This window comes from Calidris pugnax, unplaced genomic scaffold (assembly GCF_001431845.1).
Source record: "Calidris pugnax isolate Ruff unplaced genomic scaffold, ASM143184v1 scaffold201, whole genome shotgun sequence".
NCBI lineage: Eukaryota > Metazoa > Chordata > Aves > Charadriiformes > Scolopacidae > Calidris > Calidris pugnax.
The window spans coordinates 11,175-83,263 of NW_015090933.1; the positions used below are offsets into that span (position 1 = coordinate 11,175).

At 41.0% G+C, this 72,089-nt stretch overlaps 1 protein-coding gene across 1 annotated transcript in view; it reads left to right on the top strand.

Annotated features, from left to right (window-relative positions):
* SLC6A11 (solute carrier family 6 (neurotransmitter transporter), member 11) overlaps nt 1-334 on the top strand; it is a 10,027-nt gene extending 9,693 nt beyond the window's left edge. Inside the window, exon 6 of the mRNA XM_014951663.1 lies at nt 1-334. This exon is cut by the window's left edge and continues 1,899 nt beyond it. The gene's annotated coding sequence lies outside the window, so the exon portion shown is untranslated.
* The last annotated feature ends 71,755 nt before the right edge of the window (nt 335-72,089 follow it).

The window sequence follows — 72,089 nt, forward strand, 5'->3', positions numbered from 1 at the left end:
ACGTTGTACTGCACTGCACAGTATTTGATGGGGAGAGACAAGCAACAGCCTAGGACAGCTCTGAAGAAATGTCATAAAATCTGCTGTCTTCTCTGCAATCCAAAATCACCAAAGCTCAGACACCAGCACCTGGAGTTATTAGAAACAGAAGTGGCTGCTGGCCTTCTACAGAGGAGAACATTTCCCTAGGAGTCACTAACTATATCTTAATATTACATAGAACTGCACGTGCAGTCACCATTTCTTTGAGATTTTATGGTTACCTCTTAAAAAAGCATTTTTGTAGAATCCCTTTGTCTCAAGTCACATCATTAAATCTAACAGTTTTGTTTCATTTTACTTCATCTTACTTGTTTTTTGGGTTTTTTTTGTGGTACGGTGGAAGTCTAAGAGAAAACTTCTCTACTGCAATCCTACTTGAAGTACTTTAAGTCCTTGCCTTTCAAGTCACATCATTAAATCTAACAGTTTTGTTTCATTTTACTTCATCTTACTTGTTTTTTGGGTTTTTTTTGTGGTACGGTGGAAGTCTAAGAGAAAACTTCTCTACTGCAATCCTACTTGAAGTACTTTAAGTCCTTGCCTTTATGAAGGTAGAGAACCATCATCTCGTGAATGGGAGCCTTCAGCTGGGCATCCAGAACTGGAGGTTACCAGTGGAAATCACTGTCCTATTGGAAACTGATGCTTCTGGAAGAGAAATGCTCCCAGAATTGAAACCACAGGTTGAGTTGTATAATTACAGAAAATACAACGAAGCAACTGAAAGCTACATATTGACATTGAAAAAATGCCCACTCCAAAACCAGAACGTTTTTGGAAGTTCTAATGAGTCATAAATACTTCTAATCCAGCGTCCCTTTCTGGTCTTTCTCTCCACCCACCAGCGTTGCAGAGCTAAGGTCCCAAAGCCACGTATGGGCCTTGGGATGGATTATGATCCCTCCCAGAGTAAATGTCGACACATTTTATCAGTGAAGGGTGTGCAGATGTGGATGCACTGTTAGGGTGCACTTAATTTCACTGAGGTTATCTTCAGCTCTCGGGACTCCATGGATGTTTACAGTGAAGAGTGCCAAGAGGTGGACCCACCACCACCACTCAACTGGCCGTCCATTAGACATGACATGAGAATCCCAGCCAAGTCACGATTGCCCTTCGAGTCATGACACACACTGCTGTAGCAGAAAAAAAAATCAGCTTGTGCATTTTAGCTTGTCCTGGTACTTCGGACTGTTGTACTCATCCAAATATCTCCATGGGAACTACACACGGAACATGCTTCCTGCTCTGCTGCTATCAACCATTTCACCCGTAGCTTTATACACATACATAGGGTTTGGCATGGTCAGAAGTATCATACAGTATTACTAATGTGCTGTGCTTGTAAATGTGTGCGTTTAATATCTGACTTGTTTAACACTTTACTGATTTTTAAAAAAAAATATATATCTTTTGCGGGGAGGGATGTGGGAGGGTAAATTTCCTAATAGTATTTGTGGTTTAGTTTTGGTTTTTTGAAACAATATGAAGGGGAAAAAATGCAAAAACCTACTATATTGTGATGATTTTTTTTTTTTATGCGGTAGAAACAATATTGCCCTTTTCTGAATCATCTGCAGTATTATTAAAAATAATGCAATAAAAATGAACAACCACTAAAGTTTATGTAACATTTTACACAAAGAAGGATTCTGTTTGGTTTTGAAGGGCACAAGATTTCGTCTACTTACTTGTTTTCAAAAATTAAAGGAAATGGGCAAAACCCATTCTGTGTATTTTAGTTTATATCAGTGTATTTTATACGACAAATGAAATAATCACAACTACCCTGTTAGGGCAGATATACGTCCCCTGATTTTAAATGGGGGACTTGAGACCAAGAGAAGATTTGGCAACTTCTTTGAGCTTACCTGGTAAATCTGTGGCTGGAACAAAGGGAAGTTTCCTGATCTCACAATTTCATGTCACTGAACATAAACCTATTGCCACGGAAAAGTGCAGATGTGCTGCCTCCTTCCCCCCAGCCCTGACCCCTCCATCTCCCCCCACTTCTGGCCGTGTTTCACTGTGGCCGTGTTTGTGTCACTGGTGGGAGCCACCGTGGGGACAGCTCTGGCTGAATTTCACCCAGCAAAAGCCTTTGGTGAGTTCCCAGTAGCTCCAGTTTATTGCCTGCCCATGCAGCTGCTACCACTGAAGGCGGTGAAGATGGTGAATTCCATCTTCCTGATGCTATATACATTATTCTGGGTTAAAATAACCTTCTAACCATGGCCTCAGTCACAAGCCAACGCTCTGTCCCTTTGATGAGCTGCTGTGCTACAGTTTTATGCTTTTATACTCTTTTTTCTTATGTCACTGCCCACGTACAGGGAAAAACACTTGCTTTAGCACATGACAAGCTGATGAAAAATTCCGATGCCCTCCCCTGAGGCACCCTGTTAGATAGTAGCCTGCTGCACAGGAAACGAACTCTGGTCTTAAAGGCTCTTTCTCATCTTGATTAATGAAGCATGGCTATAATAATTAGATAGTAGCCTGCCGCACAGGAAACAAAGCTCTGGTCTTAAAGGCTCTTTTTCATCTTGATTAATGAAGCATGGCTATAATAAGGAAAACGTGCTATGGATTTTGACAAAGCCTTTCAGTTCCTCTCTGTCTGAACCAGCTACTCTATCCAGCCCCAAAGAGCCCACAGGAATGATGTGCACCCTCTGCCCGGGGTTGATTTCCTTGCACTGCAGCAGCCCATGGCATTCCCAGGATCTGGCCGGGCAGCAGGACAAGGGCCTTGGCCCCACCTTGCAGCTAAATATTGAGTAAATCTGAAATCTGTTGGGAAATTTGGCCTCAGATTTGGCCATAGTGACTCCCCATGAACTTGGTCATTCATGGTGCAGCAGCAAGTCTAGTGAAGATTTCTAAAAATACCTTTTTTTTTTTTACGAGATCAAAAATGCCCTGGTGAATTACACACTTGAACATTTGGCTGGAAGAAGATGTGAAAATTTGCACAGAGGCAGACATAAAAAGGAGAAAGTTTGCTGAGATTCTCTTAAAGAAAGGTTTGGAGGAAGCGTGCAAAGGTGAGAAGGCACCATGCACGACTGCTCAGGCTCCCCACATCTGTGTGATCACTACGGGGTGAGTGCTCACAAGGCAGTTTCCAGCTCCCCTTTCCAAAGCTACTCATAAAATATAAACTATTCACTACAATGTCACACTGCAAAAGGGACCAAGATTTGGGTGCTGATTTGAAGTGAGAATTTGAGGGAAGAGTTACACAGCCCTTTCCTTACATACTGTAGCTTTAAAATGATCAAATCCTTCATCTTTATTAACCTTTACTCTCTGAGAGCTGCAACCAGCCTCAGCCAGGTCCCATCCTCCTTCAGGTCGTTCTGAATTCCCACCACCCCCTCCTGTTGGCCAGCCATGCTCACCTTGAGTGTGGAAGGCTGCTCTTGTGCTCTCCAGCTAATTTTCTGCATCTGCCCTCCTCAGTTGCCTTGCTCATCACCCGTGCTGGCCCATCCTGCAAACGGAATAGCCCTGAGCTGTATTGGTACTGCCAAATAAGAAAATCAAGTATCACACAATTTCATAAGTGGAAGGAACAAGAATCTTTGCCTGTTCCTAGAAATGTCTGGCCAGCAATTGTTTCCAGTGCTGTCATAACGCATCCTAAAAGCCTCAGCCAGGCCCCTCTTTCTCACAAGATCTTACTGTCATGGTCCTTTACACCGTGATGAGGTCCCTGGCTTTTAAAAGGAGAGGGTCCTTGCTTCTGTGGTATTCCAGTTAAACAAGAAGAGAAACACAAAGATAGTCAAGAGTTCCTTGCTATATAGATTTTGTTAGTGACAAAATATCAGGGTGTGCTTTCTACTTCTACCCATTTGCTGTTAATAGAGTCAATCAGCCAACACCACTATCCATTCCCAGCACTTACTCCAGCACTCTGTAAGAGACACAGCAGCTTTTCTTAGATGTTATTGTAAAACATCTTACCAGAAACACAGAGCTCTGGCTGATCTCTTTTTATTTAAATGCACACACCCACTTATTTATCACACTATACACAGATGAATCACTCCTCTCCTCTCCCCAAAGGGCTAGGAACTGCAATCAAGGCACACCACGCTCGAAAGAACACACTACAGCTACTCAGGCAGACACCTCCAGGGCCAATTCTAAGTTTGGGTGCAGTCAGTGACGTGGAATTTAGCTGTGCTCTGATGGGCACTGGCACCAGGAAGCCCTGACCCCCATATGCACTGCTTCACAACAAGCACGGCCAGCAGGTTGAGGGAGGTGATTCTGCCCCTCTACTGCACTCTGGTGAGACCCCACCAGAAGGACATGGACCTGTTGGAGTGAGTCCAGAGGAGGCCATGGAGATGCTGGGAGGGCTGGAGCCCCTCTGCTGTGAGGACAGGCTGAGAGAGTTGGGGGGGGGTTCAGCCTGGAGAAGAGAAGGCTCTGGGGAGACCTCATGGTGGCCTTCCAGTATCTGAAGGGGGACTACAAAAATCTGGAGAAGAACCTTTTACAAGGGCATGTAGTGATAGGAAGAGGTCTGGAGAAGGACCTTTTACAAGAGCATGTAGTGATACGAAGAGGGGCAATGGCCTCAAACTGGAAGAGGGGAAATTTAGATTAGATCTTAGGAAGAAATTTTTTACTGTGAGGGTGGTGAGAGCCTGGCCCAGGTTGGCCAGAGAAGCTGTGGCTGCCCCATCCCTGGAGGGGTTCAAGGCCAGGCTGGATGGGGCTTGGAGCAACCTGGTCTGGTGGGAGGTGTCCCTGCCCAGGGCAGGGGGGCTGGAACTCAATGATCTCTAAGGTCCCTTCCAACCCAAACCATTCTACGATTCTGTGAAGTGAGAGGTAGAACTGATCAAGACAAGAAAAAACACAGTAAAGGGATACAGTGAAGACATTGAACCACTTGTGCCTCCAAAAAGCCGTATGCATTTGGAAGAGGTATGGTGTGGTTTATTCATATCTGACGTAAGGGTTGGGTTTGTGTTTCTATCCTTCCATCTGTGAACCAGCACCACCAGGCTTGTCAGCAGCAGCCAGCTCAGCTGCCCAGCAGTGGATCAGCAGCTGCTGCAGAGACCACCTTGCTCTGAGCTCCGGTGAAGCAGGGATGCCAAAACGCTTTTCTTTCTATTCCAGCCCCACTCTTAGCTTGCTCCCAAATGAGTTTGGAAGAACAGGTTTATAAACTTCAACAGAAACACACCCAGGAATTATTTTGGCCTTCATCAGGTTGCCTGGTTTTGGTGGGGTGCTTTTTTCTTCCTTTTCCAGGTTTTGTCTGCATTGAGATGTAGGCAAAAATTGCAAGCCAAATAATGCAGTATAGCTTTGTCTGCATTGAGATGTAGGCAAAAATTGCAAGCCAAATAATGCAGTACCAGGTCAGTAAGCAGAAATCAAGAGAAGAACAGGCTATTAAGACAAGCCAAGGACAACTAATCTCTCCATGTTGTCTGCAGGGATGAAAGCGTGATGTATTACAAGTGACATTTAGATCAGTTTTTAACTTTTACTGCTTATTTTTAGAGATTCTTTCCAGAAAACTAGCCCAGGTTATGTTTAAAAGTCTCTGCTTGTTTGCCAAGCTTTTGCTTCAGGCTTCATGGAAAACTTGTTGGATTTTTGTGACACAGACTCCTCCCCCCCAAGTTTTAGGGCCTACTGATTTTGTAGCTATCACTAATCTCATTCTCCTTCCCCCTCTATGCTTCTGTGCTTCCTCTTCAATACCATTCAGAACAGTCTCTGCTTCTGCAGGAGGAGGGAGTGGAAGTGTTAGAGGCTATCAGCTGGTTGGATTAATTAAAAGTAATTGATAGCACATGGCAACCATGATTGGGAAGTGATAAAAGGTCGGAGAAGCAGGAGGGAAGTGTTGCAGCAGATGGTTGTTGGGTGCTACGTGGCTATTGTCTGCTGGAGCTGGTCTCAGGCGTGCAGTGACCGTGCTTTGCTCTGCCTTCCTCAGCCACACAACAGGTAGGGGTTGTGATGTGTGGGGTGGGTGAGAGATTTCTGTCTCAATTTTTTAACATTGTAATTTCTGGAGTTATTCTGTAGTGGTTTGTGTATTTCTGGGTTGCATTGGAGGCCTTTGGTGTGCCAGTGGTCTGAACTGGCACAGCTGTTGCAGGATTTGGGCTAACAGAACGTGCAGGTTGTTCCTCAGTTATTCCCATAGTTGCCAAACTCAACCTCTGTAAGCATTTGCCACCCTTCCTGTGCACAGCTCATACTGTAAGCCTGCTCCCTGTATCACACTGCTGATGCTTCTTAAAAAAAAATCTAAATTATTTAGATCATTCAAGTGAACCAGTTTAAAATTCTTTGGAGTTAAAGGATTTTTTCAGCGAATATTCTTGTTGGGAACTGTAATGCCTAGTCTGGTGTAGTCCTATTCTACTCTCCATCACTAGCCTGTATGGGTTTAGCTGTCCTTCCAGTTGGTGTGTCAAGGTAGGGTAAACACAAGCTTTTATCTACTCAGTGGAAGGAATTTAATTTACCTGTGCTTTTGTAGAGTTTTGGAGGGTTGTATGAAAGTTTCAACTGCTGTAATGGAGAGTTCTGTATTGGAAACTGTATTGTTGGTTCTGTTTTGGGAAATAATATGCACTAGGATGGAGTGAAGGCACAGCATTGTAAATCTGAGAGGGCATCTCTGGATGGGTTACTAAGTAAAAGCTATGGTGGCACCTTCATGGACTAATAGAACTGTTTGAGGAATTCTTACTTAAACCTGGTGAAGCCAGGGCTCTTTGTGCAGTGGAAGGCTGGTTCCTTGCAGCAGTTGCCATGCTTCATTTACACACAACGAGCTCTAACAGAGAAACTGTTTCTTCCTATAAAGATGGAAATAATGATGTAAAAGCTGGATTTCCTCCCAGCTGAAACTTCCATTTTGGAACTGAAATCAGGGGAAAAACTGCTTACGCTGTAGTAGCCTCTGCGCTGTGCAATGGTGTGGAGGAGTCCCCTGGGAAAGGTGTCCTTTTCTCATTGGGGATGGAGAGTTGAGGTACCAGAAAACAGCAGCCTCCTTGGCTGTAAGGTGCTCCAGAAATGTACTTTTTAAACAGCATTTCTGTGGTGTGGTGGGGACACCTTTTGGTTAGAACTGGTCTAAGCCTGATGAACCCAAGGGTTTGTATAAAAAAACCACCTGCAAATATGTCATTTGCAGAAGGCAAGTGGGGGTCAATTCTATCATCAGCTTTTCCAAGTCCTTTACTTGACATGCACCATTTCAGGTAATTAGAATTGCAAGTCCTTTCTGCAGTTGCACCCTGTTTTGATACAGTTCTGATTCTTTTGGTCAAAAGACTTGGTTTCTGTACCGTTAGGTGGTAGAACATGCCATCTACCCGTTATACTCTTCAATGTAATAAAGTAAGTTAGAGTTGCTTCAGACCTTTGGGAAGACTTGTAGAAAACTTATGGATCAGTAGGACCATGTTTAATTTAAAGACAAATAAATAAAAACCACAACAAAAAAAAAAGCCCCCACACAGAAAAGACCCCCAAGTTTACCCAGTAAAACCAGTTTTGTTCTGAGGTCACTCTTTCAGATAAGTTAGATATATGGATCTGTTGCTCAGGTCTAGTTACTTGAACCTTGAAAGTCAAATTCAAATTTGACTTTTTTTAGTCCTTAAATTATTCTTGCCACGTCTGAATCATGTCAAATATTTCTGAAGAACGTCACAGAACATATGGTGTTCCATACACACAATAAAATGTCCTTGCTGTCAGCCAACCCTCAACCATGACTACAGTTCCTAGATGTTTCATTGAGTGTCTGGGAACCAGGTAATTAATAGTTGACGCAAACCTCCTATTAAATTAGAAGAGGGTATAATTGGTACCTGTAGACAGAGTTTTGTATACAGATGTGAGGTGATGAGATGTACTTGCTAAGCAGCAGGCAGAGGAAAATTGGAGCAAGGTGCAGACATGGATTTAATTGTGTGTGCGTGTGGATGCATATAAAGCAAAGCCTTCAGTATCACTACATATTCTTTGTGAACGGAGGTGAATAGTAGCTGCCTGAGAGGGGGGCAAAAATTCACCCAAGTTTGGGCAGGACATTGCTAAAAACACAAGGAACAATTCACATTGAGGTTTCAATTGAGAGACCACAGAAGATAGTGGGAGATTTTTTTTCTTAAAGCAGCTGTGCAACTGGACCTTTGGTTGTCTCTCAAGTTTCTTCAGCCCTAATTCATGAGAATTCTTTGAAACAGCTGGTTAAAAACTGAGTTTAGACCCTTGGGGTTTGCCCCAGGGATTCTGTGATTCTTCAAAGTTGCTGGACTCAAGGTTTTGTCAATATCAGTTAAAACTGTTCTGCTTTCTCAACCCCTAAACCCTAAACCTTATTAATGCTTCCAAATTTAATCTCGGATTGGAGCCCTGAGCTTCTTCAAATAATCTGAATTGTTTCATCACCTCTGACTAGGATTTTTCTTTTTCAGACATAAATAAATATGTATTCCTTAAGAATTTCACATGAAAAGGTAATTACAGTGCAGTTCTGAAGAAAGAGTCTGATTCACAATCATAAGGCCTTCCTTCCATTACTGCTAATAAACAACTGGAAAAGATGGTGACTATTTAAAGCTCCAAATTTACCCTGCCTCTCTCCTGACAAGCTTGCACATCAGTTCTGACATGCAGACTGACAGCTTCATGGCATTTTGGAATGTTCCAACTGCATGAAGTATGTGGTACTATTTATTTTAGTACCCCCATTCCCACAGCAGCCACTGACTCACAAGAAAAAAGCTAAGAGCAATATTTGGCATTTGCTTCCTGTGCAGTACAATTTGCCTGGTTCATTAACCTTCTTTATGTAGATGTAAATTCTGAGTCTGACGTGGTTATTTTTGGGGCGCATGTCAAAACTAGATTTGTCTGTCTGAGCAACATTTGCTTCTGAAAAATGTTTAAAATTGCTTCAGCAATTTTGTCTTTCAAAGCAAATTTTGCATTGTATGTTAAGCTATGTTTACGTTGTGGGTTTGAATCTCCAGCACCATTGAACTTGCAGGAGACAAAGCAGAGTGTACAAAGCACCACCTGGGTGATGTTATCCTCTACCTGTTTTACCAGAAATAGTTTCTGCTTATACAACACAGCACTTCTGCAGATTGTTCTGCTGAACATAAATCCTGCTGTCGCTTGGGAATGGGCTGGACTGGTTGTATACAAACAAGCATACGAAAAGAAGGGGCGAGGCTTATTTATTGTAATCATGCCAGAAAAGGCTCTAATATGTCTATACTTTTGCATATGTAATGCAAAATACGGCGACAACTAAATTAAGTCCCCATTTCTGCTACAGATTCCTTGCATAATGATGGTGTACACAGCAGTGCTTTTCCTGCTGCAGTGAGAAAATGTGCAGAGGAAACTCTTAACTGTTGTGGAACTGCTGTGTGCTGTGCAGTACTTCACCTAGGATGTACTGAGGCCTCTTTCAATTCATACAAAAAGATATTATTTTCTTAGGCTTGCTTTCTTAGGCAGCTTCTGAATATGCTGAAAGCCAGGGTGTTTCTAGCAAAAAAGCTTGGCTTACATAGCATTTATGATTATTTTTTTTTTGTAAGAATGAAGATACTGGTCTGCAGCCAGAGTCTGGTTGCAGCTGATCTCCTGTCATATGAGTAATTTTATGTATCCAATGTTATGATTAAAATGTGTGAACACATTTTAAGAAGAATGAGATGTGAACACTTGTGAATGTCAGGAATAGTACAATAACAGAGGGACTATCAGCTTACTCATTGAAACCAATTTGCTTAGTAACATGTTAACAAGTGTAACTTTTTTGTCTTCTAAAGCACTGTTTCCAGTTCCTCTCCTCTGTGTTTACCAGGAGAAAGGAAGCACTGCACTCTAGGACTTAACTTCTGTAAAACTGTCAGCACCGAGATCCTAACTACTTCTAGCAGCCCCTAATAACCTTTTCTACATTTTTCCACCCTTATTCTGCCCAGAACAGTGTGGGGAAGGAGGGAGGAAGAGGGAGAAATACATTGGCCTGTTCTGGTCTTACTTTTCAGGGTTTTGTCTCGCCAGTTGTTCTGGTTACAAACTCCATCCCTCTACTCCAGTAGCTTCTTTCTTGGAAAAGTTGATGCTCAAAACATGCAGCTTTCCTCCTGCCTGACGTATGCTTGTCTGCCCTCGGGCTCACCTCATATGCACACTTTTCCTCTCCTCCCTATAGAAGAAATTGCATTAAGAATTGGATCCTCAGTGACCCTGCTCTCAGTGGCACCACACAGTTCAGCAGCTGTATCAGGCCTCTGCTATGGTAGACTGAGTCTCCAGCTGCTGCCAAGGTGCAATTGGATTTGTTTCATCTCATTTTCTATCATGACCTTCAAACTGGTCCCTTGCTTGAAGTATAGGACCATTTTGGTTTCTCCTGCTGCCTGGCAAAAATGTTTTCTAAGGCGTTTGGGAAATGTCCCCCATAAGCTGAGGAAGGATGCAGTTTCCTCTGTGATTTTATCCCTTCTCCATGGGAGAAGTGAGTTACAAAGATGGGAAAAGTTGGCAATAATGAAATATGAACCTGGGATTACCTCTGCCCGTCTTGCATTCTGAGCCATGTGCTCCCTTTTTGTCATTTTTATGCTGTTCTTTGGACTACCAGTTTACGCTGAGTCTGGACTCAGATGGAAGTATATTCTCCATATTGATGCAAAACCTGTTTCAAATAAAAATATTTGTTGGGCAGAGCATTCTGCCACCCTGCTGTACAGAGGGGTGTTTAAACTATAATCTGATGTTGAAATTGGTTGAGAGATTGGGCACGTATGTTCATATATGCTAAATAAAACAAGGAGTAAATCCTAAACATAAGCCTGCAGAAGAAGTAGGCAGTAGTACAGGCTGTAGCTCTCATGAGAATGGCAAAACATATCCAAGTTGCTCAATTGCCTCCTTTCAGGTGTGTGACTTCTACCTCAAATTTGAGCCTTTCATATTTTCCATGTGCCCTGTGTGGAGAGGGCAGAGGTGCTTTTGAACTGGTTTTGGGTCTCCACGTTGGTTGTTTTTGACCAGTAAAGAATGAATGTAGGTGGGCTTTCTCTGCTGCTCAAAACATGGTGGCTGCCTTCTAAGTATTAGCTTGGTCTGCAACCACTATCATTTTTTCCTTTTGACATTGAACCCTCCTTCATTTACCCCCTGACTTGCCCTGTTAGGTTCCTTTTTGCAGGACTTTGGGAAAAGATGTCTACAGGGCCTCTGTTTTTGAGGTTCTAATGCCTTTTGTGCCACAGCAGCTGGATTAAAAGAGCTGTTCCAGCAGAGAGAATGTTTTTGTCAGGTTATAATTCTGCAATTCCCAGCAAAGTATTTAGTTATTTCATAAATACCTACATTTTTGTGAGATGACTATCTTAAAGTGGTCTTTGAAATCAACAAGCTGGGTACTAGATCCATGTTCTTCAGAAGTTTCAGGTATCCACAAATTCCATAACAAAGTGGAGAGTTCTGCTTTTCTCAGTGCTGGCAGGTCATTTATATAGATAAGCTAAAAATCAATTTACATATCCTACTTCAGGCAACCCAGTCTGAAGACTTCAGCTGATGCATTTCCTTCTAATGTCTAAGTTATTTACAGGATCATGAAAAGAAGCGTTTTAAAGCTGGTAGGACACAGATTTATCTGCAAGAAAACTTGATATGCCACTGGATGTCACTCTAACAAAGCTCAAAGTACTTTGGCAGTACAAATCTTTACGCTTCTGTTATAAAACAGCGAACAGCCTATTAAACTCTGGACTCCTCAGAAAAAGGAGGGCAAAATAATATAGAAGCTGCCTTATTAGTTGTCCCATGAGGAAGCCACTGACATCCTAAGTGTTACATCAGGCAAAAGACAGCTAGGTTTCACTTTTTTTCAGTAAACCATTAGGGATGACAAATTAACACCGAATCTATCATCTTGATTTTTTTCAGGATTTCTTTTCTGGAACCTTTTTTTGCATGGGTTGTGTTGGGCTAAGAAGCAAGGCAAATGTCAACTCTATTTTTCTATCCCATGAGAATTTCAGCAGAGAGCATGGAAGTTGAGTGGTGAAGTCCAGTTAAAAGTCAATAGAATCTAACCCTCTGCTCAACTTCCCATTTTCAAAGGGGCAAGAAGCTGTAGGTCACCAATCTGCAAAGGATAAATTAGCTCAGGGACCAAGAATGCTGTCACTATGAGCTTCACACACAAAATGTCTCAGTAGGGAAGGGATTAATCTGAGGACAGAACAAGAAGTAATGGGGTTAAGTTGCTGCAATGAGAACTCAAGTCACAAAGCAGCAAAAGCTATAAATTGAGGGTGGGTGTTCTTAGTAGAGATAGACAAGCATCCTCTCAAGATTCTAAGGAGGGTAGAGAAGCACTAAAGTACACTGTAGAGAACATTCATTGCTGGAAGAATAACTTGGATAATATATTTCAAATTATCCAGGTACAGCTGATCCTTCCTTAAGGCCCAGTGACACCTTGATCTCTTTGGTTATGATTCTGCTACCCTTCACATTCTGGCTAAACTGCATAAAATACTGACATGCTCATTTTTGCATGGATTTGGACTAGCTCTCCCTACTTCTTTCACCTTAGCAGGGGCAAAGGAACTATCTTCCACCATCCTTTTACTCTTGGTATGAAAGAGTACTGAAATGTTTGCACAGAGGCTGTAGCCATTGCTTAAAGTTTCAACAGACTTAGTAATTTCTTCTAAATTATATCTAATATCAGATACAGGCAGAAAATCCAGCAAGTACTACTGAAAGATGTACTTGCTATAGCAAGCTGGATAATTTTCAGGTGTCATACAACAGAACAGAACATCAGGGCACTGTACAAAATTATAATTACATAATTAGTTGACTGAGTCATACAACTTCTCCTTTAACTCAAGCCCTTCTCTAGATGGCTTTGGCATGTAGCAAAGTATTTCCTGGTACAGCTTTATTTGGGTTGTTGCCCCTCATGGATTTTGAAACCAGTAGAAATCTCAGAGGGACCATCCTAGAAATTACAGTTTGGGGCTCTCTTTGAAGAGGTGATATAAAACGAGGTCACAGTGAGATTTGCATTAGTGATGTAAACTAGATTCACGTGTATTGCCAAAGAGCAACGGGATGGTTCTTTTTTGGCATTAATGATCTGCAGTTGACTTAGTGGCTACAACTGAAAAGCTCTGAATTCCATTACCCAGCTCATCTCTGTGAAATCAATGAATGTTTCCCTGATGACACATAAATAGCTCAACCCTTTTAATAAGTGTCAGGAAGGGGCCTTCATTTTCCCCATGTGCCTCTTTATCATTCATTTAAATGGGCAGAAAAATAGAGTCCTCTTAGACGTTTCCAGGTTTCCAAAACCTCATTAATACAAAATGCAAGACACAGACCTCTCTCAGCAGTAAAAAACCCCAACTTGTATCTCTCTCCATTGTGTGGGGAATGGCTGTCACTGGAGATGGGACTTATGTGCTATTCTGAAAATATTTCCACTGAGACTTTATATCAGAGGAGCTATCTGGACTGATGTGGTGGTCTCTACAAAAAGGCCATTGATACCCATTTAGGAGGACTAGATATGTTAGGCTCAGGTTCAAATTTAGGTTTGTGAGTGTATGTGGGAATGCTGAGAACAGAGCAAGATGTGCATGTCACACTCTTGTGAATCAGAGCAAAAATGTGCTTTGTGACTTTTCTGTGGTGTGCCCTTCTGCCCCAGGTGGGGAGCGATTCCAACTCTTTAACTCAGAATGAAAAGCTGCTGGTGAACTCCTTTGAAAGGAGTCAGATATCACCAACACATTTTTTAGGGTTCTATGACACTCTCTTCCAAACATGGAATTGCTGGGGACTTGGGCATAATGGTGGTGGTGGCAAATACAAGTTCTTGTCAGGAAGTAGTGACATAGTACATGACCTCTTTCAAGTGATTGTCTAAACACCATGTAAGTGTCCTGTTTTATTCACTAAATAATGTTGACTGATTTAGCCATAAATGTAGTAATGCCTTGACTCACTTTGGCAACTTCCTCCCTAGGGCATTAAAAAGGTTCTATCTTTTACTGTACCTCACCATAGTTTGATTAAAACAGTAATAAAATAAAAATTAATTTGTAACAGGTAGTTGTGGCCTATTGCAAGGTGTTTTGGTTACTTTCCCAATCAGAAGCTTGATTATATTGGCTGATTGTTTGGTGCACGTAACTGCAAGTGTTATAAGGCACAGATGGCTCAAACTAGTGGTCACGAATGTTATTACCAAGTTCCCTGCCTGAAGCAGTAACAAAAATCCTTATTAGCAGTTAAGGATTGCTTGCATTATTTTGTCATTCTTCCCAGGCAAAATTTTAAAGGGTCTGTGTTGTTCTTTGTGGGACGTAGCTCTGGTTGAAGTGTTAATGATGCAAGATAAAAACAAGAGAAGACTTGTCTGAAGCTGGGTCTCACTCTGGTTGAAGATGCAAGATACACACAAGAGAAGACTTGTCTGAAGCTGGGTCTCCTCAGGTCTAGTCTATGCATGTGATGTGATGTGCTGCATCCATTAGGTTGGAAAAGTGCTCAATCTCAAGTGCAAATAGAAACCTTGGTTCTACAGAAGAGTAAAGCAGGTCTATGCTAATGTCCAGCCTGACTTGTTCCTGAAAACAAGTATTTACTAGTTCAAAAGATCTTCTTTTGTGACTTCTCCAGCTCACGTTCACAACAGAAGGCCGTATTTAAAGGGCTTTTTGCAACTTGGTGGGGATTGTCACTGATACTCTCTTTGAATCATTGAATACTTTGTGTTGGAAGGGACCTTTAAAGGTCATCTAGTCCAACCCCCCTGCAATGAGCAGGAATACCTTCAACTAGATCACGTTGCTCTCAAGGGAGGTAGCTCAGTTTGGAGTTCTGGGGTGTGTATTACACTAGCCAAGATATTATCCAGCTTCTTTACCAGCCTGGGGATGATACCAGGGCCTTGGGCCTGTACAAGTAGCTTAAAGCCAGCTAAAGCTCCATCTAAACAGGTTTCTAACATATACAAACATCTCCTGAGCTGGAATTACAAATAAAGCCAGGAAGGAACCAAGGTTCCTATCAAGATGAGGCTACTTTCTGCTTTAAGTGATGGATTTGCTTGCTCTGCTAGCAATACCTGTCCTCATGCATATATGTATTTTCATAACTCTCATAAATCCGGATGAACAAATCTCCTAAAAAGAAATTTGCGGGGTGAGTAGCCTAGAAGGGCTTTCCATGAAAAGTTTCTGTTGACTTCATGAAAATCTGCTTAAGAGATTTTATTAAAATCTTCTTGCTTAATTTAGCAGAGTTCTTAAAGCAAAATGGTGAGATCAAGCTTCTGGACTAAGTTTAATTTTGTATCTGCAGTGGATTGTGAAACGTTTAAAAGTGAGAGCTCTCAATATGGATGAAGCTACAAACTGTCCTCAGCCCAATGTCATTAAAAAGCCATCAAATTTTTGTGTAAATTTAAGCTCATGTGGACTTAGGTTATTATGATACTGGGGGTTGCCCTGACCCATGTGCAGGATCTGGCACTTGACCTTGTTGAACCTCATGAGGTTCACATCGGCCCACATCTTGAGCCTGTCTAGGTCCCTCTGGATGGTATCTTGTCCCTTGGGAGTGTCAACTGCACCAATCTTGAGCCTGTCTAGGCCCCTCTGGATGGTATCTTGTCCCTTGGGAGTGTCAACTGCACCATGGTGTCGTCCACAAACTTGCTGAGGGTGCACTCAATCTGCCTATATCATTGACAAAGATATTGAACAGTACTGGTCCTGATACAGACTCTTGGGGGAGTCTTGTCACCTATCTCCATCTGGGCATTGAGCCATTGACCACTACCCTTTAGATGAGACCAGCAGATTTCTCATCCACCAACCAGTGCACCCATCAAATCCATAGCTCGCTAATTTAGAGAGAAGGATGTTGTGGGGGATGGTGTCAAAGGCCTTACAGAAGTCCAGACAGACAACATCCATAGCACTTCCCTTGTCCTTGAAAACGGGGGGGGAGACTTTTATTTTGAAATATATATACACGGATGCATATGTATGTGTGAGTGTGCTGTGTGGAAATGTAGGAATTTCCTATCAGTTTTCTTTCTCTTTAATGGTCACGCAAGTCCCAGAAGTCACAAGCACTTTAAGAACTCACTAGAACATTTCTGAGTCAGTTCAAACCTGACATAGGACAGCCCTGCTATGTTTAGATATCCCATTTCTGGTACAAAGCCGAAAGACAGGCATTAGGAATTGAAATATCCTATGTTTAGATCCTTGCCATGTACACCTATGGAAAAACACACCGTCCTTTTAAGATCTTTCTGAATATCAGTAGAAGCCTAAACATAGGCAGAAGGTTTTAGCTTGTTTCTTGCTTTGTTGAAATGGTTTCCTCCCATCTAATTGTCCTGTCACACTGATGCCATAAAATGGGAAATGGGCTGAGACACAGCACAGTAAATGTGAGGTTATGCAGCTCAAAGTCACGCAAGTCTAGGCCTTGATGCCTGACACCAGTTCAGAGAGCAAGCATTTAGCCTGATTTTTTTATTTTCCTTTATTACATGTTTCTAGTTATTTGTGGATTGGGATGAAGATTTCACGCAGCTCTTATCAGTGAGAGGCTGGCAATCACAGACAGCACACTGTGCTCTTCCAGAGCACAAATATTGGTTTTGGTAAAGCATTTTGTGCTGTTTGTGTTGTATTGTAACTCTTCAAATGAGAGCTGCTTCTCTTGATATAAGGAAACAGATTGTAGCACCTCTTCTCCTTTTCTAAGACCTACAAAAGAAACTTGATACACTGTGCATCACGGTAAAATTTAGAACCTTAGTTTACTTTTGCTTGTTGTCTGAAGCCCATGCCAACCTGGAACTTTAAATCTCCCTGCTGAAGGCAACAGTTCTTTCAGGCTATTCCCAGTGCCTGAGATTCAAGCCTTAAAACTCATCACGTGAACCAGTTGAGATGTCTTTATGTCTGAGCACACAAAACTGCTGAAAATGAAGTGATATGAAAAGATGCTTAGCCAGTCTCCCTCATAAGATGACATGCAGGTTTTACTTGGGTAAAAGGATACTTGATCAATGAAAGCTCACTTGTCTAATGACCCCAAGTAACTTTGTTTTTTCTTTTGGTCTGAGCCAGCATATTGGTCACGGTGCTACCAGTTCTCTCAATCTGCTCATTCATGTTGGTGCTTAAATTACAGCAGTTTTCAGAAAGCCTGGGGGGTCTCAACCTGGGATAGTGCTAATACTACTTTGCTGTGCAAGCAGTTACGTGCAGTTTTCACTGTCAATACTTGAGGGTTTCTTCCCTTCTTATAGCAAATATTCCAGTAGCTTCCCATAAAGAGACAGTTGCAGTCATCATCTGGCCTCAGCCTACCACAACCCAGCTATCTCATACAAGGATTGCTGCAGTAAGTCTAATAACTTCTAATGCATGCTTTAGGAAGATGGTGAGGCTGATTTAAAGGCCCCATTGATAATGTTTATTACTTCCTTTGCTAAGCCATTCTAACAGTTGATTACTGTTATATTCTTAGACTGTAAAGTAATATGGTTGTGGCTACATCTCACAATCTAATTATAGGAAGAAGCATTTATAGCGCTTCAAATTCCTTCTCAAATAAGATTTCTTTGCTATTTGAGTATTGATTTCTATTTTTTTACAAACCACTGAGATTTAAAATTGCAATTGACTTCAGATTAAATGATCTGCTTTGTGGCAGGTGTTATAGAAAACTAACACTGATCACTTTCTGGCAACAAATACTTTCATTTCATCAATATATGCCAGCTCTGTTACAGGAGCCATTCTGTATGTATAAATGCCACCATTGCAGTATTCAAGCTACCTACCAATATGCCAAATGTATGTCAGTGTGGAGAAGAGAAGCAAAAGTCCTAATTTAATACTTGAAAATATGCCAATAATTTAATTGCTACAGAAACCACAATTAGAAACCATTAACTACTAATAATGTGTTTGGAAGACTCAAAGCATTACGGATGGTGAACTATCATCCGCCCGATTCATTTATATGCCGGACAAGCTTTAAGGATTTATGCAAGAAGATTCAAGGTGACAGTGGAAAAACTAAGAGAAAATAATGTTCTAATCTTGCATCTCCTTTCAATTTACCACAGTTGTTACCACTAGCTTTTTAGTTAGAAGAATTCCTTTTCCAAAAAACAAATGATTAATTTCTGAAGGCTGAAGTAACAAAGCAAGCCTTTGTTAAAGAATATTTGTCACCTCATTAGTGGTATTTGCACTTTTTTCTGACCAGTGCATAGTTTTACTGATCCATCTCCACTGTAACCTATAGGTTAAACCTTGAGCTACCACAATAGGAACAACTACCTGTATCATAGAAGCATTTAGGAGTCTGTGTTGGATCTTCTACGAGTTTTTAACAACATAAAGTTATTTTAGTAAACCACGCTGCCTGAACTGCAGAGGTCTTTGCTGGAGAGAGCTGGAAGGAGATGTAATTGTTATCCTGAACATAGAGTTAGATAACTGAGACTAGATCATAAACGTGGAACATAAAAGCCCCCCCTTGCAATGAGGTAGATTTCTACACCTACACTGCGTGTAGACCACAGACACCTCATCTCCCCTCACACAATGTGCAAATTTCAAATTCAGATGAAAGTAGGATTGCAAATGCAGGGTTTTGTCAGAGATAGGAAGTCTCAGAAGCACTCTAAGCACCTGGGCCCAAAGTCTGGAGGAAATAGAACCTAGTACCATACTTCTTGGTTGCAGCTGGGAAACCCAGCTGAAGGCAGGTGTAAACACCAGACACCCTCACCACAAGCTGGAAAAACGATGGGAGGTGTGTAAGCAGCACCTTCTGGTGCCAGTGGCAAATATGGTGACTTACACACATCACTTAAACCAGAAGTCATTTTGCATTCTTACTCATTTAGAGCCAAAAGAGTACTAGATTTAGTAGCCTACTTATCCAACTGACGTTTTAGTCTGAATAGCTTCACAGCAATGAAGTCAGAAGAATTATAAAACCATACAAGTTACCAGGTTGCCTGCATGTTTCTCTGGTTCTTCTCTTTACAAGATGATAACCTATGCAGTAATTGTTTCTTCTGTGCAATCAGCTGCTCTCTTGATTTGGTGCACTGTTGTAATGCTCTACTCAAGGCTGTACATACCCATTTGCAAAGTTTCTCTGCTTGTATTAGCCTTCCACAGAAATAAGATGTGTTGCTAAATCTATTGTTAATATTCATGAAATAGTTGAGGAGACGCTTTGAGTTCTTTCCTTACTGCCATTGCTTATTTCATTATACTTTCTTCTTCCATAGAAAGTGAGCATAAATATCTCTCTATCCAAGTAGATGATGATATGAGGGAAGAAGAGACTGAGTATTTAAACCTGGATGTCCTACTTGGAAAAGAAAAGTTGTGAGTTGTCCTGCCTATCAAGTCAAAAACAAAATGCCTGAATGTGCCAAGCTGTTAGTCACAGAGAAAGCAGCTGTTAGTATGAGGAATCAGAGAACTCCTAGGAAACAGGTTCCTTATTGATGACAAAGCAATTTGTTTAAAAAGTTGTTCTTTTTAAAAAGCTTCATCTGGTAACACACTCAGCAGTTTTACAGAATCACAGAATGATATGGGGTTGGGAGGGACCTCTTGATCATCTAGTTCAACCCTCTGCCAGAGCAGGTCCACCCAGAGCAGGTTGCACAGGAATGTGTCCAGGTGGGTTTGGAATGTCTCCAGACATGGAAACTCGGCCACCTCTCAGGGCAGTCTGTTCCAGGGCTCTGCCACCCTCAAAGTGAAGAACCAAGGTCTCTGCCACCCTCAAAGTGAAGAAGTTCCTCCTCATGTTTAGGTGGAACTTCTTATGTTCAAGTTTGTGCCCGTTACCTCTTGTCCTGTCCCTGGGCACCACTGAAGAAAGACCAGCCCCTTCCTCTTGGCACCCATCCTTTAAGTATTTTTAGGTGTTGATCAGATCCCCCCTCATCTTCTCTTCTCCAGACTAAAAAAAAACACCAAGTCCCTCAGCCTCTCCTCGTAAGGGAGATGCTCCAGGCCCCTCATCACCTTTGTAGCCCTCTGCTGTACCCTCTCCAGCAGTTCCATGTCCTTCAACTGGGGAGCTCAGAATTGGACACAGTGCTCCAGATGGGGCCTCACCAGGGCAGAGCGATAACCTTCCTTCACCTGCTGGTCACACTCAACTGGGGAACCCAGAATTGGACACAGTGCTCCAGATGGGGCCTCACCAGGGCAGAGCGATAACCTTCCTTCACCTGCTGGTCACACTCTTCCTGATGTACCCCAGGTTTAAACCTCTCCTGTCTGTGTATAAACATTCTGTTTGTGTGAATCTTAGGAAAGTTTCAAAAATGCCACCTAAATATGCCACGCAAAATAAATATATTTTGCATTTGGAACAGTAACTGTCATGAAAACTAGAATAAAAGACTATAAAACAAAAGTTATAGCTTAGATGATGATCCAGAATGTCCACCTGAATGACTTAACATCTACAGTGCCCCTTCCCATGAAGAAAACATGTCAAAATTGCACAAAGCAAAGTAAATATGGCATGCCCATTTTGCAAGAGAACAAAACTAGTTAGTCATGGTTTTGTTGGTAGGATCTTCAATTGCAACTCTAAACCATTGCTAGAAATAATGAGTTGAGGACTGAGAAGGTCGCATGCATTTTGAATTGTGTCTAAGGATGAAGGAAAACTAACAACAAAGCACTAAAAGTAAATACAAAAATTAACACACAATACAAAATACATGAGACCAAGGACGAAGGAAACTAACAATAAAGCACTAAAAGTAAATACAAAAATTAACATGAGATCATCACAAACTGCTGTATCTGGAAAGAATGATGCAAAGTGAGCCAATCCTTAAATGAAAACTATTGGTATCGAATGTGGAGATCCTACATGATGTATGTATATGAATAATTTAAGGCTTTGGAGATTATTGGCAGTTTCTCAAACAGAGGAGGATCTCGTGCAGACGTGGTCTACCTGAACTCTAAAAGCAAGCAGGCCTACTGCTGACCAAAAGATGAGTTCACTTGTGCTTAAAAGTTTTACCCAAGCTGTGTCTCTGACCTAGAAACAGCTTTTGACTGATCAATTGTTGCATTAAGTATCCAGTGGTTGGGGAGAAAATTATATACTACACATTGCCTAGCTATAGTTTAGAGAAGTGTTGAAGTAAAGTTTTATTTCTGGAAATGTATAATCTTCTTACATTAGCCTTCTGCCTTTGTGGAAAGGATTACTTGCAGAGAGTAGCTGGGTCTGTGACAGGTTTGTGAGAAGAGAGTGGCAAGGGTGGTGTGGGCTCCCAAATTGCCTCCCCAGTTGCTAAGTAACAGATGTTCAGCTCTCACTGGAAGCTGCTTGATTGTCTGGCTGGAGGAAACTGCTGACTTCTGTACCATGTCCTTGGACAGACTTTCCACAGGGTTTAATAGTGAAGAAAGCCCAAACCCACTGCTCTGAAAAGAAAATGTTTTATATATACATGAATATGACGTGTTTTGAGCGTGTTGTTTAAGATATTGTATATAACACATTGTACAGGTTGAAACTAAGCAACCGTACTGGGAAAATGTGGTGTTTCCTTGCCTGGGAGGGCAGCAGTTCTTCTGCAGAAGAGGTTGGTGGCCATGCATGGTGCTCTCTGTAGGCCAGTCTTGGATGCCAGGCAGAGCTGGCAGTGCCAGGGTTATGAAGGCTGGGAATGTGAGCCCTTTGTTTGCTGGCTCTTCAGCTCTGGCCTTGAGTCATACAAGTATGAAAGTTCTTACTCACCATGTTGGTGGGTAGTTAAGCTGTTCAAAGGAAAGTATGAAAGTTCTTACCATGTTGGTGGGTAGTTAAGCTGTTCAAATTTATTCAGAAAAATGTGTATTGAGGCATAGTTAAACAATCGTCACTTCCTCAGAAAAATCCCCTATGATGAGTAAACCCAGAAATCGTATTCTTCAGATGTCATTGATGCTTGATAATATGAATTAGCTTAGATTAACTAATATTTGGAACATATTTGGCCATATAAAAAAAGCCCCCACATTTCTCCTACCATCATCCATAGCACAGTATGGCATTTTCCTGCATGGGTGTGACTGAGCTGGTGTCACTCCATCTGTGCAGGACACCTCTGCCATTGGTGGTCTCATCAAATATCCACTGAAGGCCCCAGGTACCGTGCAATGACTTTAGTGGGCATCAGGTCAGCTCTCTCTGAGGGTCTTCATTTACAGAAGGTAATGAGAGTCTGTGGGTTTTAGCAGAAAACTTTAATTGAGAAAATGTCTTGGATTTGTGGTATATGAATGCAAAACTGTAACTTCAGAAGCTATTCCAGGAGGTATCAAACCCCAATATAATTTACATCCCAAATAGAACAGCAGCTCACTACCCAAGGTGATAAAAGCTTCTACTGTTGCACTGACTAGAGAGAGAATTAAAGACTACGGGGTTTTGTGAAAAGGAGTGAGATTCACCTAATCCTTTTATCTCAGAGAGAAATCTCATCCTGCAGCACCACTCAAATGATTCAATCAGACACAGCTGAAAAAGGAGGAATATAAGGAGCTTTAACTCTGTGCTGGGTAAAAAGAAACTCTAAGAGGTTTTCGGAGACATGCCATGAGTCCAGCCCTAAGCATATGCACACCAAATAACCAATCAGCCACCTACAGCTTCAGAAGGAAAACAGAACTGAGCTTTTCAGACCTGTTGTCCTATTGCAAATCCCATGAAAACAAATACCACGTATAAATATCATGTACACAGAACAGCACATACACTCTTTGCAGTGCAGAGTCAGCTATTTATTCCTGTTTAGTGAAACACTTCAGCTGGCATCTCATCAGGTTTGATGTGTCTGTGAGATAAAGGGCTTTGTGCTAGACCAGAAGAAAAGCTAACTTATCTACTACTGTAATAAACTGACCCACACCTAGAAATGAATATACGGTAGCCTAGAGATGCTGTGGACATATCCCTCTTGCCTCACCTGTAAATCACGCTGGGGAATGTACTTTGATTTTTCAAGGCCTAAAGTGAAATAGATTGAAATCAGTGTAAGGGCAATATTTCCTTTGGGCTGCAGTTGTGCAAGTAAACAATCAAACTGCTCCAAGGAGAGCATGCTGTTAGCTACCTGAGGGCAAAGAGATGGAAAAATATTTTTTAAATGAATCCATAAGAGAGCATTGTGAAGGATGAACACAACCAACCTGAGCAAGATGATTGCTCTATTTCCATGCTCCAGAAGAAACACAGAGCATTCCTTAGTGCGTGACCTCAACGTGAAAACAATCTCCATAAAGCTGTCACTCATTCTGGCTTGCATCAGTCACAGAGGATATATATTCACCTATGACAAGAGGGATGTTCCCTGCCATTATCCTCTTCACCTTCGAAAACTAGTACCGACGGGTGTTTAGTTGCATCTTTTGTTTAATGGTTAAGAAGGACTAGTTACCCCTGTAGCGCTGTTCAAAACTCTGATGTGTCCATTCAGGCATTAGGCAGGGAAGTGTTCACAACCTGTGAGCTCTGATTTGATGCATCTTTTGCTCCCAGGATGCTGTAGTCTGTTCTCTAGCATACAATTGCCTTTTCTTTTTTTCTCTAGCCATCTACTGAGAAATTGCTTCCAGATCTTGGGTATGAAAAGGAAAGGAAGGGAATCCAAACACATTGAATAAACAAGTCTTTTGTGAGAACACTGGTGAATACATTTTTTGATAATAACAAAAAGTTCTGATCTAACACACACTATGTAAGATGAAACATTTTGTGGCCATTTTTGTCCTGGGAAAATAAGGACTAACATTATTTCACAGGCAAAGTGTACCTCCAGCTGAGCAAAACACTTGAGTATGTTCTTAATTTTAAGCACATGAATAGATCCATAGCCCTTCAATTGCTGTTCTTTATTACTATGTAAAATCCTGAGCTCCTTTCTCAGAGCTTTTACTTCTTATTTCTTCTAATCAGGCAAAACTCCCAATAATTCCATAACACACTTGAGGCATTATGCAAGCTATTTATAGATGCTTTCAACAGAAATAACTTGGACAAATCTAGCATGCAGAGACTTCCAAGCAGTAGCAGCAGGGTGCAAAGTTCCCTCTGCATCTTTTCTGTGGATTCACACCAGAAACTGGAGGGGCAAGTCAGGCAACTTAAAACCTCTTAAGTATCTTGTGTGCAGCTGACACGCTGATGAATAGAGTCAGCTTTGCTGGGCTCTGCCTGAATTGCAAATTGTATTTGCAAAATACAGCCTGGTCTGGAATGAAAAGAGAAGGTTCACCTACATGTAATATCTTCAGAAGATGATGGATGTATTTAGCTAGAACAAGCTTCTATAAAAATAGATTTCTAGTTCTTTTATTTTGGCACAGAAACAATGAGATGTGGGAAGAGGAGAAAGAGCCTGAGAAACTCTGCATCAACTGCTCCCAGCTGAGCCCAGAGGCAGCCTGCAAACTTGTATCCTCCCAAGTTCTCTAACCAGGCATTTATCTAATAATGTTTGAATACTTCTTTATTTTCATCTTAGGTTCCTAAGGAAATGCACCTTATGAGGTTTTGACGCTCATTTTCTCACAATGTCCTCAGCAATCGTTGTACTCAGTAAAGTTCAAGCAGATATGATAGAGGAGCAAAGGGCTTAAGACACTAAATTCCTATAAGTTTCTTGAAAATAAGTAGCCGAGAAGAGCCAACCTATTAAAGATGCTATATGTACCAAATTTAATCTATTTTATCACAGAGCAAAAAGCTGCACTGTCATGTTTTGACATGAGGAAACCGACATGGAAGAAAGGTATTAAAAACTTCCAGTTGTGACAAACTCTTTAATCCTTTTGGAGCACCAAAGAAGCAAAGTCTTTGGAAATCACAGTCCTAGAATTGCTAACATCTTTGCTATAGATCTTTTGCTGTTGACTTACCACCAGTTTCAATCTATTCAATAGTATTAGTAGGAGCACAGGGATATCTGTTCTAGTGAGTAACCTTTCCTTCTTACTTTGTACAGAAATAAATCACTTCTACTTAAAAAAGTAAAATAAAAAGCTTCTTCCCACCTCTAGTTCAGCTCTAATACACATGGGGTATATAAAAATATGAACTGAACAACAAATGGTCTAATTTTATTCAAATGATTTGACACTTTTTCAAATTCCTTTGTCATTAATGCAATCATACCTAGCAATGAAATATTACTTGTTTTGCATTTTCAATAATTTCATTTTTTCCCTGTCCTTGGGCAAGATCTGACTGAGGCTTTAGTTTGGTTGCTAGATTTATAGTCTCAGAGTCAGTGTGAACTGCATGCTCAGGGCACATTTGGATAACCAAGTAAGTCAAAGTTCACACATGAAGTTATAAAAGATGAAGAATGTCTAAAGTTGATATAAAGCACAGTTCAATTTTTAATTTAAACCCGTTTGGATGTTAAGAGCTCCTTTCATATGCATCATATGAATGGTTTGGGTTGGAAGGGACCTTAAAGATCAAGTTCCAAACCCTTGCCATGGGCTGTCTGTCGTAACTAAAGGAAGGTGATGGTACACTTCTCTTCCCCTGTTTGTAACACTGCTCCTTGTCCATTTGATTGCAAAAACTACTAAAGTTTTAGAAAAAGACAGAAAATGTTTGCAAGAGACGTCACTATAAAACACAATGTTCTTTTTAGGCTGATTTCACTAAAAAAAAACCAACCAACCAAAGAGCTAGAAAAACCACAGAGGCAGAGAAGGATCCAGGTTGCTAATTTAAAAGCAAAACTTGAGCTTCTCCACCACAAAGGGATGTTTGAACCCTGGCTCTTTGCTCAGCTGCCTCACTCCAGAGCAGACTGCTGTTTACAATATTACATTCTGTTCAGATGGTCACCCAAAAAGTCCCGAAAATTTCTGATCATAGAATCATAGAATGGTTTGGGTTAGAAGGGACCTTAAAGATCATTGAGTTCCACCCCCCCTGCCCTGGGCAGGGACACCTCCCACCAGACCAGGTTGTTCAAAGCCCCATCCAACCTGGCCTTGAACCCCTCCAGGGATGGGGCAGCCACAGCTTCTCTGGGCAACCTGGGCCAGTGTTGATGTGGTTCAGCTGCTGATTGTGCATTCTAAGTAGGTGTCTGCAGCACTGTAGGGTTGTCCATACTGAAGCTGAACAGTAATTTATCTAATTTAGTATGTTTCCGCTCAGGGCAAAGCAAAGTATAGGAAATTCCACAATAGACACCTACTGATGAAGATAGTAGAAAGCATTAATTATGAAATGAAAAAGATAATAACTAATTTTCTCCCATCATTAGCCTTTGCTTGTATGAATTGGGAATAATTGCAAAAGAGGGTGGGAACAAGAACATCGTCAGGCTATGTATTGACATCAAGAGTTCTGTGCAACTTCTGCTTCTGCACGGTAACCAAGCTAACTAGTCTCTGCCTGTACCTGCAACTTTGCCACTAGAAAAGGATCCCAAAAGAAATCTATCCTTTTAATCTTTCACACTTACATATTAGCAGCTGAGCTTCAGGAATACGGGCAAACCCGGGCCCTAGAGCTGATTTGTCAACGTTATGTGCTTGCTTAGGTTCCTCTTGAGATTCCATGTGCTATAAACTAAGTGGTGCCATTCAAAAGGAGAACCAGGCACAGACCATAGGAGGTTTCTTTCCAGAAACTACTCCAGTAGTCTGGACACAGTCCATACCCTGCTTGGGGTGCTTCATCCCAAACAATCCAACACCCAAAAGTCTTCAGGCCACTGCACGGCACCCATGTCACACAGTGTGCCCACAGCTCTGGTCTGTCAAACAGCATTTCCCCAGGCAGCAGCACAGCAGTCCCCGTTATTCCAGTCCCTCTGAACTTAAAAGGAAAAAAAAAAAAAGACTAATAGTCATTTTAATTACTTTGCTGAGATATGTTCCAAGAGACTGTGACCTGGGTAAGCGTGAGAAGGGAAGCTTGGTATGCGAGAAGGATGTTTTTGTTTCCTCAAGGAAGAATGAGATGCAAACTACTATTCGTGCAGCCATACAGCAAATGGAGTGATGGAACTAGGGCTCAGATCTTCTGCTCTGTGATCCAAGGACCTATGCAGTGGAGTTCTAGCGGTCACACATCTAAAGAGCATTATAATGTGAGGGGTCTGGAGAGTAAGTCTTGTGAGGAGCAGCTGAGGGAGCTGGGGGTGTTGAGCCTGGAGAAAAGGAGGCTGAGGGGAGACCTTCTGGCTCTCTCCAACTCCCTGAAAGGAGTTGGGTGTAGCCGGGGGGGGTCGGTCTCTTCTCCCAAGGAACGAGTGCTAGGACAAGAGGAAGAGGCCTTAAGTTGCACTGGGGAAGTTTTAGGATAGATATTAGAGAAAAATTATTCATGGAAAGGGTTATCAAACACTGGAACAGGCTGCCCAGGGCAGTGGTGGAGTTACCATCCCTGGAAATATTTAAAAGACAAGCAGACGTGGTGCTGAGGGACATGGTTTTGCTGGTTTCGGCAGAGTTAGGTTGATGGTTGGACTCAATGATTTGAAACGTCCCTTCCAATCTAGATGATTCTATGTTGGGGTAGATGCTGGCATGATCTTAGGATACCTCGCAAAGTCTAATGCTGGAATTAGCGGAATTAGCACAGCAGGCAGGATCACATATTTGTTATCTGATATGTAAGCAAAGCTGATGTGTCCTGCCAGGCTTCTGCCTAAATGCCGTGCAGGTGCCTGCATTCTGGCTCTGATGGATTTGTGTGTGTTGTCAATCCAACACGCTGCACCTGTGTGTTCCCTTTGGGCAGAAGCAGGCAATCTGTGAACTAAAGCAGGGAGTTGGTCTGGGCTGTGTTTGGATGCAGAGGACTGACACGTGAGGAGTCCAAACCGCTGCCTTTTTACCCAGCTCCCACTCAGGCAAACTAGTAGAGCCTTGGGGGCAGTGGAGGCTGAGCATTAGTTGTAGCCTTCTCTGACCTGGCACCAGCTGACCCTGCAGTGAGTCACAGCTCCTGCCACCCACGAGCAGAAAGTGCCAGGCTGTGGCCCTGGTCCCGCGGTCCTCACTGCTTGGGGAGGAAGGCAGAGGTGGTCCCTGTGCTCTGCATTACTTTGCATTTTGAAAGCACTAAAGAGGTGACGGAACCTCAAAGCAGCTTTTCTCTCTCATCTCCACAGACTCCCTCTTTTGTGTGCTCTCTACAAATTATGTGCATTTAAATACGAAATGTACTCGGTGCATTAAAAGAAAATTCTTTAAAAGCCATGAAACAATGCATATCATATGCATACATGTGTAGGAGCACACACACATGCCCAGTCACACACGCATCCACCAAGAGCCCATTTTACTTTCCAAATAATTTTTTTTTAAAACACAAAATCAAGCATACATTTTAGTCTCCACTGTAATTATAATCAACATCGTCTTCTAGGAAGATAAAAAGAGAAAAGTGGGAATCAGGAAAAGGGAAATGTTACAAGCCTTTTCATTAGGGTTTTATGTATTTAAAGAATTTACATTTTTAACCAGTGGCAAATTTATTTCATACTACATAAGCTCTGAGGATCCTTTGGGATAAACAGCACGAAAGCTGTCATTTTAGAACAATCATCTATTTTCTGTTTATTGAAAGTTTGCTTTTTTTTGCCACGGTGTTTTGCGCGTGGCTGGAAATATTTGTTCAAAATGATAATTGTCAAACAGCTTGTTCTGTTTGGAATTGATTTGTTAAAGAGAGCTGGTACTGTTATGGAAATGAAGGGGACAGTGTGCCAGTTGATTTCTTTGGGCTGTAACCTGGGAGATCACCTGCCTTCCCCAAAGTTGGGCGTGGGGTTCCATAACAGCGTGACTCCCAGCCACGCACAAAGACAGAGAGGAAAACCTGCCAGGATTTTCAGAATTTGAGGAGAGTGACCCTGAAATCTGTGTGTGTGCAGATCAGATCATAACTTCAGTGTCTGTAATTCAGGTTTAAGGTCATGGATGGCCAGTCATTTTTAATGGGAACTAATTGATGGAATCAGTGGAATGTGGAATCAGTGGATGGCCTCATTCTATTTCCCACCAAACACTACTTACATCACTGCTACAGCACAGCCCATCTAGACTGGATCTTTGGGGCTATTTGGTTTGGAATACTCCAAATTAGACAATCTGGCATCAGCTTGTAAAGGGGCACGTTGGCAATTTTTACTCCCTAGTGCTAGTCTTGGGTCAGGAGCGCAGCAGCCACCCAGCGATGGCATTTGACAGGGTACCACAAAGTAATGCAAACCAAACCTTTTACTTTTGGCCCATTTTGCTGAAGCTCCAGCAAGAGTTATCTTATCACTGCGTCTCTTAGATACTACGTCTAGTTCTCAGACCCTGTCTGTGCTTGTATTCAAGTACCTGCCATCAGTTACAGGGCCTTAAAAATCCTATTTGATGAGGGATGCACAGCAGCAGATTCTACTTCAAGTACCCGCCGTCAGTTACAGGGCCTTAAAATCCTGTTTGATGAGGGATGCACAGCAGCAGATTCTAACCTTCTGAAAAAAAGAAGCCTCCTGCCCTCTGAAATGAGACTTCCTCTTCTGTGACCAATTGCTAGAAGATGCAGAAGTATGGATGTCCCAAAACTTTGCTCAAGCACAAATTAAGACGGAGTGTTAGGTTCTACTTCGCATCTTGCTGGTTATTTGCAAATCTATAACTTATTCCTCTTTGTCTGAGTCCCATTGATCCTTATTGTGCTGACCGTGGGAGCTGAGAGCACCAGGATTTTTGTCCGTGTTTTGCATTTTAATAGCAGAAAAATATTTATTATTTCAACAGCTAGGACTTCTCTATTCGGTCCAGCAGAAACAAAGAGGAACAAAGTCTGCTCCCCAACTCAGTGATGGCTTTTCAATAGAGTGCTAGTATCTTTGAGATGACCCTGTGTTAATGGGGTGGGTTGGGATGGAACATGAATTTGCCACATTTTAGCCTAAGAGTAATATTCTGCTTTCTTAAAGACACAAATTATTTCTGTCCTTGCCTTCAGTCTAGATCTAATCCATTTGTATGTCAATACACGGTTCCTGGGTCTTATGCTCATTGTAAGACTGTTGTTACCGTGTAGCAGTAATTGATAAAAAACATTGAGTTCAGCCGTCCTTGAAGCAATCCCCTTAGCCTGAAATGCTTACTAACGTGTGACCCCTCCTCCTTCAAATATGTGTATTGTTAAAGACACAAATTATTTCTATCCTTGCCTTCAGTCTAGATCTAAGGTAAATCCATTTGTACGTCAATACACGGTTCCTGGGTCTTATGCTCATTGTAAGACTGTTGTTACCGTGTAGCAGTAATTGATAAAAACCATTGAGTTAAGCCGTCCTTGGAGCAATCCCCTTAGCCTGAAATTGTTACTAACATGTGACCCCTCCTCCTTCAAATATGTGTATTTGCTGTCCAGGTAGTTCAACTTCTTGTTTGTTTGATTTTTTTGGATACTGTGAGTTGCCATCATTCTTTCTTTAACAATTTTCTGTTTAAGTAGAACATAGAACACAACCATTACACGTAGAGGTTGTTGGAATTAGGCTTTCCAAAAGCCACCAGCAGAGACTGCCTGTCTGTCAGTGTTCTTGCTCTGTGAACTCACAAGTCTCACCCAGCAATAGTCTCATTGCAAATAGTGACTTTTGTGTAGACGTAAGAGGATCAATAAGATCTCCAGATGCTGTTTGTTCGAAACCTGTGGTTTCTTTTTATGGCCCCATTGCTGTGTGTTGCTCCCAGATGCCCTAAGAGAGCTGACAAAATAGTTAGACGTTTTGGAAGGCAGTGACTTTCACACCAGTAAAAGCATTAATTAAATTGAGGTAAGAAAACAAGGTTAATAGTGTCTTTCATTATTACAAAGCATTCTTGGGAACCAAAATATCAATGCAAAAATCAGTAGCAGGATGATCCCAGCAGGCTTAGTGCTGTTGCTAGGCAACCCTTCACATTAGCTTTAAGGCACTTGGGCTGCGGTATGATTGGGACAGAAATCAGAGTTGCTGCTTTCTTTAGAAAAAAAAATAATAATAATGAACACGTTTGTTGGTGTTTTGTGTGAGAGGGGTAAGGAGACTGATCTAACGTAGATCGCAGCTAAATACAAGGCTTGAAAAGAAACTATCTCTACGTTCAGATAGTATAATTATACAGGAAAGTTGGTGTGTAGCCCTTGACGTGTCCTCCTCTGAAGAGTACTGAAGCTAAGACATAGTACCTGTAGATGCCATATGCTTGTAGCTAGATGTATTCTTCCGAAGCTAAGACCACTTTGCTGCTTTAAAAAATAAATGTTTAGAAAGTTATTTCCACGGAGGAAAATTATTAGTCGCTATGCTCTTCTTACCAACAGAGTGATGTACAAATAGAACCTGCAGGTGCCATATGCTTGTAGCTAGATGTATTCTTCATGGAGAACATTGTTCCAAACAGTCATGGTTAGGGGACAGCGAAACTGTGAATCAGCTCTGGACTGTAGCAACTTGAACTGGTCTTAAGAAGCGTGGGCAATGTAACGACTGCAGCCTACCTTCCACCTCACACAAGAGTAACGTACTGCACCCAACATTTAATGGGACTATGGAGGGGTGAAGTGGAAGCTAAGTTAATTAACAGCCCTTTTCCTTCATCTGTTAAATACGCCTTACTTTCTGTTGTCACAACTCATTTATGGAGCACTCTTAACTGGGTTTTAGAGCTGGGGGTGTATTTTATTGCAACTATTATTCCCATAAAAACGTGATTCTCAGCTAGTTAGAAAAGCTCTGTCAACTGTTGTCTTGGAATAGTAATAAAATAGGTTTCTTGCTGCAACACATAGAAAAGATTGTATGTCAGCCTTTGAGTAGACACGATGAAATCTTAAATCCATGGACAAGCCAGAAGATTTGAGTCATAGGTGACAAGTAACAGCACATGGGAATACTTAAGATATTCTCTTCTTCATCCTTTTAACCCCAAGTCTTTAAATTCAATCCTATTTGCTACACAGGCACGCTTTAATTGGAAAACGTGAAGGATTTTGCAAATGAGATTGAAAATCATTGCTTCAGTGAATAGGCCCTAGCTACTTGAGCACCCTCTTCTTCTGCCGAGATATAGACTTCCCACATTGGCTTCTTCTGTTGATGGAACAATGAATATTTTGTTTCCTATCTGGTGAGTCATGAACCAAAAATGATCACAGGAGGCAGAGTGTCAGATGTTTCCTCTCAAATGAAACAGGACAACACGTATCACCAACCTAAGAAACGATGTGGAAGCTATTTCTGACTTGACTTTTTAAGGAAAGCTTAATCAAAGGAGCATCCATGTCTCTCTTTGCATTACGGGTGGTGCTTTGGAATTAGGGCTGGTGAGTCTCTGGAATTGCTACTAGAGACGTATGTTGGAATTAAAGCTCTAACTTTGTTACAAAAGCCTGCAGTTTGCCAAGAGGCTGTGATATGGGTCTGTAGCCAGCTTGCTCCTAGAGGTCTTTAATGAGGTTGCCACCGTGTCATTTGCTGCAATGACCTTTATGTGTAAACTGAGGATTGCTCCTAACTGAAGCAGATCTGCCCATTCAATGCTGGAGATCTATTGCTGTGGTGAACTTCAAGTTACTAGAGACGTATGTTGGAATTGAAGCTCTAACTTTGTTACAAAAGCCTGCAGTCATGCCATCTTCAGTAACCTTAAGAAAGTCTTCATTCCATTTCCCTTAAAAAAAAAGACTAACTTAGATTCTTTCCAAGGGCCATAAAATTGTGGTTCAAACTGTAGAAACCTCCAAGTGTCAGACTGCTAATGGAGCAGATCGAGCTCTGTGTCACTGTCATGAACCTGATTTTTCTCTTACACAGCTAAATTTGTGTGATTTCTGCTTGTTTTGTCACCTATCAAGCAAGAATCCATTTGTCAGTGGATTACTGTTAGCTGATTTGTGCTGCTCCTCCCAGCATATCACATTTCAAAACAGAGCATAGCTGTAAGGCTTCATAAGGACAACCATGAAATATTTCTGTACAAGATAGGAACATTGTTAAGTAGCAAGATTTAATATTCGTTTCCTGACCTTCATCACTTTTCTTCCTGGCTTTAATTGCACTAAATAAAATCCCCTAGTAGCACATGAAGGCACAGCTATGCCCCTGGCGTTCCCCGTACGTGGCTCTGCTACTAACAGGGGAGTGACACTGCTTTTGACAGCTTTGCCCTGTAGGATATTATTTTATTTTTTTTGTGGACTATATTTGTCCACTCTGGTCTGTCAAACTGTAGAAACCTCCAAGTGTCAGACTGCTAATGGAGCAGATCGAGCTCTGTGTCACTGTCATGAACCTGATTTTTCTCTTACACAGCTAAATTTGTGTGATTTCTGCTTGTTTTGTCACCTATCAAGCAAGAATCCATTTGTCAGTGGATTACTGTTAGCTGATTTGTGCTGCTCCTCCCAGCATATCACATTTCAAAACAGAGCATAGCTGTAAGGCTTCATAAGGACAACCATGAAATATTTCTGTACAAGATAGGAACATTGTTAAGTAGCAAGATTTAATATTCGTTTCCTGACCTTCATCACTTTTCTTCCTGGCTTTAATTGCACTAAATAAAATCCCCTAGTAGCACATGAAGGCACAGCTATGCCCCTGGCGTTCCCCGTACGTGGCTCTGCTACTAACAGGGGAGTGACACTGCTTTTGACAGCTTTGCCCTGTAGGATATTATTTTTTTGTGTGTGTGGACTATATTTGTCCACTCTGGTCTGTAAGCCATAAGAATTATTTGCAACATGAAATTCTCCTTGACTTCCCCACATAACATAAAAATTAGCCCAAGTCTCAGTTCAGTAATTTGAAATAAAGACTGAGTATCCCACGCCACGCTTTAAAAAGAGTCAGGTGGACAGAAACTCAAACAACAAACTGTTATTGTGTCTCAGGCACACAGGCAGCATTACATTTTGTATTTTTATACTGAGCACAGCATAGTGTCATAAGAGATGAGTGCTGTTGGCTCAAGCAATCCTGCAGGCCAGTGTGATGCACTGGAAAAATGCCATGGCAAATGCTAGTGACACCCTTGGTAAAGGAAGAGTTTCAGTGACACTTTTTGAATGGGACAGCCTACCCTGGATATCAGATTTTGGATGAGGTGAGATGTGGGGAATTCTGTGTATGAAATGAAAATGAAGACTACCACATATCGAAGAAATCAGCATAGAACAAACCTTAAGTAAAACACAGAAGGCCTATATTAAAAACCTTGCTAGATTTTCATACTAGTAAACCTGTTGGTCAGAGCAACTTGTAGCTTTTAAGTTGGAAATAGTTCTTTGAGCATCCCTGCTTATTGAAAGGGATGTGACCAGGAATGGGTGTGCACTGACATATTGAGAGCATTAAGACAACATGAGGTAGCTGGAGTTGCTGAAATCACTGCTGCTGGGCTGCCCAGAGACCTTCTCCCAGTTCTTCAGCACAGTATAATGGCATATCCAGAGAGTTACTCTCCTCTCCAGTTTCTATGAACACTGGTTATGAAAAGATTTTGATGTGGAGAACATGACCAGGAACTGAACTCAGCCATGAGCAGCCATGTAGCTATGCAGCTACAACACACAACTTGATTTATTTTTTTTAAACTACCCTGGAGCAGCAGTAGAAAAACTGATATTGCTTCTCACTGATGAGTTTTTATCATGATATGAACAGAGTGAAAATCAAATAAATAGAATTTGTCTCAATATCACTAGGGCAGATGATTTTAACGGGATGGAGTTTATTTTTAAGCGACCTTCATGCACCACACAGACAATTTTCAATACTCACTCCCATGTAGTATTTCTAATTTGTTCCTACCAAATTGTGAAATCTCTTTGTTCTGCACCTTCACCCATGTCCTACACTAAAGTGCAGGCAGAACCTGCTGTACGCTTTATTTTGGAGTGTAAAAGTACAGCGTAGAGCCCCTTTCTCTTCTCTGTCAGCAGCTGACAGTACTCCCCATCCTCAAAAGAAGCCACACACACCTGTGTGCTTTATCACTTGAGTTCCCCACACAGAAATACTTCAGGTTAGGGGAAAATACAAAGCTGGGAGGCAGATGCATGGGTAACTGGGATACTGGGATTTGCCAGGTACACAGAACACTTTTCTGAAAGATTCCTTCTAGCATTGGGGGTGCTTCTGGAAGTAGGGTGAACAGGCCATGCTGGAAACAATAAACTGAGGAATTAGTGTGACAAAAGTCGTAAGAGGAAAGTGATATATTAAAGGAAAAGCTCATTTGTTTAAAATTGGATTGAAGATTCAACCAGTCTTATCCATTATCTATACAATACATGCAATGTATGGAATTTGTCAGGCCACATCTTGAGGGCTGGTATTACACTTTTCACTGGCAAACTGAGAGTGCCAAACTTCTGCATTAATTACTGAGCGTAAGATACGCAGCACCGAGCAGAAGAGAACTCCCTCCACTTCTCAGGTTGTAACTGAAAATGTTCCTGTATCTCCAAGTATTTCCCTCAGATTTTAAAAAGAAAAATAAATCAATGAATAATAAATCCTTTCCCTGCTTTGCTTCTGTTACTGTCCAGAGGAAGCTTATATCCACTCAGCTCTGCTCTGTTTTATTCTCTGTGAAGTGCAAAAGGGTGGTAACGTTGCCATCAACATTTGCCAGTCTCTATGCTTAGTTGACCAGCGATTAAGAGAAGATCAAGCCAAGCTTCTTCACATTGCAACAAAATCCATAGTGCATTAGCATTCTGACTGCAAAATTTTAGAGAAAAGGTTAACATAAGACTCACAGTTGAGATAGCAAAGAATATTAGAGGTGACATGTTGGCCATGAGCTCTGCTTTGGGCTCTGGGGAAAAAAAATAGAACAAGGTTAGTTCTAACCTTGAAATTAACCTTTTTCTATTTTTTTCTTCAGCCAGAAGAGGACCTACAGGCCAAGATGTCGCCTCTAATTTTTTGTGTGTATTTCAAACATATACTTTGACCCCATTTTTATGGTTTAGTCTTTGGAGTTATCCAATATAAAGTGGCCGCTGTGCTGATTAGTCTGTTTTACTGGGACCAGAGGAAAGATTAAATATTATTTGTGGGCTGCTTTAGAGTTCTTGCTTTGTTTCAGTTGAACCTAATGCAGTTGTCTAGTATTCACCACGCTGTTTTTTCCTGTGGCCCTACTATTTTTTTTGTCCTGGCTATTTGTTCCTTGTCATTTGCAGTAATCTGATTTCATTTGTTCAGCTCTTGGCATAGTATCCTAATATAGTCAGCTGCTGCAATGAATATGTGGAATTTCTGCAATCTGACTAAATATCAATAGACTATTGAACTTTTATATTATGCATACTTGTAATCAAGTCAACTGCTTGAGAATTTGCACATCTATGCATTTGGATGTGGAAAAAATAGTCTGTGTTCATGTAATTAAAGTCTATATCATAATACTTATGCACAAAAGGGCCAAATTAAGGTTTTGCAGGCAAGCTTAATTCCAGCACTTCCTCTTTGTTTAGTGCTTGACTTTGCAACCTGAAAAAGATTTTTAATGTCATTTTTTTTTTCATAATATCCACAGAAAAGTGAGATGCAGAATTGTGTGTGGTCATAGCTTCTTTCTGGCAAGGTATTGTTCATTAAAAAGGCACACAAATATTAAAGGTGGAGTAAGAGATGGGAAGCAAAAGCTACTGAGCTTTCTCAGCGTGAACTTTGTATCAGGATAGGAACTGGGAGGAGGCAACATCAGGGGCCCAAAGGTGAGGAGGAGGTAGCACCAGGAGGCATAAAGAGTCACGGATTAGAGCAGAGTGGGGATTGAGGAAGCATAAATCTGGACAGAGAGATAGGTAAGGGGAAAGAGAAGACGGTATCAGTGAGGTCAGCCCCCACCCAAATAGTTACTCAGGTTAGTCATGTTCTGCTTCAAGTTCTGAGATTGCTCTGTTACCTTCTGTGCTTGTTCTTCATCTGATTTTAATTGTGAGCCACTGAGGACAAGGAGTGTTTCATGCTGTGCACTTGGTATCTTGGAACCCCAATACAAAATCCTATCTATTAAACTGAGATGGAGCAACCTTGTATAAGCAAGACAGAAAAAGAGAGACAGGTTGAGGCAGGTATGACTGCCCTGTGGAACCTGCTGGAGATGGTGAAATGGGTCTATTCCCAAATCATACAGTCAGAGGCACAACGTGAAGTTTTGAGATGTTCTTTGCGATATCAGAAAGCTGGTATCAGGCTGGCTTCAAACTGTAGAATTTCATCAGCTTGGTATCAATTAGATGTTAAAACAGGAATTAAATTGTTGGGTAGAAATTAAGTTGACTCGAGTTGAAATTGAATGACGGGTGAAAGGAAGTAGCTGGAGAAATCATAAGCAATGTGGAAGACAAGATCAATATTAATCAAAGAAAAGATTATGTCTATGTCAAAAACTAACTTGGTCAACATAGGCTTGGAGAGGCTGAAAGCAGGCCAAAGAGGCACTTTGATGAGAAAGTGTTTGCTCCTACTGGAATATGAATGATCAGAATTGTAGCTGAAGAAGGAAAATCGTGCTAGGATTTTGGCCGTTTAAAAAAAGAAATGTAAAGTTGTAGAAATTATAAGAGAAATAATAAAAGAAAAGACAAATTGTAGAAGGGACTCGACTTTTGGATGTATATAATTTGTTGCTAATACTGGTCTGGGAGATACTTGAGCAATTTTTCACCAACAGGTTTATGGTGTTTGTTGAACATTTCTGTATCAGGTGCTTGTAAAAGTAAAAGGCAAGTCATTACTTGTTTGTGTTCTTATCTCACTCCTTCTGTGGTGGAAGATGAGACAAAAAGCCCTTGTTGGCCAAAACACAGAGACTAGAGCTCTGTTTCTAGTGTGTGAAGCAGCAGCTTATGATGTTGGTAGTTTAAGGCATTTCATTATTTGCTGCGGCAGTTTTCTTGGGTTTATTTTGTTTGATTGGAGGGCTGTCTTTGATGTGCAATTAATCTGGAATGACCACAGTGTGGTGGCAATCTCCACACCAAGAACTTTCTATTTTGCATACTATTTACTTTAAATTAAACATGGATTAAGTATCTGTTAAATTAATGACATCTCTAACTCTTGATGCTACCACCTCTTATATCCTGTTCTCTTTCTGCACAGATGCAATGCTCTGTTTTTCCACTATTTCATCTGAGGTACCTGAATATGTCACAAGTCTTTAGCCTAGAGAATAAATGTCCTAAACTTCTCCAGTTATTCTTGTTCCCAATCACACTTGTTAATCCTGTTAGTCTACTAAATGTCACCAAAAGAGATGATCTTTTTCATTTTTGCCTCTCTCTTCACATATTCATGCCACATCTGGATTTCTTCTGCCTTCTACACCTAAATAACAGCCAATTCTTTCTCTTCAAGTGCTCAGAAAGTAGCTCAGTGTTAAAGACTTATGCCTCCCTTATTGCTATAATCTCCTTCTCCTCCATTAATAAACCTCTGCCAATGTCTGGAAAAGGACAAGACAAGAGAGCTTGTCCAGTAAAATTACAATCCACAGTGATTGCCCAAACCACAGTGCCATCTTTGTTCATGTTCACCCACAGAATCTCTGTCCTCACGTTCTCTTCAACCTCAGTCAAAATTCCCACCCAGATCGAGATCTCTTACCCATCAGAATGGAAACAAAGGGATGAAATAAATGGCTTTGTGCCACTTCTACGCTCCCGCTTCATGGCCACTTGTGGTCTTGCATAGCTTGTGGTAGGAAAGAGACACACTGCAGTTCACATTGTGACAACCACAGCTGCCACCAGCCATTGTGGTGGCCAAGAACTGGAAAATCATACCGAAGCCTTGGTCCTACTCCTAGTGAGCAAGTGTCCAGGTGAATGAAGAGAGGCACAGAATTGTGCATATGGTGTTTTGTCTCTTCCCTGGACTATAAGTTCCTGTGGGTGGCTTTCTTTCCAAAGGCCAGATGTGCATTGCTGACTTTTTAATATCACCAGTAGAAAATGTGCTTTTGCCACCAAAAATTAAGAGTCTTGATAATCTAGATGGCTCAGCTTCTCACTGTATCTCACTTCCCAGTGAAATAACTCCCTGTTCTGTCTATTCCAGTGCAGACACTAGCCCCACCAAACCAGGCATCTCTCTCTTTCCTTTTTGTCTCCAAGTCAAATACTGGGAGCAGGAAGGAGAAATGACTGGAGAAGCCAGCTCAGGCATGCAGTATGGGGCATAAGAAGGACAAGGCAAGGAGGAGACAAATGCTACACAATAATGGATGAGCTACTGATATGGAGTCTTGTGCCTCACAGATTGTGTATACCTGCTTGCTAGGCACCTCCCGTTTCCTTCACGAGGACCCAAAGGGCATCAGCAAACAAACCTGGCCAATACCCAAACTCCTAGCTGGGCAGAATATGCAAGGATCCCATACATCACCAGCCTGTGGTACTGCAGCTCCACAGGAACTCGACAGATGGGTTTTTTGGGAGGGAGGGGTTCAAAACCAGGGTAATTTATCAGAAATAAATCCTTCTTACCAGCTAGAGGATCATTTCACTTGATTAGCATTAGCATCAGCATTAGTGGTTACTTGCATCATTTGCTCTATCGTTTCCTGCCTTTCAGTGTGATAGCCTCTATTTAAAATACTTGAGTCCAGGAAGGTGTGATCAGCTCCTCTCTAGTATCTGACACACTCGCTCTCTTCCCCTTATTTCATGCTCTAGTTTGTTTTCTAATTCAGTTCCACCACGAGGAGCCACTTCCTCCATGTGATAGAGAAGCTGTAATGATAATTGTCTTTTGCAAAGCAATTCAAGGTAACTAATCAGAATAATGATAGCAGCAGCTGCAACTTTAAATGAAGTTAGAAACTGTCAGCCTCAACGTAATCATTGTCTTAATTTATGGAAGTGATTTTTTTTCTTTATCATAATGAGGGCACAATGGGCCCTACATTCTTTGCCACGTTGAGGGAGGTGCATAGTTCACTCCTTTGCTGGCTGTCATATCAAAGGGCCTATATTTAATAGCTGTGGAGTCGTGCCTGCTGTCTGAAGCCTTTGTGCTAAAATACCATCCTTAAAGCAGTGGACCATGTTTTCTGCCAAATGGACTGTGCCGGATCGTTTCAGCAGCTCTCACCCTTAGAGGCTCATAGAAAAGCATTTGATGCTTTCAGCCTAATTACCTCAAGCATCGTGAGGACCAACCTCATTTAGGGCACACGTGAAAAGCTGACAAAGGATCAATTTCTTAACTGGAATAACTGATAGGTAAGGTAGGAACGGGAACAGGCAGGCTGAATAAAATTACCAAATTTTGAAACCTTTACGTCTTTGCACTCTGGCTTTAAAGTGGGATGATTTTGACAGTATCAGCAAAGAGTAGTGTCCCCAAACTTCTTGAGAGTCCTACTTTGAGCTTAGATCTTGGACCTTGTGTTAATTTTTCTACTTTAAGAGCTGTCCCCCTGTGTTATCGACCAGCTTTCCTATACCTCATGAAAGCCATGTGAGGGAGGCACTTGAATATGTCTGCTTGCAGTTCAGAAATGTGACGCTGCACAGGATGCTCTTCTAAATGCACACAGGTAGAGACATCTGCCTGTTTATCACAGGCTCAACTATTTTTTCTGCATTGCCTTTTGATGATGATTTTTTTTCTAAATCCTAAATGAGGCTGTTTCCAGTGTAAACAATCTGTCTTTAGCTGGAGGTACATACAAAAACACTTTGAGGAAGTTCCTACTGCTCCTCCAATATCATGCTGAGAATATTTTGTGTTATTCCCAGCAGATCTTACTATTATTTCTGTAAATATTTGCTCTAAGGAATAGCAAACAACATTTTGGAAGACTGTAAAAAGCATTGTTCAAAATGATGGTTAATATTCAAGGAATGTCCTCTTGAGTAACTGTCTACTCTCCCCCTGGCTTCTTTTTTTTAATTTCTGGCAAAATTATGTGTGAATCTGAATTCAGTTTCCGTATCAAACAATGTACCAGGTGTAGAAACACCCGTACAAGCATATCTCGATAATTTGTATGGCAACTATATTTAAGGACTAAATGCTCTCTTACCTGCCATACATCAACAGAAGAAACCACTTTCCTCTGAGAAATGTACAATATCACGATCAAAGGTAAACAAACAGTCATCAAGAGACAAAGTGTCTCCATTTTCAAGCTGAAGAATGAGAAGTAGCTTGCACATGGTTACACCAGTAACTTGATAGACCTGTGAGCCAAAATTCAGTCTCAAATGAAGTCTTCTAAAGGTCATATGTGTTTGTGTTAGGACACTCCTTTCTGTAGCAGGCACATTGTCTAAGTGAAAAAAAGAAGCTAATGCATTCTATTCAGCCCCTCTGTAACACATTGCATAAGAGATCACAATGATCTATAGGCTTATAAAAGGTTCTTTGATGTATATTTAGCTTTAACTTAATTTTTTTAAGTATCCTGAATCGACTTATAAGCGTGAAACTGTTTTCAAGATGAAAATAAATTCAATAATTGCTATTCTATAATTTAAACTAAATTTAGGCATAGGAAAAAATAGATCATCTCAGATGGGGTGATCCAGCCAAAGAGTATCGGTATTTGAATTTCAAAATCCTGAACTAGCCCCTCTTCAATATGCACATCTTCAGAAATGAGATTCTAATAATTTTTAAAATACTATTTGACTTGTTGGGGGTGCAACTTTTAAAGATCATGCTTTGAAACTTTTAAAATTGCAATTATCATGGTTAGAAATTCATTTAAAGTCTTTAATGAAAGCTGAGATTCCCATGTAATCACTTAGCTCCAGTAGACGGGCTTTAAGAATTACAACATAAATGCAAAACTTATGCTATACCATGAAGCCTGGTAAGGCTTGGGAATTAATCAAAGAGATCACTGATAAACTGATTGCTATTGTTCAATCTTATCATCAGTTATCTCTTTGCTGGGAAAAGCTCACCCCAATGGGAGGGCAGAAGAAACTTCATTAGTATCTGAGGAACTATTTCTGCTGACATGAAAGCTAATGCAATGCTCTGCCTCCTACTTACTCTCTCTTTGAAACAAGCTGAGCTCCGTCTAAGTTCTCTGACATATTTCCTTTTCTGAGGTCTCTCTCCTGATTCTTTCTGTCCATTCTGCAGCTGCTCCTACCCAGGCAGTTGTGAAGCCCTGTTGGGGAACAGTGGGGAGAAGGATTTGGTAGCCTAAATCGACCTTTTTACCACTAATAGCTGTGATTCACATTTTGTCGTCTCCTCTCTCCAATTCTTATAGCAGCTCCCTAATTACAGCACTGCTGTTAGGATGAAGGTTTTTTAAGTATTCTGACATCTTCCCAAGTCTGGTGAATAGATTTAATAATTAGACAATAGGATTTTTCTATCCCTGCCCACCCGCACCCCCTTCACTGACTGTTGCTTGTGATTCTATTATTATCTAGCATATTCCAACAATGCTCTTCCTTTCAAAGGGTTTTGAAGAGTGCAGCAAAATATCAGAGGAATAATTCAAATATATGAGCTAAAGTCAGAAAGAAAGGACAATGGACCTTATGTTCATTTCACCACATAAACAATCCCAAAGTGCTTTGTGTCTTCACATACCATTCTTTAGTAACATAATAATTTTACATGCTCATATTCAGAGCCGGAATGAAGTCTCTTCTTTATTGTTATTCATAGACAGAGATTAAAATGGAATAATTTCTGTGGATAAATAAGCACTGTGTTAGTGATTTCAAATGTTTTTTTTAATATATGCTGTATGGATTCCACTGATTTGATTTCTCATCTGCTTACAGTTATTATCTGAGTATCTTCTAATTCAGAATCACAGCCTAAGTTTTCCAGACTAGTGAAAAGAACATATTGCATGTGCTCCATAAATATTCAACATCAATATCTGTGAAACGCGTTTTATTTGAGAAGGTAATAGTTTGAAAGACCTTCCAAAATATCATAGAGGAAATCAAGCACGTAAACTCTGTCTCTTAATGCTGTTTCAGTTGTTTAAAAGTTGTTTTTACTTTATGGAAGAGTCTATGTGTTGCTCTTGTCCTCAAAAGTGCCACCTCGGCATCGCCTGTGTCCCCTCTGGACGAGCTGAATCAATCGAAGGAAGTTGCAATCTCAGTCACATGTCAAGCTTGTAATTCCTCCACACATCAGCGTAGGAGGGAAATGAAGTAAACTCCAAAAAGTAGGAGTATTTCTTTGGACGAGCTGAATCAATAGAAGGAAGTTGCAATCTCAGTCATGTGTCAAGCTTGTAATTCCTCAGCGTAGGAGGGAAATTAAGTAAACTCCAAAAAGTAGGAGTATTTCTTGTTTTGAGTGCTGTTATAGCTAAAAATATAATGCAATATAACGAAAAAAAAACCCCCACAACTGCATCCTCTCTCCCTTCATTGCACAGACAGTCTAAGCTGGCTAAAATATGAAATGCAAAGAAGAGGAAAGGTTTCCTGAGTCCAGGCTTCTCCTTATTTCAAGCTACACAAATCTGCTCTAATTCCACAGACACAAGACTAGGTTTTTAGGATGGAAATTATGGGAAAGATCAGAGGTCACAAGAAAAATTTACTTTCCTCTGAAACAGAAATCTGACTCATATAGATGTCTCTTTTATGTGATTTTCAGCAAGCTGTCTAGAAATAAAGAATTGGGGTGGGGGCGAAGGGAATCCAAATACACAAAAATTTCTTTAGATTCTGTATACAGATGAAAGAGAGACTATTTTGAACTAAAATGAGAGAGCTTGCCCCAGAACAAAAGGGCTGCTAAGTGATGCAATTGACTTGTACTAACAGTTTCTAGAGCCTTGGTTGTCTCTGGCTCCAGTCTATCCAGAGGACAGAGGATCGTGTTGTAGGTGTTTTCAGTTTTGTTTATATGTGTATGTGCTTTTCCTCCTTTGAGTCTAAAAGGAGGACTTTTTTGCATCCTGACAAAACTTTGTGTCTGAAAGAGTTCTCTGAACTTGTGCCCAGTTACTAGATGTGAGCAAACAGATACAACTGCTCTTATACATGGAGCTTTCAGCAGAAGCTGAACAATTCCTTGAGTTTGAGTTGTTATAGTCCAGGTATCATCAAAAGGGATTCTTCTTTGGCAGGGCAAATGCCGGCAGATACCAAAGGAGGTCAGTTCCCCCTGTTTCGATAACCTAAGAAGGGACATACCACTATGAGGAATTATTGACCAGTAGAGAGGAAGGCAATGGTTAAACTCTCATTTAATTCACTGGTGTGAGATTTTTTGAAAAGCTGAGGAGACTGGCACAGAGAAAATTCTTTATGCAATTTTTGTAGCTCACTTGATCATCCTCTGATGTTCAATATGCTAATTAATCATCAGTCCAAAAGCTTTTTAACCACAGCAAATGAAGGATAACACTTTGTTTTCTAAATGGGATACATCATCCCCCAGATGATGGACAGAATTCACAAAATTGATTGTAGGGTGTTCAGAAGTTAATGTACAGCAGGTTTAAATGTATGTTCTGTTAAATTACGCTCAAAACAGCCTGAGGGGCGGGGAAGAAGTAGGCCCTTTCCTGGCCTGAAGGTTAATTATCTACATGATGTCAGTAAGACTAGATACAGTACCACTGGCAATTCGGCTTCTGAAGTTGACATAAATGGATTTGCAAGGAGCTGTGGGTACACTCAGGCTTATTAAAAAGGGAATATATTTCAGTATTTTGGAGTGGAGGAGTGATAGAGAGCACTAAGGAGCAGATAGTTGGTAACTGAAAGAAAAATAGTTCTTGGTATTTTTTTTTCCCCTGAATCCAAGAGAAGCATCAGAAGTACAATCATTGAGTGCCTCTTAAAATGGTGGGTTTTTTTTATTTTTCCAAGACTCTAATTTCCTGAAACATTAATTTAAGTTCTTTTTATATATATATTTAGAAACTGAGCCTGTGCTCTTGAAAGAGAAACTAGGGCAACTTTTCTAGAGCCAGAGACATTATGAAGTCAAATTGTCAGTTAAATACTTAGACAGGGTGTGGACACTGGGTTACACAGTATCATATTCAGATCCTGCATTACCTATTTTACATTCCTTTGTTTGCTGCTTTTGAAAGGTTATCTTCTGAAGATAACTTAGCATTTTGTTGCTTCTTATCATGACAGTGAGCAGTGTATTCTAATTTTGCTTGGTTGTAGTTGTTCAGTGGCTCTCTGGGGTAGTTACTTAAAATGCTGTTTCTCGTGTTTGTCCTGTGACCCGTACTCTTTCAGGGCTTTGTGCTTTGTAACTTCAGCTGAGATTGCAGCAAGAGAGTGGATCATTTTTGCTTTGATTGCTTTGTTGAGGGTATGTACCTCCTGCCCCTTCTTGTCAGACAACTCGGCAAAATTTGCTTTCCATTCTTCTTTTCATGCTTTGCCTTCCTAATTAAAACCTCTTACAAGGGCATTCTCTTTTTATAATTGTTTAATTTGGAAACAGTCATATCAAAAGAAATGACTAATGCACTTGGATTTGTATCTAATAATGAAATTAAAACCTTTCTGCTGTGGTGGCCTTCAGGTCTCTCATTTTCAGGTTTTTTAGGAGAAGAGCTAAGCTACACATATGAGGTATTGTTTCTCGTTAGATAACAACCCAGCATGGCTGCAAATGAAACTGAACTCTCTCTTGGAGTTTTTTCTGTAAAATGTCTCAATCTTACATTCTAAAAATAACCTTAGGAAATTACTAAGCTATCATCTCTGGCCACCTTTACAGGCTATTTCTTTAACGCTTTGGATTTGAGAAAGTCAAAGGTTTTTCTAAGCATTATCCAACTGGTGCACATAACCCATTTGCAATTTTTCAAGGTTTTAAAGTGAAGAAGCGCGTTTATCCTGTCCTTCCCCTGCCTTTCCTTGAGCATATGTACATCCCCAGAATGTACACTTTCCACTATAATGGCAATACTACAAGGGAATAAAAATATACTCTCAGGGGTTTTAGACTGTTTGCTCAGGTTATGCTTCCAAAGTGATTTCTATGTTGCACCGTTGTGGGTTTTTTTCTTTCTCCATCACCCAGATTGAACTGAACCAGCAATATGATTAAAAAGGAAAGAAACCCAAAAGCTCAGAGCTCTCGCTCTCACCAATGTTTCAATAATCCTTATAAACTGACAGTTATACAGGTGCTACATGTGAGAAATAAATTGCTGGAGCAGTAGAATTAAGTCATTTTCTGTAAGCACACTGGTAGATGCTTTGTAAGTAATGTGTTTTTTTTTATCTTAGTGCACTGTCTAAGCATGGACAAATGAGAAGGGTGTACCTCAGTCCAACAAACTTCTCATCTAGCATTTGAATAAATTCTGTGCCATTTGTTGAGATGTTTTTCAGTCGTGGTGTATGATTTGAGTTGCCAGTCTTCATGCTTTAAATTGACTACCAGTTTACTGTGAAATGCAATATCATAACATAGGTTTTGGATTAGATAGGTATCTGTAATGCTTTTTTTATTATAGAATACTGCCACATTCGATACTATGTGCTGAATCCTTGCTTTGATGCTACACTGGTGTAAATCCAAGGTACTCTTCCAAAGTGAATGGAGAAAGCATTAGACTTATTCTGTCAGAGCCTTCTCCAGTTGAACCACTTTAAAGAGATGATTTTATAAAGGAAAAGCTGGACTAAACTTGGAAGTGCGGTCTTAAGAGAGATGCAGGGCAAAGTACTTCAGTCATGCATTTGATGAGCCCCAAAATGCCCCCTGGCTTATTCCTGCAGTACCTTTTTGTCGCCCACACTCCCCTAGTCCTCAAATCCCTTGCCAATCAATTTGGTCTCTGTCTAACTGCGTGTGATCCGGTGACAGGTGAAACTACTTCTCTGGAATTGGGTCCTGAAATGTATTTTTTCTTAGATACTAGGTCAAAAAAGATTGCACTACTGCATGAAGATCTTGCCTCATTCAAACTCTTAAAAGCTCTTCTAAGCTTGGTGTCTGTCTTTCCAAAGAGCAGGGCTGGTGTTCTGCCAGACGGCAGGTTTACCCTATGCTTTGCCCAATGAAAGTCCACTGTAGATAATGGAGCAAAATCTCCTGAGGTGACTGGATCTGAAATACGTAAGGTTCAGCTCAAAGAGGGAGCCTTCTTTTGGCTATCACTATGCTTCAGCAATTACCCTCCCAGAATTTCTATTTTTTTTTTTTTTTTGCCTTTGGTTCATCTACCTGTATGGATTAGTGCCTTGAGGAAAAGGTTTGCTCCCAAATGTAATCAGCTTGTTTTTCATTCCAATAACTGCATGATTATTCTGCACTCTGTCTTTATTTTGCAGGTCTCACATTGAAAAAAATTAAAATCAACACATATTCCTTTGGCTCACAGCTCCAAATAAATAGTTTCTTGCTATACTCATTATTTACACGTTGCCACAAGCTATCAAGATTGACTTCTTATCTCAGCTGCTTCAGCAGTAACTTCCACACATAAGGATGGCTTTGTCTCTATATAGGATGGGAGAAACTTATTTCATATCCACATAACCTTATTCTTATTACTAATAGGTAACTCCATGGTACATGGTTAATACACAGCCTGCCAACATTTTTATAAGTTGACACAGTCCCTGACAAAAAATAGCTTTAAAAAAAAATGCTCTTCACTCCTGTGTAATTCAGAGAGGAAATGCATGTCTTTTCAAGACACATTTACAGGGTCAAAAGCCAGATACAGAACAACTTGACTAAACCAACAGAAAGTGTACTTAAAAAAACCCCAACCCTAATATCAGATATACTTGCAATGTAATTTTACAGCAATAATATTTTATCTGTGTAAGCCTTCTGGTCTGAGAACAACGTACATGAAGTCTTTTTCTACTTATATTTAAATGAATGCAAAAGAAAAACTCTAGCTTATCAACTGAAAATATTTCAAGCAATAATATTTTACCTGTGTAAGCTTTCTGGTCTGAGAACAATGTACGTGAAGTCTTTTTCTTATATTTAAATGAATGCAAAAGGAAAACTCTAGCTTATCAACTGAAAATATTTCCAATTTCATTCTGCTTTTAAGGCCCTTCTGTATTTTTTTTTTTTTCTAGAAGTACAATTACCCTATGTTTTGCTTTTAAGGGCCTTCTGTATTTTTTTTTCTAGAAGTACAATTACCCTATGACTGAGGCCTGCTTAGAATAAAAGTATTTGCTTTTCTATTAATTTTCAACATCCTGTTTGTGCTGAGATTTTGAACAGGACAAAAATAAAAAAAGGAATGCCACTGGATCTCTCACAGAATGAACAAGATGTATAGTGGGATGTGACACTGTTAAATGGCTTCCTGGTGTTTTGTGAGGGAAGTATTCAAGTATACAGAGGTCAAAGAGGAAATATATTCCCATTCCCTCACATCATGTATATATAGATTGCACTTCAGAGATTTTGCTGTGTATTACACAGTGGCCCATGTCCTGCAAATTAACTGACTGGGGTGGGATCCATTCCCTCTCTAGTTCCTTAGGTACTAGAGCAAGAGGTGAGACGACAGTAACTCCTGGAAGGCGGCAGGAGGCTGTGTGCATTTCTTCTTAGCAATCCTCTGGTCCAAACAGTACATTGATTTTATTTCACCACTTAAGCATTTGGATTCACTCCCATCTAAACAAACATGGTGTGCAGTTTAGATATTCTAATTGCATGGAGTTATCTGGTTTAGATTGGATATTAGGAAAAATGTCTTTATCAAAAGGGTTGTCAAACATTGGAACAGGCTGCCCAGGGAAGTGGTGGAATTGCCATCCCCGGGGGGATTTAAAAGATGTGTAGATGTGGTGCTGAGGGACATGGTTTAGTGGTGGTTTTGGCAGTGTTAGGTTAACAGTTGGACTCGATGATCTTCAAAGTGCCTTCCAACCCAGATGATTCCATGATTATGTTTGAATAACAATCCCTTGCTACAAATCCCCATTCAAAGTTCCAGCTGTTTGCTGCTGAAGTTCTCTCAAATACCAGTGTACAGGGCCTTATGTTTTAGAGAAGGGGACCAATCTTTTATATCTTCCACTCAGAACGTCTAAAGTCTGTTCTTTGTACAAGTTAACGTAACAGACACCAAAAAGCATTTGTAGTAACACCAAACAAGCCAAAGGGGCAACAGAGAAACATAAACATCCGCATGTGCTCAGTTTGGCACCAAACCACCTTCACACAGCTCCTGGGGAAAGATCTTTTCCTTGGTCTGAAATTCAAGCTCAAAGTATTGAGTGCAAAAAGGCAGTGGACTCTGATTTCATTCACAGAATGTGTTCCTCTAGCTTAAATTGACATGTTCAGCACAAAGATTTGATTGGTATATTGAATTTCCACTTTCTACTTGCCAAACACCAACGTGGAAAATTAATGATGAGGAAAATTGTCTATGGCCCTTTCCCATTAGCAGCCACTGTCAGGTTACAGACATGGCTTTGGAGAGACTGTTTGTTTGCAGCTTGTGTTTCAGCCGAGTGTAATAACCCAACACCAGCTGGATGTACCTCACTGGGCCTGTTTCTTTGTTGTGCTATGCCTTTTGCAGGGGACAAGTCCAGATCAAGATGATCAGAGACAAATAGCTACCGAAAATGCCAAGAAATAGAAAATAAAGTCATTTAGTCCTCAGTCCTTGCAACCATGCAGAGTTTGCAGACACAGCTATATAAAACCTCAGTGAGAGAACACAAAGGTGGTGGCTGTGATGGTTTTTACTTCATAGCAGCCACAGAAAAGGAAAATCAACCTGGTTGCCTAAAGTTGCTCAGTGTAACTGCTCCTGTATTTGATCTCTGTAGTGATTACACAAGGCTAGGGCCTTCTGTGGACACTCATTTTGGGGTAAAAGTCGTCTGAATTTGCTTTAACCTATTTTAGGCATGAGTATAATCTGGTTAAAAACATTCTTCTAGGCACAGCAGGTTTCAGCTGTCTGTTGGAGCTAGGAAGGACACTTCATTGCTTATCTGGCCTTCCTTCCTGTCAATTCTTGCAAATACATCTGCATTTCTCTGTGTGTCTGTAGTGACTCCCAAGATGAAATGAAGAGAATTAGAGAATTACATAGCTAGCGGTAAATTGGGAAAGACAAACATGCTTTTGAGCACAGAAATAATCCACCAAGACTAAGTTAAGAATCTGGCTCGGAGTTCAACACGACTTGACTGGGAAAATGCAGTTTTGGATACTTTCAAAGTGAGCCTCTGGATGTGAAAGCCTTGGAAATCGCTTCCTGTGGGAGCATATGGGATGATAGAGGGGATATACGTAAGAGAGAAGTTGAGCTTGAGGGAGATCTGGCCACTACGCTTCGTTCTGGTCCATTAATTTCTGTAAAATAATTAAAAGCGTAGTTCAATTTTTTCTTTTTCCTTTTCCTGAATTGTGTTTGCCTTGCAGTCAGGCTGTGACCCATTGGGCTAACCACTGACTACCTCTGTGCTCCTAACAGTTTTTTTCCTGGGAAAACACTGTTGGGGCCTTAGCGATACTGAATGAATACCAGGGTTTGTGAACCAAGGCCATGAGCAAAAACTAACGGATACAGTTGCAATTTAAGTTAGCAGAAAAGTAAGAAAATGCGGATGGGAAAATGCTGATAGCAAGAATAATATGCATATAGCATCTTTCTAGACTAACCAATCACTTAAGGACTAAGGGCGCGTGGACAACGCGTGCTACCCAACCAAGCTTGCTCTATCTTGCGTGCTCGGCGCGTGATCGCCTGTACAGGAGAACAGAAAGAATATTTAAGAGCGCAGCCTGATTAATAAAGTAATTGAACTTGCATCCTACTGGTGCGTCGTTCTTTCCCGCTCGCTCGAACGGCGCGCAGCAAAACACATTCATTCATGTGTCTGAAGCAGTGCCCACGTCCAGCCTCAGGAAAAAAAATAATCTACTCTCATTGTTTCCCAACTGATAGACTAAACTGATGCTCCTGATCTAGATGACTGGTTGCCCCCTTACCTGGTGTGACTGTTTTCTCCTTCCTCTGACTGCGGCATTTGATTATTGTGTATGTGTGATGCCAGCCTTACTGCTACCCTGTACTTTATAATTGCTGTAATATAATTGGCAGAGGGAGGCAGGAAGAGACAGGAGTGGACTGAGTGCTGATTATAAACCTGTACAAGCTCTGGCATTGATTGTGCTTAGGAATCCAAAGCAGTCCCAAGAACAGGTCTTCCCTGAACTACCTAAGGTGGGGCTTGACAACACAGGCACGTTTAAACAGCCTTTGGGGCAGAAATGAACATGCTTTGATGTAATTGGGATCGGAGTTGCTGCTGTTAACATGGCATGGATCCAAGCTCATTAGACTTGCCGAGCGTTGGGCTTCTTAGCTCCAGCCCTGTGCTGTGTTAATGCAATTGCACAACTTCCAGATTCAAGCTGCTTCTTGCATCCCGTGGCTCCATGGGCAGCACACAAAAGGCAGTGGAGATGCAACAGTTTCTGACTGGGTGAGGAGCAGCAATCTGGGAGAGAGAGCTCACTTGGGCAGTCTCATGTGGAATCACTGCATGTTCTGGGGGCCTCAGCACCGATGTCCGTGATGGGACACAACAGGCAAAACTGGTTTACTTGTTTACTGTTAGAACCGAACATGCTAATTTACTTAATTTAGATCTGCTCCTCACTTTGATCTTGATTGTTTTTTTCCCCAACCTTGACCGTGTTTATGGCAAGTTTATGGATATTTTGTTTTAACTGTGAATTGAAACATACTATATAGCCATTAAAATTCATTTTTTTTTTTCTTCAACGCTTGGAGAGTATTAAATTAAATTGTCCTCATCCTTGATGGAGTTTAATTTTTTTTTTTAGTCTATCAGTGTTTCTCAGGCAAGCCAAGTGTCACATTGAGGCACGATTTACATATTCATGAAATGATTTGTATTCAGAAGCATTGTTTAATGTTTTCTGGACAGTTTTTCATACTAATAAGTGTTTAACTCAAGAGACTATGCAGGTAACCTGAAAAATGAAAGCCTACCATAATTTTTGCAAAATACTACTTGTAAGTCCTAAATAAATAAATAAATAAGCTCCGAATTACTGCATTTCTTTGTTTTATCAAAGAAGTTATTTCCACAGTAATGAAATATCTCTTTTACAAGAAAATAATTAGGAATGTCCTTATTTCACAGACACATTTATTTTCCTTCTGCTTCTTGACTGTAGATCAAATAGATATCGGACAGTTATTTTCAAGTAATAGCAGGATTCAGTTTTAAGGTTGATTTATACTAGTATTTCTCATGCATTGAAAATGTGCACTTGTGCTCCTCTTGCTAAATTAAATTTTGATTTTCAATTTATATATTTGTCAATCAATAAATATGTTTGATGGTAGCAAATAGACTCTCTCTCCTTTTTTTTTGGAGTAAATAGACTCTTTCTGTCATTTTTGTATGTTAAATTTTGTATGTTAAATACTGAGTGGAGTGCAGTAATGCAAGAGCCTTCTCCTCCATGGAAGCTGTGTGAATTTTAAAGAATTACTGGATAGTACAAGGTATTATCTTGGAAACTGCCCAGTGGTGCCTGGTGTCTGTATCCTCCAAAGCCTCAGTGGATTTGGTGGGAGTGTGACAGAGGGAGCACTGCCAGAGCTGACTGCAGGGCCTTTACTCTCACATCTGGTCACCTCCCAGTTTGCAACTGTGTCTCAGCCAAGACCTAAAGCCTCAACCCTGAAAACAAAAGGACTGGGTCAAGAAAGCTCAGCAAAGCCCAGTAATGCGTGTGCTGGTCCCATGCAGATTCCAGCACAAACCAGTTTGTCACTTTACCACAGCAGGCCTTTCTGATTTTTGGGCTGGGATATCAAGAAGTCTCAGGGAAATGAGGGGAAGAGGAGTAGCACTGGTAAAGCATCTTTACTGTGAAGACCATGTGCTGTGATGGAGGAAAAAACCTGGCCTTTTCCTTGCACCTTAAGAAATTTTCTGAGCACAATCCATTTTAAAGAGAAAACAAAAAAAAAAAAAAAAAAAAAAGCAAAACTCAGTGCTCTTTGCCCCAGGCTGGGTAATATATTTCTTGATTCATTGTGAATTATACTGCTCAAACCCCTCATCAATATATAAGAAAAAAAAAAAAAAAAAAAGAAAGTAGTTTAAAAGTAGTTTAAAACATATAAATTAACAATCTTTTCTGTGATTCTGTCTAAAGTCATCCCCACTGTGCATTACTCTGGCTTATGGTTGGATCTTTTGATAAGAACTCTACTCTCTCAGGAGGTTTATCACATGGAATTAGGGTTGCTATGAGTTTTATGGCTGGCTATACCTACACTCCGCACAATGTGTTTGAAGAGGCACTTTAGAGACAGAATGAACACTTGCCAGTATTGAAGTAGAGGAAGAGATCTATGTGGATGCTTGGGAGAAAACAGCTCATTCCCAAACTGATTCCACTGCCTGGTAGAGAGCATGAGAGTTGTTTTCTGTTTGATGGAACATGAGACTTGCTTACTTGGTTGTGACTACTGACTAACTCCTACTATGGCTAATGGTTCAGTGTAAAAGTAGCCATTAAAGAAAAGCTGAAAGCCCCTGTTGTTCATTGTTCACTACAGAGGCACTTCCTGAGGTTCCCTCAAGGAAGGCTTGTAGGGAAATTCCTTGTTCAAGGAATACCTCACACTGGAGGATTCATTAGTAAAATACATTCAGCTTGAATAGGTAGGATGGCTTTACAGACAACATGATGTTGCTGAGTAACTGTCAGAAGGTTGGAAAGTGGGAAATGGGGCAAAAAAGTGGGTGCTCTGCTCAGAGAACCCAAAGAACCATTTCCTACAACACGTAACTCTCCCACTGTGCTGTGGGAGGTGAGCAAGTTGGGCAGGACTCCTCACGGATGCACAGAGGGACTGGCCACATTCACAGAGAAAAGTTGCTGACCATTGAACAACTGGGTTCATACAACTTTCAGTTGAAGACAGACCAAACTGATTTTATTTTAGGTATCTGTCTTAAATATCCACTGGATTAGAGGGATGTTTGGTCTGACTCTGGCTAGCAAAGCACATAAGGATATTTAGGGTGTGTATACTTATATATAGGTCTGCCACAGGTTGCTGTTGCAACAAAGGGATGTTGACCAGCGAAAGGATGGTCAGGTCAAGGGGACAGACCGGACACTGTATAGATTTTGCCAAAATCTCACGTATTCATGTATGTACAGATACGATTAAATTCAGCTACCTTCAGCAGCAATGATTCAATTTGCATTTGCAATTATATTGATTTTGCATGTAAATTAGGTACCTGCTTTGCACATACACTCACAGACCTATTTTTTTCCTTGTGATTGACAGAAAGTGGGGGCCTCCTTTCAGAAGCAGGTTAGTGTTAGAGGAGGAAAATGCCAAAAGTAAAACCTCTTAAAAGCCTTTTATTTGGTTGCCTTCCAAGCCACAACAGCTGCAGAGGGTGATTAGCTTCATGTGGTGTCGGTTGCATTTTTATCCAGCTTTATTCTGTGTTTGTTTTCTCTTTCAGACATTTGTCCTTGCTGAGGCTACAGCTGTGTGTGCCCCATGCAGATCCACCACTACAGACATTTTCCCTGGAGGGAAGGAAGCTGGCCACCCAGGAAGGGTAACCTCTGCCCTTCCATGTCTCATGGTGACTGTCACCTTCTCTACCGTGAACTCACCGAGCTTTGCTCCACAGAAAGCACAATTAAACATTGACATCTCCACATCACTCTCTTCAGGTAAGACCTCTCTGGAAACGTATTTGGTGGCTCATGGAAACAGATGGCAAGGGAAGAACTGTGTCTCTTGGGGTGGGAGGGAGGAACACTGAGGCACTTGTGACCTCCCTGCAGTCAAAGATTCAAGGGTACAGGTGTCATTTGGCCCAGATCCTGTGCTGCATCCTAGCTAGTTGTACCATATGTCACCTTGAAGAAGAGGTTAGAGCAGTTCCCTTTCTTATCCCACATCCACTCCTTTCTTCAGGTCAGTATCCTTTTCCATAATTCTTGCAGAACTATGTTTCACAGTTAGAGTCATAATCTCCACTAAAAAAAAAAAAAAGCTTTAAAAAGCTCCAGAAGGCTGTATGGGACTGGGCATCCAAAGACCTGGCCTGGCTCTGGGTTGGGAAGACTACTCAACTCATTAAGAGCTTTCTACCTCTGGAAAAGAAACCAAACCCAGATCCCTGCCCAGGCTGTTTTGAGCCCTTTGGAAGCTGTGTTAATATCAGACCGGTCCCAGGGTGCCATCAGGTCCCAGACATGACAGCACTGCTAGCATCACCAGAGTCCCCAATATGTGCTGAACAGCTCTCAAAGATAAAACTATGCCCTGCTTTTTGTACCCAGTCAGTGTTCCCTGTTGCAGCTTCCACTAACACAGGGTAAGGGTATGGAACTGGTAGGTAAACTGTGTGAAGATGACTGTGTATATGCACAGGTAGCCAACTTGCTCATGGATTGATGGAGCTTGCAAAGTTTGACATCCAAACAGTACAGCAGTTGTATAGAAGTAAGCTTGTCAATCAAGTCCTGTATTTTTTTTTACTAGGGTAACTCTTTGATTCTTTCAAATGGCTGTGCTTTTCAGTTCATTCTGCATTAAATGAAGTGACAGGCTGCTGCTTTAAAAAGTGGCATAATATTCTGATTTATTCTCCTATCCCAGTCTGTCTTTCATAGCCACACTATGACTTTCTTCACCCCATCCTTTTTTCCTGGGACTCTGAAATCCTGCCACTGCAGAACAGAGAGCAGGACCCTGTCCTCCGCAGGAAGCACATATTTGAAAACATGGCTATTTAATGACACCTTCATCACTGAACAAAAAATTTTATTTCAACTTCTGGTTCAGTTAAGAGAGCTCCACATTTTTACAGTTCTTTTGTCAACTGAACTCCTCGCACAACCCCCGCTGCACTTATACCTACATTCACCCACTGCTCTATTAACATCTCATTAAACTGCACCCCAACAGTGGCTTTCTCCCCACTGCTGTAAGGACAAACGTTTGAAGAATAATAACTTATATTTGCATAACTCCAGTCATACAGACATCTGAGATAAGAACTGCTAAGAACAAACAGTAACGTGTACCCCATCCAGCTGAGGCAGCAGGAGAAAATTAGGTGGGCATGACAGAAGACACAGGGATGGTCAGAGACTGACTCAGAGCCTGACACTAATTGCTCTACCGGAAAAAAATGCCACTATAAAGTTCCTAAGGGCATCCTGTTATATCCATATTAACTCCTTTCCTTCCACATTTCAGTTTCACTGATCCTTACTTATTGATCTAGAAAATGTTTAGTGGTTTTCCTCTAAATGCCTTAATGTTTCAGACAATTAATAAACAATAAATACTTGCCCTGGTACTGCCAACTCCTCCCATGCTTCCATGACTGCCATGAACACAAGTCTGGGGCAAAGTGTCAGCCAAGAAGTATGGCAGTACCAGTCTCTGGCAAAGCCAAGCAAGAACTACCAGAGCCCTGAAGCAACAAATGCAAGTTTCTTGTCTTGGACAGACAAGAGAAGAAAATACCTTCTCCCATGCACAGCTGCCTTTCCTGTTTTTGTCTGCTCATGAGCAGAACTGCCATAGCTGTGAGTGTGAATTCTGAGTTCACTGTCCAGGAACACCACACATTCTGGTGCCCAGCAGGGGCCACAGGTTTATCTGGGAGTTTGGGGAATATTTTTCTTTTACCTGAGGACCTTTAGGAGCTTTACTTAGCTTTCTCTATTTCCTCCACCTTTTTACAGCAGACCAAACTGTTATAGCAGGTTACCTGCAAAACCAAGGAGAACTGTAAACCTGGTTAAGGTCATCCAATGGCCTTACAACTGGTAGATGCAATCTCATGACAGCTTACAGCCTTACAACTGGTAGATGCAATCTCATGACAGGCAGTGCTGGTATCACTGATGATACCAGTCTGTATTTAACTTGGCTTTGCTCTGGCACGGTGTTTACTTGGCTTTGTTCAGCAGAGTGTCTTGTGCGTACGTGAAAAACACTAGTGCTCTCAGTGGCACTTCAGTGCTTTCAGTTGTGTAAATCCTGCAAGACTGTCCTACTCGCTCAGACTGTGGAATACGTTCAAGGAGACTGGTGCTGTTTGGCTGATTATAATCAAAAGGTTACACAGAAGTTAAATCCCTTCTATAAAACTTTAAGTCTGTTAATTTTTTGGAGTTTCCTATTCTTAAGTAACTGGCTGCCTCTTAGGCATTATGGTTTGAAAGACATGCATGGGTGAAGGCTTCATTCATCAGGTGTTCCTCAGAACACTAAATCAATCTACACACAGGAAAATTTCTGTAGAAACCAACCCCTAGGAAGCATTTCCTTTGCTAGCTCCTGTGTAAATGGCCACTGCTTCTAATGGAAAAGTTAACAGGATTCACATGCAGAACTTTCCCTTCTGCTGCCTGCCTTCTAAGCTGTTCTGGCTTGGCTTCCAGCTCTCTCCATCTTGCATCTGTAATGCTTAGGATTTCCTAATTCTCTGTTATTCTGGCCCTTCCCTTCAGCACTCTCATCTTTATGGGAGTGAAGCTGCCTCGGAGCCTCAGGAATAATAAAGAGCAGGCAATCCCTTAAAAGAGTAGGCTTTACTAAGGACCCAATTTCATTGCTATCAGACGTTGAACGAGAGGTTGCTCTGAAATCAGCACGAACAAATGTGATCAAACTTCCAAAAGAAGCAAAAAAGAAGGAAGCACCAAAATATCTTGACTATAACTGTGGGTGGTCAGAGTATGTGGGGTTACAGTACCTCTAGAAGACAAGGTTTTCTATCATGGAGGGTATTTTCTTTGCTTTATTCTTCAGGTTGACATTTTCTGGTACTGACTATGTCTTGTCACTTGTTCCTTTTCCTCAGTCACTTCTAACTGCTGAAAGTACTAGAGAAGGAAAAAAGCTACAAAAAAAGGGATTTCCCATTCCATCTCATATGATTTTCAAATGCTTCAACTTTGATTCTTGCAATAACAATAGTTCATAATCGTGGAGTTATTTCAGCCCAATACATTAGTGTGCATTAAATCCTCCAGTCTCTTATAGGCCCTCAGGGGATGCTGCAGACAATGTGTTTCATGGCTGGGTAAACTGAAGCTGTGGAGAAGGCAGGCAAGCTGTACAGTTGAGATTGTAATGCCAGTAATTTGTTCCTGCTCCTTTCTGGGACTTTAATTCCTTTTCAGAGCACGAAGTAGATTGAGGGGAAAAAGCTTTGCCTTTCACACTTTCAGTTTTAGTTTGTATTTGTAATACTAAAGACCACAAACAATAGGGCAATGCAGGGCAAAATGCAGTGAGAAGCAAAGGTGTAGGGCACTGACTCAAAAAATCTACCTCAGCACCAGAAAGCAGAAGAATATTTCCCTGCTGTTTCATTTTGACTTGATTTGACAACCTCATTTCATCCTAACGTCACAGGGAATCACAGTCCAATTTTTCTATGGCATAGTGTTAGATATAAAGAGCCCTGTACATGTTTTGCATGTTTTGCTTCAGAATAGAACAGAGTTCACATTTATAGGCTTTGCCTAGCAGGGGCTGCCTAGAGCACCAAAACTGCCTGTTAAGTCCCCTCCCAATTAGAACAAAAATGGATAGGTTTTACTATTCCTGTGTTCTTTTGCCTTTTCACTTGACTGAGCATTACTGGATGCTGTCTCTCTGTCAGTCACATTTCATCTTCTCCTTTTGCCTCCAGCCCTTTTGGTCTCGAATTGATTTTCTCACCATTTTAAGCAGCAACTGTGAGATCTGTATATTGGCGCATTTCTTAGAGCTTTATGCAGTGGTGGCAGTGGGCTGCATCCTACATGCAGCTGCTGAGTATCTTTATTCCCCTCTTGAAGGCAACGGAAGTTACAGACACTCAATAATTTCAGCGGATGTTCAGAATTTTGCATAATCAAATCCATTTTTGATGCTTCTAGCAAATGTTTCCATGAATGTGTACGCATATGTATGTATAAATACATATCAATGTGTGCAGGCTTGTGTGCATCTGCATGTATATATGCACATGTTTTCCGACTGGAAAATTTTGCTTTATAAATAAGTTTGTCTCTCAGCCGTGGGAAAAATATTAAAAGCTCTCAGTCCTTTAAACAAAACTTAACAAAACTGCATTCCAATCATATCCTGTCAGTGTATTTTCTAAATAACTAAAATAACCTCTGATTTAATTTGTAACGTGAATAGAATAACTTATTTCTACACCATCCTGCATGTGAGTAGCTCAATGTCCCTGTGCTGCAGTTGTTAGTTTGCTCAGGTAAGCTGTGCCTTAGACTCTTGGGATGCTTCCCTGCCTGCTGAAGTCCATTCCCTTCTCTAAGACAACCAGGGATTACAGTGGTGTTATGGCTTCCCTTTGATATGGTAGAGATACTCTGCGATTTTAGGTGGTTCCAACACCATGAAGGAAGTAGAAGACAGAGACTAAAGGGCAGAAATGGGCTGATACTCCTCCTTGGAATGAGTTAAATGGCCCAGGACACAACACCCTTACAGTAAGAGTGGGCCTGCATCCATTCCCACATGTAGATACAGGGTCCTATTCACATAGAATCCTTTAAAGAAGTGGGTCAAAGATAGAGTGAGGATTTGGGGTTTATGTCCGCTTTAAAACCATGGTGACTTACTCAAATATTTGAAGTACAGGAAAGGCAGTTTTTTTCTCTGTTTGAATGCCTACATTCTCACACCAGTATGTATAGGTCATCTTAGTGCAGAGTGCCATATATGACAGTGGTTCTGCAAGGAATCAGTAAGCTAAACACAATCCAAAGGGGTCAGAGACAGGCAGCAACTCGGGGTAACACATACGACCTCATTTGCACATGTGTTTCAGCAGGGCATTCCAAGGGAACAGCCTCTTTGTGGAAAGTGCCCTTAGGATGATGTCTTCAGCTTTTGGCTTAGTAAATGGAGAAAAAAATAGAAAAACAAGCAAGGAACATATCTTCCCATCATTACATGGCGCGAACTGGTGTGTCAAACACAAGGAATACTAAGAAAGTAAGAGGCAAGGGGAATCTTTCTTTTTCTCCCATAATTTACAGTGATTTTTGCACTATCTGACATACAGTGTATCAAACAAGAGTGGTGGTTGTGCCTTGAGCTTTCAAGATCTTCTCATTCTTGCTGCCAGAAGCAGCAATAACCCATTCTGGCTCAATGCTAATTAAGACCTTCTAGCTACAGCAAGAGTGGCAGAAAGAACAGCTCCTGGCTAGACCCCTGTGTGTATGTATGTAACAGTGTCTGGGCATGCGTATAAAACACAGATTGTGTGTGTGCACACATAAATGCATATATAGTTTTAAAAATTCCATGTTTTGTGGAGCTTGCAAGTGTAAGCAACAGAGCAGGCAGAAACATTTGCTGGTATGGTGTGAAAAGAGCAGCATGAGTATCTCTCAGAAGCCACCTCCATTGCTTGAGAGGGTGTGTGACTGCTCTCCAGCAAGAAATGTTTGCTGCATTTGGCAGCTGATCGACCTGTGTCCTACTGTTTGACAGCACTCACCCAAGTTAGAACACTTGTCCATGTATTTGTTTTAGATTCATCATTTTGAGATGGAATAGCATCCCTTGAGTGGTGTGGGGAGTCTTCCTTCGAGAATGAGTGAAGGTTTCTGTGGGCAGCTAGAAAGTCTGTAGAGGAGGATCATTTTTGTTTATAGATTTCTCAGCGTGCTGAGGCATAGCAATGCCAGAGGAAAAATATTACCAAATGTAGGGAAGATTTGTCGAACAAAATATATTTTCCTCGACTTCACGGCCCCTTTCTTCAGTTCTGCATGTAAACGTCATCACTTATTTTGTTTATAGTTAATGACACAGGTGATTGGGCCTTACACTGCTACTACTGTGTAAACTTGATCACTCTAATGACATCTTGATGTTGTATGTTAATTTCAAGCATCTCTGGATAGTGGAGCAGAGAAAACTCCTTTCCCAGTTGAGTAGCAATAGGGTTTTTCTTAAATCAAATATTTTCACTGCAGTGAATATTATCTCATAATCGTAATTTCTAGTTACAATTACTCTGTTTACAGAAATCTTTTAAAAATGATCTGAAGATAGGAGGTAAATATTTGAGAATAAAATCCCTGATAAACAACAATAAACATTTAAAGGCTGTAGTTGAGAATGTTTTTAATAAGTGTTTCTGTGCATTAATCTCTTTCAAAAAGCATTTTCTGAAGAAAATTATAAGACTGATATATATATTTTCCCTTTCACTGCAAGCATGCATTTTCTACTGTAACAGCTTGTTGTTTGGCTGGACAACACGAAATGCTCAGGTAGATCATCATCAGTCCAGAAGAATTTTTAAAACATTCTTCCCCACTTCTTACTATGTAAGACTAAAGTCAGAATGCGTTTTGATTTCTGAGGGCTGGTATTATCTTATGCGGTGTAAATATTTTAAAATATTTATTAAATAGATTTGTGAATACTGTAATAGTTCAGGAGCTTTCATTCTATAGTACTTTTAAGAAAACTAAAATTTCTCATGTCTTAGCATCACAGAAAAATCTTCAGAGTTTAGGTGCAGTATGTCTTGCAGTTGCCTATAACCATACAGCTTTTTCCACTTCAGGAAAGAACAAATGCTCCCTTAACTTTTTTTTTTTAAAATTATTATTTTTTCACCTAAAAATTAATCTCATGCAATTGATGCAACTTCCCTTTTTAGCAGCAAAAGATTTATCTCTTTTGATACTTGTCTAACAATTGTTTCAGCAGCCCATACTGTTACCTACCATCAGCACAGCTTGACTTGGCACCAATTGTGCCATTAGGTCAAGTCACAATTGACCTCTTTCATTTACTGACAGAAATTCATTAATAAATTATCTCAGCCAGATTGGGTAAGATTTGTCTCACTTAATATTACGGTATAAATATTTCTCTATCAGATAGTCAACAAGGCTTTCTTTGCAAGGAATAAATGGTCTTTTTCAAGGCAGGTTTTCACTGGATCTATTTTTGACATGAGCAGGATGATGGGAATTGGCTCCAAGACTCTAATAGAGTACTCAGACCATGTTTCCACTGACTATAAAGGGATCCTGGGCCATTCTTTGCATGGAGGCATTTAGTCAGATCAATGCCCTCATTTGTCTCAGAAGCAGCATCTTGCATTCCCTGTGCTGCATACATGAATGAGAAATGCCTTTGTCTGGGTGAAGTAAAAATTGAGTTTCCATGACAGATACATTGTTTCTCCTAGGGTTAGTTGTTTCACATGTCGCTCTTACCATCCCCAGATGGTATGAAACTAGTAAACAAAGAAAAAAAAAACCTGACAAAAAAGCACTAAAGCACAAGTGAGTCATAGAGGCATGAGAGTAATAACGTAACACCTTTTGTATTTTTACTGATGAAACCTGCCTATGCAATTGCCATGGCTGCTTCCAGTTGATGTACAACTTGTTCTCACAGAACATGCTCACACAATCCAAAATCCTGCCCTCCATAGCTCTGTTCTGTATTTCATGGGTTTGTTCAGAGTCTGAATTTGTTCATGGAACCCTTTTATGGGAGAGGAGAAAATTGTATTCAAGAATAGGAACCATGAGAATGATTGTCTCATGCCATGAGAAACAGCCTTGCCCCAGGCAGCAGCCATTCTGTTATCTCTGACCCCACACAAAGTTCAGCATATATTACAATGTCTCTAAAACTTAAAATAGTCCAGACTCACTAGCAGTTCAATTAAAGTTCATCTTGTGGCAACTTGAACAATACACTATAAAATAAAAAATAGCTCCCATCCTTTCACAGTTTACAGTCCTTAAGGGACACTAGGATTTAAGCACCAGTCTCAGACACAAATTTTTAGAATATCCTTTTTCCTTTAGCTGATTCTCAGACAGATCTTTCACTAGAACTGCTTCCTATATCCTCCTTCATCACCCACAGAAAATACCATTTTTCACTGCCTATCTCTAAGTAATTGTTAAGCCAGCAAACACCATGTTCCCAAATTAGAAAGTTGGGGTTTTCTTTAGAATTTCATTGTACATTAAATTGCAGCATTTAAATTTTCATCTAAATTAGGTAACATATTTACTGCACTTTTTTTCTAAGCCATGCCAAGAAAGAAGTGAGATACTATTGCCTATGCTGAGACACTTTAGGCCTTAAAGGCCTTGTCCAGCTTCACCTGGAGCCTCCACCTACACCCTCTGCCCATGGGCCCAGGAGCACCACGACAGGGCACTTAAGGACATACACGGTTTAGTGGTGGGCTTGGCAGCATTAGGTTAATGATTGGACTTGATGATCTTAAGGATCTTTTCCAACTTAAATGGTTCAATGATTGTATTGAAGCTCAGCTTGGTTGTAGGAGCTGTAACTTGTAGGGGTATGCCCAGGGGGGTGGTGGAGTCACCATCCCTGGAGGTATTTAAGAAACGTGTAGACATGGCTCTTCAGGGCATGCTCTAGTGCCTGAGATTATTGGTTTGTGGTGGGATGTTGTGTGGGTGGGTGATGGTTTGGTTCAATGATTGTATTGAAGCTCAGCTTGGTTGTAGGAGCTGTACCTTGTAGGGGTATGAATTCCCAGCTCAGTCACAGCCAGGCAATGGACCTGTTGATCTTTACTTGTTAAAACTCCCTTCCTGATCTCAGACCTGTCTCATCACCATGAACTTACCTGATGATCCAGTCTCTTGGCTGACTGGCTGCCATGCCCAGGTCTCCTCCCTTTCCCTTGCTCAGGTGCTGTGGGGCTGGGCCTGGGCTGGTGAGCAGCTCAGTCACAGTCAATGGACCTGTTGATCTTTACTTGTTAAAACTCCCCTCCTGATCTCAGATCTGCCTCATCACCATGAACTTACCTAATGATCTGGTCTCTTGGCTGACTGGCTGCCATCCTCCCTTTCCTTCACTCGGGTGCTGTGGGGCTGGGCCTGGGCTGGTGAGGCCCCTGCCCTCCTGGCTGCTGTCCCTGTGGGTTCCCAGCTCTTTGGGAGCAGCTGGACTTCCCTGTGTGCTGACGCTCTGAATGTTGTGTCTGTAACAGAAAGAGACAGATAAGAGCTATACAGAAAGCTTTCTAGTAGAAGTTCTACTAAAACAAAAAATCTTTCGGGTAAAACTATGTGAAGGCTGGGTAGTTTCAACTTAATGCATATCTGATTGGAAGCAACATGGATAAACTGTTATTTTTCAGTTCTATTCCTCAGAGATACTGGTGTGTTCCACAACAGGATAAGCTAGAAATTCCAGCAACTATTCTGAGTGATGTTGCCTTTGCAAATACCTCTGGTGTGTCCACACCACTGAGAGCACTGAGAAGAAGCCTCTGGTGACCATGTTCTGTGTGCCTTTGCTGTAGGCCAGGTCTAAACAGGCGACCTCAGTATTTGAATTGGTTTGATCACATAGAAACGTATGGGCTTACTGAAAGAAAAGGTTTCTCTTAGTGATAACAAAGAGTGTGGTGGCTGTGTTCACCTGCCTGCAGTTAGAGCTGACTGTCCCTCTGTGTCTGAGATCCCTGTGCCTGAAGGAAGGTGGCAGCTCTGCTTGTGGGCAGGCAGCTCTCTAGCCTTTCTGCACAGGGCTGGGTGTGCAGGATGTTTGCTGGCGTCCCTGGTATCTCAAAAGCATTGAGTAGAAGCCAATGGAATGTGTGTGTGTGTGCTGGCTGGTTGGTCTCGTTGTCTGGAAGATCATAATCAGTTATGGTGAAGGAGGTTACTGGCAGGTAGAAAGAAGTGAGCATTTGAAGGAGGAAGAGAGGAAACCTCTTGGGAAGGATGAAGTTCAGTCAATTGGAAGTCTATTACCAACTCATCAGATTCCTCTCTCCAGCGTGAAAACTTCTTACATCTTTCATCTTCCTGCAATTTTAATAGAATTTTCCAAAAGTTTGACTCCCCTATGATGGTTTTCTACCTTCCCTCCCTTTAATGTACAAGGCTCATATTAACCTCTGTGAGATTTCTGTATTGCACCTTACCTAAGCGTTTTCCAGTATTTGATTTCTCAGAACATATAAAAAACGAGAACAAAACCTGATCTATTTGAAGTATCTGAGGGAGGAGGTTGGTTTGTTTGTTTCCACTGGAAAAGAAATTAAACAGGAGAAAGGGATTGACTTAATAAAGGAGAGAGAGACAGGGGAAAATAAGGGAAAAGAGCCACCTGAAAGAGCACTCTACTGAATTTGAAGCTGTGCTGCTAAGCTTTGTAGAGCAAGTTCAGAAGTTTTCTACAAAGAAAGCCAGTTTGATGAGCCAGAATTATTTTGTTGTGTTTGATAGCTACGAGCTGGTGCCTATCAGCAATACACATGTATTTCTGAGATACAGTTTAAAGCCACAATGACACACGGTGTAGACAGCTCTCCAGATCCTGTACTGGGAGCAGGCAGCCTTCCAATGCAAACAAGGAGCTTTAAGTAGTGGTGATTAATTCATCAACCCAACAAACTGGAAAGCTGGATCTCACTGAATGGCTCATTAACCTAAACCATATTAAGCTGCTAAGACTAGTTAAAGTCACATATAATAGTGACTGACACTAAAGGGAACACCAACTGGCACATTCACCCCTTATTCACTTCTTAAATACTTGTGCCTGAGCAAGGGGATGGAGCATGGAGGGTACAGAGGTCTGCTTGGAGAGGCCCCCTCAGGAACCCCTAGAAACTAAAGTTCAGGCTTTCAGCTCTGCAAAGCAGAGCAACATCAGATATGCTGTGAATAGCAGTACCCCATGCCAATCAAGCACATCTCTACCCCTGATGATACACAACTGTGTCTGAATTAGGGCTTGAATTAGAAACCTGTGAGACTTACTCAGGGCATTTCTGCACTTCCCTCAACTGTGGCCAGAAGAGCAAGGAGGAGCTGGTTAGCTGCATTAAATAGCGATTATTCCAGTTGCTATCCATGTCTCTGTTCCAGCAGATATAAGCCATTGCTCAGGGCAGAATGACGGTTCTTCTGCAATTATTTCTTTGCCACTCTTGTTTGCAGCTGAGTTGATACAAGAGTTGACAAGTGGTACATACTTTTGGTACATAATTGAACTGAAATGCAGTTTAAAATAAACTCTTCTAGAACGCCTCTTGGAACAGCTTCTAGAGTTGTTTTGTGTACTACATTTTCCATAGACCTGACTGTCTGGGACAATGGATTTTCTTTATTTAAACCAAGACTCCTGTACATTTGTCTTCTGGCCCTTTGGATAAACACTGTTTCTGTGTCATGAGGCACATTTAAAAACATTTTGTTTACCTTTTTTTTTTTTCTTTTGTTTTACTTCAGCGTTTTTTTTCTTCCTACTGGGAAAACCTAATTTTTTACTTCAGCATTTTTTTTCTTCCTACTGGGAAAACCTAATTACAAACACTGTTTCTTTCTTCAACTGTACTGGTTCAGTGTGTGCAGCATTAGACATGAGTGTCCCATTAATGCTAATGGAAAATTTACACCTTAGTGTCCTTTCCCAACAAGCTGCAATTTGTTCTGTCCTATTGAGTCTTCCTGTCCCTAGACGCTTCGCTTTCCTATTTAGCCTTCCAAAACCCAGCTACCTGAAGCTTAGTAGCCATAGTTAAATTCAATTTGCAGCTACATGTGCTTGTAGTTAGCTGAACTGCAGGCTTGCACACAGAATTCTGCTATCCGCTTTTGCCATAAAATGCTGCTTACATTAGCAAAATCCCTGCTGTCATACCACCAGTCATTCTTTCTAATGCTGCTTATTGCCCCCCTGCCTCTTTTTATCTCTTACTCTTTCTTCTGAAGAAAGCGCTGTTTGCCCACCAGCAGACTTCATTTAAATGGGTAGGATATCAGGTTTGTTCACATTTTCAGCCACCGTTTAAAATAAATACAGTTCAGTTATTACCTGACTGTAAAAGATTGCAATTAGTTCTGCACTGTGTTCTGGTTATCAGGACTTCTGCTCACTGCCTTTTGATGGAGTGCAGCAGTCTCTCCACAACTGGGCTCTCTGGATAACCACTTGTGAGCAGTATTTGCCTAAATCCACCTCAATTTCTCTAATTCAGCAGCCAGTGTTGGAAGTGGCCTGAAGATGCCCATCTATTTTACAGATTAGGCACTGATCTAGCACCTGCTGTCTTACACCGACTGTGTAGTTTTCTTTTCTTGCCAGCAATTTCAAGGCAGTATAAATTTCCAGTAATATAATTCTCAAGATAAATCTGTGGAGGTTGTCACTGTTATTCTCTAACTAGATTTTTTCAGCCTTTGAGCAAGCGAAGGTGTTCCTTTGTACATTACACCTCATGTTGGGGGTTGCGGGGAAAGAAATGACAGGTTCACTTTGGTTAACAAATAAAATACGAACTTCCTTTTGCCAGTCACCAAAATACTTTGAGCAAGACTAAAAGGCAAACAGATAAACAAAACCAATATCTGTACTAATTACTCTATGAAAGCAAGAAGAGTTAAAAAACCAAAAAACCAAACTGCATAGGAATAGCAGATCTATTGGCAAGATGATGCTTTTCTGTCCCCGTTTGCCCTGCAATGAGACAGTCTCCTGGCAATTTAAGTCTCTGTGGGATTGATACTGCTTGTCAATATTGAACGGAAAATGCAAACAGCGCTTTCAGTCAAACTGTATTTTTATTTGTTTGTATCAGTGACTTACTGCTGCTGTTTCCACGTGATGAAGGATTTAGGGGTACTTTTGGCAGGTTGTCCTATGACAGTGCTTTCTTCTCCGCTGACTCCAGATGTGTCTCTGTAAACTTGTTTGCAATGTGGAGAAAGAACAGTGTGTGGAGGGATTTATTTTTCCCTCTTACTCCCCTCTTACTCCCTCTTACTCCCATCTGCTGTCTTTCTTTCAGTACAGAGGATAATGCAAGATTCTATTTGGCATCACAGAACTCCCACATCCCACATGTATTCCCCGGGGAATACAATTTACCAATACTCCATGTCAGTGCACTCTGAGGGGTCAACATCACACGCCTGGTAAAGCAACCCGAAGCTGTAACTGTGTGATGGTTGGATAGAAGCTGCAAACCACTTGTACCTTGTAGAAAGGTGTGTCCAGGCTTAAGGAGAAGGGTAGATGATCAGTGTTCAAGGATTTGGGAAGGAAATGTCATCAGGCAACATTCACAGGCAAAATACAAAGTAAAAAAAAAAAGAGAACTACTGAGCACTGCTGATGGCAGATGCTGGTTGAGCAGGATGCAAATTGCAATCAACCCTTTACAAAAATAACTGGAACAGACTTTGTCTTCTATTTGGAGAATTATCCTTTTGAATTTGTTGCTATCTTTTTTTTCCCTCCTTAGGATTTTTTTTGCTTTTTAAATTCTTATTAGTACTTCAGGATGATCCATGCTTTCACAGGTCAATCAATAGGTGAAACTCCTCTATAAATTTCAGAGAAGTGCAAGCAGGATGACTTTGGTTTTTTACTCTTTATATTCACTATGGAGTGAAAGAACCAAACCCACTTTCTTTCAGCACCAAATACCACTGACCCAATAAGTAAGTTTAAAAGCGTTGAACAGAGCCAAAAAATACTCAGCAGGAGGACATGAAGAGTGTACTGCTTCCAACAGAAAAGGCAGAACTTGAAGCTAATGTCACATTACTTTAAAAAGAAAGAAAAAAAACAAACAAAAAAATAAAAAACAAAAAAAAGGAATTCTTGACTTTAGATGTTTCAAACTCATATTTTTGTACATAGAAATGTCTGCAGCTTGCTGACTTGCTAATTGCAGCTTTTTTTTTCTCCAAAAGTATTAATTCAGAGGATTAACAGGGTAGTTAGACTCCAGATTTCAACTTTTAAAACATAATGTTCTAAATGCTAAAGCTTCCTCCAAAGTTACATTGCCAGTAAACCTTCTACAAGACCCAGGCTGGAGTTTATTTGCAGGGGAATTGCGATTACTTCAGGTCTCTATAAAGTAGAATGTAAACAGGGTCTTTCAGCCACAACCCTCGGCAGAACACATTGGCTCTCAGCCAGCTGCCAATCAAGTAGCATCATTTAATTTGTAATCATGAATGTTCTAGACAAGGAAGAGAACTTTCTTTACAGACTGAAGTACAAAGTAAGTTTGACCCAAAATAGCCTTCTCTTGTTGAGTAGTGCAGGTATATGGCTCAGAAATGACTCGCAAACTCTGTAAGCAGTAAGATCTCTTGACATTCCTAATACCTTATATAGCACCTGCTTTATACAGCACCTTTATGTAGCACCATTTTGGAAGATGCTAAATCCTTCATACTAAAGACCTTGGTGATGTAAATGAATAGAAACCAGTTGCAAATTATGCTAAGTGAAAGCAATTGTCTAACAGGGTTGGGGGGGCAGACAGGGACAACAACGCAAAGGGAAACTGAGAATTAAATTCCCTCCACAACTCCTGTTACGCTGTCTCTTCCTGCCAGCTCCTGCACTCTCCATACTACTATAAACTGTGGGGGTTTTATTCTATTTCTTCCTTCTCTCTTGCATTACTTGGCTTTAGATGGTGATTCCTTATTGAGTAGATGTTTTTGTAAGTATCCGTGATGTTAAGAGCACAGATTGCGTTTGCTTTAAATAGGAACCACGCGTTCCTGAACTTCTTGGGCTTTCTAGGAAAACTTCCTACGATGTAAATTCAAATTGGCACAAAAGTCTAAGAGTTTTGTATTACCTCCTAATAAAGTGTGCAGTTAGCTTGGAACTTGAACGTGACAGCTGGTTATGAATGCATCACAAGTAACAACAGGTTTATATTTATATAAAGTTTTCTGTGTGATCTTGGTGTTTTCTGCAGTATCTCTGTCTCTCAGCATATTTGGTAGGTAGCTGTATGGATTACCTTCATACTATATAGACCTAAACTAGCAAAATGTTAAGTGACTTGACTAGCAATTTGTGACGACTGGAAATAGGTCAGGGACTCGAAAGATTAAACCCTGCAAACTTTATTTATGTGAGTAACTGTAACTGGTCTGGATCCTAATTTCATGCCTTACTGCCTTAATCACAAAATGAGCCTTTCTCTGGGCAACAAAGCAGCTCCAGAGAGAAAAGGGAAACATAAAGCCTGTCTCACAGAAGTCATAACTTGCATACTGACAGCCCTCCAAGGGAGAGGGCTTTTAGCCTGACTTTGCTAAGCAGCCATTTTGGGACCATCCTCGGTATTCAGCTACTTTCGCCTTCCAGCAGGAAAAATGTTTTATCTTTTGGCTGTTGGTTTTGCCAGGATTGTGCACAGTTTGTTTTCAAATGAAGTTCACAACGTGGAATTAAAATACAGTGTGTTCAGAATGTAGGACAGAATGGTAATTTAAAGGCAAGAAAAGGTCTGGAAAGCCTGTAAGGGATATCAGAGAGGAGAAGAGGTTTCCATGACAACAAATCCACCAAAATCTTTGCATTCATATTGATTCCAGTGATGGATGAGCCAATTTGGGGGCAGGGAAGAAAAAAAAAAAAGGAGAAAAATATTTAACCCTGATGAAGAAGGCATTTTCATTGGAAAAAATAAAAATTACAGAAGTATTTCTTGCTTAAGTCCTTAACTCAGATCCCAGCTACAAGAGACTTAATGCAGGGCATGGCTAGCCTGGCTTATTTCCCTGTAGTCTGGTTCAGTTTGTTAGGTGTTTTGTTAATTGTGCCCCCCAGCTGAGCTAAGGCAGAGGAGAACGATACTGCACGAAAAGGGACTGAAACTGCCTGAATAAAATCAGAGGGGACGAGGGGGATGTAACTCCTCTGGGTGTGACAGAACTCAACACTGTGTGGCTCCTCTGAGCAGCGAGAAGGGGCACAGGCAAGGAGCAGGGCAGGAAGGAGCTGTTTGTGCTGCAGTGGAGCAGCCTTAAGACAGCTCTCTGTTGGGCTCTGTCGACAGCAGAAGACTTTCTTCCTTCTCCATCTGTGTTGTAGCTGGTTTGGCAGTGAGTGACTCCAGGCAGTGAGTGACACACTTCCCCCTATGCCAATGTGTGGCATTTGTGTGGCTTTCATGGTGATCTATGATTCCAGGTAGTCAGAAGTGCTTTAAGAGCACAGACTCAGCTGCTTTTACAGCTTTTCCATTCTTGAGTCATGATGTCATTGGAAATCAGCTCCTTGTAGACTATTACATACTTGGGTGATTTTTAAAATCTTCACTGCACACGCTTTTTAAAAAGATGTGTGATGCTGTAGGTCTTAGTTGTGAGGAGGCTGAGGGGAGACCTTCTCGCGCTCTATAACTACCTGAAGGGGGGGTGTAGAGAAGCGGGGGTCGGTCTCATCTCCCAAGTCACAGGAGACAGGACAAGGGGAAATGGCCTCAAGTTGTGCCAGGGGAGGTTTAGATTGGATATTAGGAAACATTTCTTCACCGAAAGGGTTATCCAGCATTGGAATGGGCTGCCCAGGGAAGTGGTTGAGGCACCATCCCTGGATCTTCAAAAGACGGGTTGACATGGTCCTCAGGAATATGGTTTAGTGATTTTTTTATTGCTTATTTCTTATTTATTTTTTTGTCAGAGTTAGGTTGATGGTTGGACTAGATGCTCTTTAAGGTCCCTTCCAACTTAGACGATTCAATGATTCTATGATTCTATATGAGGAGAATGAAACAAAAAAAAATGGACCAAAGGGTCATAAGCCTTCCGTAAGAAACTTATTAAGACAGAAAAAAGTACTTTATGCTGTATGATCCCTTATGAATACCATACACACTTCAGGTAACACATACTTCTTAGACACTGACACAAAGCAACCTGAGTTCCATCAACCTGTACGACTACAGTTATGCACTAAATCTGTAAACAACTTCTAAAAGAATCTTTTAATTATGCTCATTTATTCTTCAACATTTTACATTCTGTACATGCTTCAAAG